Raw genomic sequence first — 72,089 nt, forward strand, 5'->3', positions numbered from 1 at the left:
TTGCTGTTACTACCCCATACAAAGCTTTTGTGAGACATGAAGAAGAAATAAAAATGGCGGAACTTTCACAATGTATTTAATTGATTCACTGACCACTGCTTGCTACTGCTGCTGTTGTCATAAACTTTTTACTCTGGGCTGCCCTTATAGGTTAAAAGTAATGCCGATGCAAAGGACTCATGGAAGTATGTGAACAGCGATGGTAACACCGTTTGAAAAGGACAGATACACTCTAGTACAAAAAAGGAGGAGAAATGTGCCTTAATATGTAACATCAGTTTATCCTGGTCATGTCCTACCAGTCATCTACCAATCAGAGCTAACGTAACCTCACTCTTCATTTTATTGATAGACTCTCAAGTTTGAACAGACCACTGCAGAATAACTGCTGACTGTGGGTTAGAATCAACTTTACCACAAACAGCTTAAGAACAGCATCTTAAAACTAGGAGGTAGGCGCATTGCCTTGCAGCAAATGCTGGGTGTTGAAATGCTGGGCCCTCACCGCACCAGTCTTCTTTATAGCCTCAGAACCCATTATAACATCATGAAATGCTTAGCATTTCAACATAATGATTGATCATTCTTGATGCCTGTGTTGGGGTCTTCATTTCTCTACACCAACAGATTGATACAATCTTTGCAAAAATGCTTTATCACTCATTTCCCTGCAAGGAATCTTAAGGTTCACAGCTCTTGAGTCTCTCCCACGTTGAAACACGATGCAGCAGGTGGTTGCTGGTCTGGTGAGTGTGTTTAACTACAGCTGGAGTTGGTGGGCATGCGGCTCCAGCTGACCCTTAGGCCAAAGAGTCCATTTGCCACCATTCTTCAAAATCTGCCGCCTCTCCCCCCATCCTCTGCCTTGTCCATGATCCTCATCTTCCGGCATCCTCCACCTCCACCACTTCCGCCTCCTCCATCCTCTGCCATCCTTCACCATCCATCAGCTCCACCATCTTCCACCATTTTCCACCATTTTCCACCTCCCATGGAGCAAAAGGGCAAATTGACTTGATTTTCATTATGATTATTGACCGTGAGAGTGGAGCCTCATGATCCTTCTGACTTTTTGGGTTTTAAGCAAAAGGTGTGAGAAAAGTCACCACTCTCCATTTCAACATAGCAACCACTTTTGGCACAGATGATCTCACTTTAAATTGTGAATAATAGACAGACAAATATATACAAGCGAGACTATTTCGAGATGAGTTTGGGAACATGGCTGAACACATAGACTGTATATGGAGTGGACAGCTCGGCTCCGCCATTTACCATAGTAGGGTTTTGAAGTCAGAATACCCCGTCACAGGCGCAGCCAATGGCAGCAGTTGTGCAGCCAGAGTCTGGGCAGTAAAGACTTTGAGGGATTCTGGGAGAATCTGAGTGGAGCCAGGTGACAAAAATATATATATATTTCCCTTTTGAGAGTCTAATCACTTCTTGACTCTACCTCTTGACATATTTTACAATCCCCCCCAAAAATTACACAAGAATAGCAGCTGTCAATCATTGTTAAACATGACGTATAACATTGTTTTTAACCTCGTATAATTAATGAAACTGAAACTTAAAATATATATATATATATATATATATATATATATATATATATATATATATATATATATATATATATATATATATATATATATATATATATATATATATATATATATATATATAAATAGGGCTTGAATGGCAGCCAAATAATATCCCCATAACACCACAACAATCAGACTAGGGATGCACCAATACCAATACAGTCCCCCTCAAAGCTGGATCGGCATCGGTGGGAAGGGGCTGATCCAGGCAACCAGCTTACTCCCTTTTCTTTTTGATCGGTGCTCTTGGATACTATTACCACTGATGCACTTTTATGTTTGAATTACTAGTCTACAAGGTAAAAAAAAATATTACAATTGAATATTAATTTCTGCACATTCTGAAGCATTGTTTTTACCAAATATTTTACAGTTTAGATAAATATTAACTTCAGTAACTCCATATACTTTTTTTTGGCCTTTTACTTAAAACATTACCAGTCTTATCCCTCAGTAGAGCATGCAGGTTATTTTTAAACACTGATATCGGATAGGTATTGATATCAGTCGATATCTAAAGCCCAGGTATTGGTATTGGAACCAGAAAAGCTGGATCGGTGCATCCCTAAATCAAACGCGAGAAACATTTCTATGACATGTATTAATTTTTTCAAGTCTGACTACAGCCCATCTGGATTGACTGGAGAGTTGGATTTTTTGACCTATACTGCAGCTAGCCACCGGGGGGGGCAAGATTTTTTTTTTCAGTCTATGGCTGAACATGGTTAGACAGCAAACACAACAGGCACTTCAAAGACCACTAATTAATGAAACTTTGACATAAAGTGACTTCTTTGCGCTATCTATTGATATCACTATGTTTTGGATGGTTTCACTATTTTTGCTCACCTCTAAATGCAGAAACACCAGCACATCAGCTTAGTGCGGCTGAGTATTGCAGTACATATCTGTCTACTGAATTACACATGTGCAACCGAGCATACTAAAGACCCCTAAGCTGCCCCAAAATGCCTGCGTGAGTCTTGCTCATTGTAACCATCAATAAACTCCTAAAATATTACTGATGCCATCCCATGTTTGTTTCATAGTGATTTCTCATAAGACACATCAACCAAACTGTGATTTCACAAACGTTATTACTGTTGCTGTTTATGAAATACCTCATAAGGAAAGCAGAGATGTGTGGTTATAATACACAGAGTAAAGCTACGGCATGAGAGCGATATTAAAAATGTATGATAACTAAGCATTAAGGCCAGTCCTCCGAAAGCACAGAGTACAGTGGGAATGCAGGATTAGCTGTTTGGAGCTGTCAGGCAGTAGACAGTACGCCCAGCGGGACCCCAGCAGAGCTAGCTCCTCCATCGCAGAGTCTTTCTTTATGTCTGGGTCATGGACTTCTACTCCTCCTCCTTCTTTCTGAGATGGAGGCCACAGGACTCCCGAGTGGTCTGTAATGAGCTGCGGAGTCAGCACCTACATCACACAAACACACACAGGAGTGTGTGTAGACATTGATGTGGAGCTGTGTGTGAGGGGAGGGATACAGTCCAGGAGCTGTGGTATAAACAACACATAACTGCAGAGAGTAAGAGTTATATACAACACTCGTTTGGACAGCCTCACAATGTGCTCACTGTGTCGAAACATGTTGGTGTGTACCCACAAAGCAGAGCAGGCCTTTGGGGGCAGTATTAATGGCGCTGTAATCGAGGACACACCGAGCCACTGCTGGCCCTCTGTTACACTTTCAGCAACTCCTGCAATCAAGCAGCAACTGGTCATACAATATGAAGCCCATACATTTGTCCGGTTTACACTTGAGACAGGCTGCAGAAACATTTCACAACCAGAAAAAGACAACTTTTTGTTTACGTCTTGATAGCCCATAAACGTCCCTTTGGACTGACACTGTGAAATATAGTCTCTGCTCTGGCGCGGCATCAGATCTGATTGGTTTCAAACAGAGTCAATGTGTCCATTCTCAAAGCTCTTCTATGTTGCATTCTGTCTAAGTCTTACCTCCAGCAGATCGAAACCAAAGACTTCTGTTCATGCCAGATGCCAGAAGCCATAACAATGTAGTCACAAAGAGCATATCGAACAGGACAGGAAGTGATGCACAGAAAAAAATCCAGTGACCTTCAAAACAAGAGGACAAACATGTTTACACCAGATCAACAACGAACCGACATAATGAGTGGTGCCAGGATTTAAGAGGTTTGAGGTTTTACAGCCCAACATGAACAAGGAGAGAGACATTGTTGGGGTGGGAAGTGCGGGAACTACTCTATGTCTCTATGACAAACGGACATGAGTGGAGCCAGACCAGGAGTCAACAGGTTTGAGGTTTTACAGCCCAACTTGAATGAAGAGAGACTTATCAATGGAGTGGAAAGAACAGGAGCTCCTTGACCTGTGACTCCAGCTGTCTGTCAGTCAGGCAGCTTGTCGGACTGAACCTGCAGGTGAGTTCACAAACGCAGTCAACACGCAACAGAACCAAGCCACACTACAGACATGGCATGTGTACTTGCTGCGACCTGCTAGAGCAGGGACACAGCCAGAGCAGATTCAGTGTGAGCAGCCACATTTACTTGAAAAGTAAAATTAATTAATCTAATTTGTTGCATTTTAATCTCATATCTGCTTAAGGTCCCCAAATAAAGAATTTGAATTCCAGGACATTACAAAATTGTAGTGAATGACTTATCAAATCAGAATCAAAATGAGAAGTACTTTATTTATACCCAAGGGGAAATTGCTCAAATTAATATATAAAGACGAGAAGATTTGTAAATCCATGTTTTTTCAACTGGCCAATATTAAAATGTTCGCTGCCATTGACATCTATAGACAATTCCATTGCAACTGTTCAATGCATCTATAGAAGTAAATTATGTTTTTTCAGCAGGGGGAGGCAGGGTCTGGGTGAGCTTGTCAATCAAAATCATGCTTGTCAACTACTGTGGGTGAGAGCGGTGCGCTCTTTGGATGAGAGCTCAGCATGGATATGAGAAGAAGATGAGAGATGACCAAGATAAATGCAATCAAAAAAAGTAGAATAGAATAGAATGTAAATTTATTTTCATTGTAACAAGTACAACGAAATTGAAATCACTGAAGCAATCAAGAAAACCAAAGTAAGAAAGTGTAGAGAATGTGCAAAAAGGTCCGTAAGAAAATAGATGATGACAGCTTGTCCATCATTCTCCAGTTCAGCCAGCCTCCACCTCCACAGGGTCCAGGACTGAGCTTCTTCAGTCATGCTCCATCTCTGTCTCCTAGATCCTGTCTGCTCACAGCAGGTGAAGCTCTTCCAACATGGCGTTGGTGTCTGATGTTAGCTCTTTTAGCCATGTCTATGAATAGCATGATGCTACTCTGCCCTCTGGTATTCCCCCTGTTGCTGGGTTAGCACGGCTAGCTTGTCCATCTTATTGGAGATAGATCTTACGTTCTCATTTACGATGGAAGGAAGTACAGGTCGATGTCATCACTTCTTAGCTCACACCTGAGAACCAGCACGTCGTCCTCACCTCCTTCTCCTCACCTTGTGGGAAGACATCAGGCCTTGTACCAGTTAGCATTGACATGCTACAGGCAGCTAACAGCTGAGTTCATATGTAAACAATGCAGCCATGGTTACATGTAGGATCTCCAGACAAACACAGGAGAAAAAGTAGGAAAAATATCACTGAAGCCACAAAAGGTTTGGTGTCCATGACCAACAATGAACTATACAAAGTAATGATCCACTCCAAATACAAAGATTACGAAAAAGAGACAAAAAAAATTACAAGAAACGGACAAAGAAGAGAGAGCTGCTGCAAAGGGCAGCCATAGCAAACAGGGCGGTGCCTGGCAACACCTCACTAACTTCACTCATCAGACATACCTTACTAACCATACATCTCTAGTTAGATTCTGTCAGTTGATGCATAGACTGACAATTTGTTTGTCCAATATTTTCTTCGTGGTCCGACGTTTGTAGCTAACAGACACACAGAGTAAATATGGCTTGATATCACACTGAATTATATCCCCTTTGCACAGAGCTCATTTTTTCTGTCTAACATTAGCTAGAGAGCATCATAAGACCTTGGTATCTGACAGAAAACACTAATGAATGGGAACGACTAGATAAATATAGAAATTTGTTTCTCACTTTTTCCTCTTACTCAGTGCAGGAAGAGAAAAGTGCTTATGTTGAGTTGATGCCTGTTAGCTATTCCCTGATGGCCAAGTTGAATGTACGAGATGTTAGGTTTCGTTCCTCTGACCTCAATACTGGAAATAGTATCATCCATAGAAGCAACTGGGGAGATAATTCAGAAAGATGCAGAATACAAAAGCCTTGATCTGTTATTAAAAAGGATGTTATGTGACCTTAGCACTGATTGGTTTCACTGGCAGCTGTTACTCTAATTTCCATCTTTACCCATTAAAAGTAAAAAAGTGAACTTTTCATTAACATCATATAAGACATGTCAGTGTAAACATACTTAAAAAATGGCCAAGATGTTAAAAACATGCTGAAGATTTACCCTAACAGTTCCTCTTCATCATCATCTCCACAGCTTTTTATTTTTGTTTGTGGCACAGTGACACCTGCTGGCCATTTGCAGAACAACATGCAGCCACTTTAAGGCAAAAAATTATCATTTTTTTTCCCTACACACACACACAAAGCACACATTCAAACACACTCATGCAGATATGCTTCTACACCCACCCACTTCCTTCAACTTTAAGACAAAAACAAATTTATCCTCCAGAGACTTCCATTAAAAAATCTCCTGAAGATAAAAAACAGGGTTGCATTTGGTGCCTCTGTTTACCTCCTCTGACTGAGCAGGAAATGTAATTCCCACTGTGTTTGAAAAAAGCAGTGTATAAAATCTCCTCCATCTGCGCTTTGTGAAATTATAGCAGAAGCTGTGCGGCGCTCCTTCCAGGTCTGACAGACCTGTGGAGAGGATGTCTAGACAAAGGGAGAGCATCAGGTAGGTGGCAGCATGTCACGGTGACCTGGGGTGCTGGAAATGTCACCTTTTGAGAAACTTCAATGCCTGAAAATTACAGAAATCTGAATAAGATTTGTGTTGGATGAATGCACAGACCAAGAGAGGAGGCAGAGAGCCACAGGCACATCTCAGAGCAATCTGATATCATTAAAGAAAGGCTGAATACTAATCAGGGTATTCTGTCAGAGTCTGACTGCAGTCTGGGAGAGGTGGGAGCCAAATTATAGCTACCATACAGAGTTTGCATGTTTCCCTAGTTTGTATCTCCAAATCGACGATAGGTGTAAGTGTGTGTCTCTGCTAGCCCTGTGACAGCCTGGGGACCTTCCCAAGGTGAACACTTCAAAACAAACTGAAATTTAAGCAAGTAGCTTTATCTTACTTTTGGGTAAGAATTGTCTTATTATACCTGATAAGGGCAACATTCAGCTCACCAGTCCAGAAAAAATGTCTTAGTTCAAGTCATTTAAATCAAGACGCATATCTCCAGTTGGTGCAGAACGCACCAACTGAAATACACAAGAGGGAGCACATTACTCCCATCCTGGCCTCCCTCTAATAGTTGTCTGTTTATTTCAGAGTCCATGTTAAGATTCTTTTATTTGTTCTTAATGAAGTGGTCTGGCCCCATCATACATCTCTGAGCTTCTTCATCTCCCACGCTCCTGCCTGGTGTCTAAGGTCAACTGATCTGCTGCTCCTGGAGGTACCGAGGTCAAAACGTGAGCTCAGAAGTGAGTGGAACAAGCTCCCCCTCCACATTAGACAAGCCCCCTCACTATCTGTTTTTAAAACGCATCTTAAAACCCATTTTTATTCCTCGGTTTTTAGCCTAGCTTGAGACTTTGCTCTTGTTTAGTAACTGTTTTTATTGTGCCTACGTTGTTTCAAAGACCAATGAAACAGTTATTTTAGTGCCTGCACCTTTGTTTAATTGAATACTTTTTTTTCTTTCAGTTGTTTGTTTATTCGAACAGGTTTAAGACATATCAAAACAAAACAAACAAACAAAAAAAAAACAGAGATAAATTAGATGCACAATGTGTTTAAGCAGAAATGATTAAAAAAAAAACTAAAACGAATAAAGAAACAACTCTAATAACTTAGATCTCTATACCTTGTTCGAAAGGGTGTAGGGTGATGTCTGAAACTTTTCTAGTCCTACCTCTAAGGGGTAGGACTAGAAAAGTTTTATTGACTGAATTATTTATGCTGTAATAAAATGTGCCCCGTTCTTTAGTCGAGCAACTCCCTAAGATCACAGAAGAGGATCCATTTCTCAGTTTAGCATTTATTCTGGTCACAGGTAAGGTTTACTAACCTTGCAGAGCAGATGGACCTGCCTGATTCAGTTTCTAAACTCCTGCAGGTCCATCCTGCCAGGCTCCATTGACCAACGATTTCACTCGGCTAAATTCTGACCGGCCCAATCAGGGAAGAGAGGCGGGAGCTGTGGGAGCAGACCTGATGTGAGCAGACTTTCGTACTTGTCAGCGTTCCTTTGATTCTTAAGTTAGATTTATAAAAACGGAAGCTGTGGTCTAACGCCTTTTTCACAGCTGTTTCTCGTGATTCAGTAGTTGTTCATCTATTGTTTCTTAGAAGCATCTGCTCACATAAGCCACGTCATACTGTGACTTGATGTGGATTGGTCCGTGGTGAGTGTGTTAATCAGAACGGTCGTCCAATCACCAGCTGCGGGTTTTTTTTAAAGGCCCGCCTCTGAAAACAAATCTGAAGAGCTGCTACCCAGAGGGACTAATGAAATATTTCCGTGGTGGATATATGAAACTGTTCGTCTGGCGTGTCAGGTCAAAGGTTTACAGTGCTGGTCCGAAAAGAATGAGCCCCGATATCCGAGAGCAATACAAATTTATAACAATCACTGTTACGCCTACCAGAGGTTGAGTTACACTAAACACCCAAGAGTAACTGGCCAAAAACTATGACTGACACCACTGTCTCAACCCACAGCTGGTGTCAGCTTTCAGAGAGATGTGCTGTCAAAGTGTGTGTGTGTGTTGAATCAGAGCATGGAGCTTGGAGACTGGGTGAAAGTTTACACAGGGTCAAAGAGACCTCAGACACAAGCTAGAGACAGAAGCCATCCTTCTACCTGCCAGATTGATATACATCAACCCTAAACACAGCATGTAACTAGATTAGAATGCTAGATTTAATTATTTATTAATTATTATTATCAATTATTCTAGAAAATATATAACAATGCAGTCTTTCACGTACACCCTTTGGTTCAGCTGTAGTTGTTTTTAAAGTGCTGTAAATAAAAGTGAGTTAATTTGAGTTATTTAAAGAACAAAAATGAGGTCTGAGTTGCTTGTAACAAGTAAAAACTAATCTGATAAATGGAAAAGAAAAATTAATAAGCAAGATTTTTAAAATTAGAATAATGTCTTAACAGAAGAAACTTTTCTCTTACCACATTGGGAGATTTTTTAATTTTTTTTTTTAACTTGCTAGACCTAGTTTTTGTTTTTAAATAACTTGAAATTAGATATTTTTCTGGACTGGTCAGGTGAATATGGGTCATATTAAGTCTGAGAAGACATTTTGCCTGAAAATAAGATAAAAACACTTGTTAAGATTTCCGTTTTTTGATAACAGAATGCTGTTACTCTAATTTGCTGAGAGGAATCCACACCATATTCCCATTATGGTCCATATTCTGGTTGCTGCAGTATTCCAAAAAACAACAACAAAAAAAAAACAAACAAACGTTGACATGTTCTGCAGATTGCTTAACTACTGGATTATTACTGTTTACATGTTGATCAGCATATTCCAAATAAACTGCAGCAGTAGTAGTAGTGTCATGACAAGACGTCATCTAGGGACATTTTTTGCACACGCTGTCTTGACATTTCCACCCAATAGTCCAAGATGTTTATTTTTGCCACACACTGTGTAATATTCCTTTCTCTTCTCCATCAAAGTCTGACTTAAACTCTCATTTTTATTCCTGAACAGCAGCTTGTCACACAGTCTTTAAACATTTCACAATTGCAATGCATTTGCCCATTTATGTAGTCCGTATGTTATCCTTTCGATTTAAAAAAAAAAAAAAGGGGGGGGGGGGGGGGGGGGGGGTATAAAATGCAAGCTGTTTTAGTTTCAACCGTTTTTTTTTTAGAATACTGAATCGGTCGCCCAATGAATCTTGGGATATGTAAGGCTAAGAAGGATTCACCAAATCCGTCCTTTGCAGCACCCAAAAAGGAGGCCGGATTCATCTGCCCCATTTAGGAGGAGCCTCTGAAACGGGGCAGCCTTCGACGGACTGCTGTGATGTAATCAGTCTTCAAATCCAGCCTTTGTAGGCTGCAGCCCCTGAATTGGGACACAGCTATGGACAACAGATAATACTTGTCATCAGTTGAAACCACAGCTCCAACTAGTGCCAGGTGACTACACTGCAGCTCAAACACAACACAAGACTCACATTTCAGGCCTACAATATTATTATCAATAACTAATTTTACATTTTTAAAATCAATTTGTAATCAGTATTTGTTTCCCTTAACATTATCCCAGAGAAATCTAAAAATCAAGAAACATTTGATGAAAAAAAAGTTTGTTCATCAGGTCATGCTCACCCTGTGAGGATTCTAATTTGCATAACCTCTTACTTAGATCCATTAATACAACAGCACAGAAATAATATTGATGCAATCACTTTATTCTGTGCTCTGCGTGGAGGAAACATCTTGGTGGAATAACTTTCCCTTGCACAGTGGAAAAGCCTCATTTTTGGATCAAGGTGCTCATTTCAAACATCTCCTGCACTGACCAGCAGTGACCCAGCCTTCCAGAGGACCAACTTGACCTGGACCATGGAAGCACATCACCTCCCACAGAGTTAGAGAGCCAGGAAAACAGCTCCCTGCAGGGCTCAAGCACTCAGGGCTGAATTGTTCTCTTTGGTAACAACACACAGTTTCCTCCCTCTCTCTTCTTTCATATCACACGAATGAAGGAGCTCCACCGCCGTAAAGTGTGCATGACTGACCCTGAATGCTGATGGTGGCTCATTGCTTAAACCTTCCTGTGTGGAGGCATCTGCATTGGTCACATTCCTCCACTCATATCGTTTTCATCATCCCTCTCTACTGGTTTTTATGGGTGTGAATATGGATGTCTTCCTCTGTTATAGGAAGTGTGAATGTGGTGTAAGCTAATTTGATGTCAGATTTGAGAGCTTGGATGTTTTTGTGTCATCATCTTTATTAGAAATAGTCGTCTCCTTCAGAATCAGCAGTGTGGAAATGAGACAATTTACCGCGACTCTTCCTCTGTGAGGGTCATTTACTGCAGTCATAATACGAGTCGTGGTTAAGCTAATGTTTTGGTCTCTTCAAACAAAGGATATTCTACAGTTAACTGCTGTGATAAGAGAGAATTATTCCATCTCTGTTTCCACTGATTTTAGTACTTCCTTGTCTTACAGAAGACTGCAATGACCCGTGTGGAACAAGAAATACGCCTTCTACATCCAGTTCACACTGAATCCATAGTTTTAATCTTAGCTCCCTAAACTTTTCTGCATTGCTCTTAATAAGGTTAATTAAAGATGAGGGTGAAAGGACAATATCAGGATTTTTTCTGGTGCTCTAACTGTGCAGACAGCTACATTAAAACCAGAACAATATTTGAGAAAGTTTTGTGGTGGATGTAATTTTCAAGTCTACTTTAAAAATTTTCCACCCATCAAGGACTAAACCATCAAACAGATGATTTACTGAACTGTAAACTCGGGTAAGTTGAGTTTACTTGAAAAATGCTTGTAAACCATTTACCTTAAAAAACACTAAGCAATGAAAAAAGTTAATTTAACTCAACATCTTAAGTAGCTACAATTATTATTGAAAATCATTCTACAAAATGTCTTTAATCGAATAAACCTGATGCTATTTGTTACAAATGAAAATATTAAGTAATGTTAAAAAAAATGCATTTCACTGTAAAATTTAATAAGTAGACCTTACTCAAAACTGAAAGATGTGACATCAATAAATTTGCCTTATGAATTAAGTAAACGTAATAATAACAAATTGAAGCAGATCCGAAAAACTGAATTTAATAACATTTGAAAGTTCAGCTGGGAGTTCCCTCCTCACTCATGGTTACAAACGGCATTACAACAAAAATCAGCTCTAATTTCATAACTGTAGTAACCATAAGTGAGGAGAGAAGGCAGTAGATATGAAAAATTGTTCCTCAGGGGGGCACAGGTTGTCTGAGCCCCACTGCACTGACTGGTGGTCTGTGCTCCATGGCACGAGGTCTTGTACCTACTGACTTTTACAATGTGTGCCCAATGGTTAATATATTAAGAAATTAAATTTTTGAGTGGAATAGCTTGCTATTAAGACTAATTTTGAAAATGCAAGAAGATATTTTTATTGATTTTTGATGCAGACAGCCAGTCCACACCATTTAGAGCATAGACGGATGATCAATGCCACAAGGAGCACAGACAGTTGGTCCATGCTGTGATGCACAGACAGATCGTCCATACCATGTGGAGCACTGACAACCTGTGCCACTACCGCACGTCTAGGGTTACAGCAGGGTCTCATATCCACTGCGTCCCCTCCTCATTCAGTTACAAAACGCAGTCTCAGAAATTCATGATTTTAAGTTGTGCTTACTTAAAGAGTAACAAAAGTCAAATCTTTTTTTCTTATCTCCAAAATAATAGGGTAGCTTTGGTTTTATTATTTTATATTTACTTCTATCTACCTTCATTACTTTATAGTCTGTGTCTTTGCTACAACCACAGCTCTTACAGGGGTAAGGGAAGTAACATTTGACCAGATGTTAAAGGTTGATTGGCACGTTAAATATAATAAGTGATAGAATGACATATACGACAAAGGGATTTTTACCAAATTAAGGGCCAATCTATATCTAACAAAGAGCCGAACACAGACAAAGTTTTGGGCGGCAGGTTCAGCCCCTCCCCACTGAGTCTCCAGCCGGCATTTTAAAAGTTTCCCACTGCCCACTCTCCACTCCTGATTGGTGGATATCAGAAACTCCATCACCCTCACCAACTGGTGGCCTAACAGGAGCGAAAAAGAACGCCCCTCGCTCCCAGCGCACACACACACAAACTCACAGGCAGACATAGACAAACACTCAACAGCCAAGACAACCAGGGCCGTAGCAGTCTTATGCATACTTTAGTTTTTATCTATTTCTATCCTTTTATACTTTAATCATTTTTAGGACCCCCAGTGTTTCCTCTGGGGGGCCTTCTGCACTTTGCGCAATGGGCAGCTGTGGTTGCAGGGGTCTGTCATATTGGTTCCTGGTGGAGGTAGGGGTCTGCTACAAGTCTCCTCTGGAGAGGGCCAAAAGTTTGTTTTTTAATTTTGGGTTTTCTTACATTTTTTAAATTACATATCAAGTTCAGCACTTTTGTTACATTATGGGTCATTGTTGCATTTCAGGCTCTAACAAGCCTCATGTACTTGAGTGTGTACGCATGTGTGTACGCATGTGTGTACACGTGTGTACGCATGTGTGTGTGCGCGCGTGTTGCTTTGTGTGAGACTGTGTATGTGACTGTCGACTGTTGGATGTATGGTTGTGTGGTTGTTCGGGCAAAGGGCGGTTGGGTTGAAGGCTATATGTGATTGTTTTTAATTCACTGTAAAGCACTTAGTGTTACATGTTTTTTGTATGAAAAGTGTGTTGTAAATAAAGTTTTATTTTATTTTATTTAATTCAATGATTTATCAAGTGACTTTTGGCCCCCCTGGTAAGGTCTATTCAGGGGTACTGGAGAGGAGGGTCCGTAGGATAGTCGATTCAGGAGGAGCAATGTGGTTTTTGTCCTGGCTGTGGAACTGTGGACCAGCTCTATACCCTCAGCAGGGTCCTCGAGGGTGCATGGGAGTTTGCCCAACCTGTCCACATGTGTTTTGTGGACTTGGAGAAGGCATTCGACCATGTCCCACAGGGAGTCCTTTGGGGGGTTCTCCAGGAGTATGGGGTGTCAGACTGCTTGTTACGAGCCGTCCATTACCTATATGACCAGTGCCAGAGCTTGGTCCACATTGCTGGCAGTGAGTTAAACTCATTTCCGTTGAGGGTTGGACTCCGCCAGGGCTGCCCTTTGTCACTGATTCTGTTCATAACTTTTATGGACAGAATTTTTAGGCGCAGCCAGGGTGTCGAGAGGGTCCGGTTTGGTGACCTCAGGATTGGATCACTGCTTTTTGCAGATGATGTGGTCCTATTGGCTTCATCAAGCTGTGACCTGCAATTCTCTCTGGATCGGTTCGCAGCCCAGTGTGAAGCGGCTGGGATGAGAATCAGCACCTCCAAATCTGAGTCCATGGTCCTCAGCCGGAAAAGGGTGGAGTGCCCTCTCCAGGTCAGGGACGAGATCCTGCCCCCAGTGGTGGAGTTTAAGTATCTCGGGGTCTTGTTCGCGTGTGAGGGAAGGATGGAGCGAGAGATCGGCAGGCGGATCGGCAGGCGGATCGGCAGGCGGATCGGTGCAGCGTCTGCAGTAATGCGGACTCTGCACAGGTCTGTTGTGGTGAAGAGGGAGCTGAGCTGGAAGGCAAAGCTCTCTGTTTACCGGTCGATCTTCGTTCCCACCCTCACCTATGGTTATGAGCTTTGGGTAGTGACCGAAAGAACAAGATCGCGTGGCCGAAATGAGCTTCCTCTGCAGGGTGGCCGGGCTCTCCCTTAGAGATAGGGTGAGAAGCTTGGTTATCGGGGAGGAGCTTGGAGTAGAGCCGCTGCTCCTCCACATTAAGAGGAGCCAGATGAGGTGGCTCGGGCATCTGATGAGGATGCCTCTTGGACGCCTCCCTGGTGAGGTGTTCAGGGCACCGGGAGGAGACCCCGGGGCAGACCCAGGACATGCTGGGGAGACTACGTCTTTCAGCTGTCCTGGGAATGTCTTGGGATCCCCCAGGAAGAGCTGGAAGAAGTAGCTAAAGAGAGGGAAGTCTGGGCTTCCCTACTTAGGCTGCTGCCCCGACCCTGGATAAGAAGCAGAAGATGGACGGATGGCCTGCTGCAACTTTTTAAGCTCGTCTTCCCTGAAACTTGGACAAACATTGGGAAAAGGGCTTCTTGTTATTTTCCACCCTTTACCTGGAACTTAACACAGATAGTTAATTGTTTTCAGTTTACCTGGTTGCACAACAACTGCTGTGTGAAAAGACTCAGTGGTGCTGAATAAAACCCATATTTCCACCATAATACAAATATACAATATTTAAAATTGGCTGTAAAGGAATGGGGTTTGGATTTAATCATTCAAAGGTCTTTTAACCTTTAAGTGGATCAGGATGATATAAAAGATTTCACAGTCCTTCTCTGTTTTTGTATTTCAGTCAGTCTCCACCAGATGGAAGCATCGAGCTACACATTGTCATGTCCTGAGCCACCCAGCTTTGAGTAAGTCATCTGTTTATCAAACCTGCAGCCTGGCAGGATCCTCTCTGAGAGCCTCTTTAAGATGTGCTGACACCCTTGAAGCTAATTCTCTTCATTACAAAGGGATGGAGCCTGAAGGAGGAGAACAATGACTTTGGGTGAAAAGCTCTCAGAACAACGGCTCATTGTGTCAGATCCCAAGCAGAGGCTTATCGCGCTCCACGGCAGATTAAATGAATGCTTAGGGGGACAAATATAAATTGATATGCTTCACATGTTGAATGAATGTGCATGATGGCTGTGAACTTAAAGTTAAGCACTCTCTCTATCAATTCAAAGTCTATTAAAGTTTTTTTTCGTTAATAGAAAAAAGCAAAAAAAAAACTAAATCAGAATTGAAGGATGAAGGTGAATTTAAGAGAAGGTCCATTTAGACGCTTGTTGATGAAAGAGTATATCATAAAGCTAGTTCCAGAATAGCTAAGGCACAGTCACCCTTTGTTTTGAATTTAAGCCATGGATGGGTAAAAGACTGAGATCTGGGATAAAAACCAAATGTGAAAAAAGAAACCAGAGTGATTGGAACCATTCACAAAAATAGAGGGATACAAAAACAAGGAGGGTTGCAGCCTGAGACTTGGTTTTAATTCATACCTGAGCATCAAGCAGCATCTTAAACCCACAGTAACTTTAAAGACATGTGTCTCTTTAAGTCATGCTATACTGGCTAGGTATTATATAGATCCAAAGCCAAGTGTGGGTCAACTCCATTGTATATTGGGTAATAAATTAACATTGTAAAAAACTGTTTTCCCGCTGGTCTTACTTATACAAGGATCCCATTAGATGTTTGAGCAGTTTGTGTAATGAGCAGCATGTGATATTTGAGGTCTTATAGCTACTTGTGGAAAACGCTGGACAAATTTCTATTGGGGAAAATATGATGCTTGAGATTATACCATGTTAAATCAGATCGAATTGCATCAGATCACATCATGTCTTCACCTAGCTTAGTCTTTCATCCTGTGTCCCTTCATATTATTGTAAAGTACCTTATAGTACTATATCCAAATATAATATCACATCATATCATATCAAATCATACCATATCATATCATATAGTATCATGCCATGTCATGTAATTTATACCTGTCATGTCATGTCATGTCATGTCATGTCATTCATTCAATCATTAATTTTACGAGCCCCTTATCCTGTTCAGGGTCGCGGTGGATGGAGCCTATCCCAGCTGTCGTGGGCAAGAGCGAGGTACACCCTTGACAGTCAATCACAAGGCCAACCATAACATATCACATCACATCATATCATATCATATCATATCATATCATATCATATCATATCATATCATATCATATCATATCATATCATATCATATCATATCGTATCATATCATATTATATATCATATCATATCATATCATATATCGTATCATATCATTTCATATCATATCATATCATATCATATCATATCGTATCATATCATATCGTATCATATCATATTATATATCATATCATATCATATATCGTATCATATCATTTCATATCATATCATATCATATATCATATCATATTGTGTCATATCGTATCATATTGTATCATGTCATATCATATCACATCATATCATATCACATCATATCATATCACATCATATCATATCGTATCATGCATATCATACCACAACAAATCACATCATATCATATCATATCTTATCATATTATATCACGTTACTTCATATATTGCATTGTATCGTATCGTATCGTATCGTATCGTATCGTAATGTATCGTATCGTATCATATATCATATCATATCATATCATATCAAATCACATTTTATCCTGTTGTATTATATTGTATCATATCATATATTGTTTTATCACATCACAGCATATGATATGATATCATATACGATATCATATATGATATGATACAATATGATATGATATATCATTTCATATCATATTGTATCGTATCGTATTATATTTTATTACATCATATTGTATCGTATTGTATCATATTGCATTGTTTACATCCTATCATATTTTATCTTATCCTTTTGATTTCAATCCTGTCTTATCATTTAATCTCTAATCATTATGTATCACATCAGATGTCATATATTGCTTTAATCATATCATACCCTATCGTGTCTTATCTAAATGTACAGTAATGTTTCGTTTTGTTTCACTCCTTACTATACACTGTTGTCACGTTGCTATTATATCATGCAATTTCCTTTTACCTCTCATTGTCTCATTACATCATCTGTATAATATGCTATGATATATCATTTCATTCCACAGTGTATATTTTGTTTTTGTTTTTAGTTCTTTTTTTCAGCCTTTAACTTAAAGTCAGAGAGGACAGGACTGTGGATAGAGCATGAAACAGGGTGAGTAAGAGGAAAGATGTGGTACAGGTTGGATCAGCTGTTGTTAGCACTGCTACTTAGCAAGCCATGTTGCTAGACTCACCTGGTCAGATACATTGCATTTGACTGTTTATAGCACAGGTCTTCCTCTTTCTAATACTTTCTCTGCTCCATCTTTTCTTTTCTTATTTCTCGTTTCACCTTGCAATAACACTGTGTCATGTCAAAGGTGAAGCAGTGAGAGGTCAATGCGAGAGATGCTGTGACAGCCGAGCACAGAGATTTGTGCATTCAGAGGGCTGCTCACACTGACTGCTCATGGCAGACCTAACAGCCCCTCAGGCCAACAGGAAGCATCTCTGTGCCCCTGATGTACAGTTTCACCTGCAGACTGTACAGTTTCACATTGCACAGTGGGGTTTTGGTATCCAGCGTCTTTGATCCTTATTGCACTGTAGACTTGTATTTGTCAGAGTGTTGTGTCTTTGTTTCACCCCTGTGAACACACACCTCTTGGGGTCGCCTGTGTGTGTACATCTCTGAATCCCACTGCTCTCAAATGAGCTCCATGTAGTCGTATATTTGCATGTTTATGTGATTTTCCTCATGTAGCGTGAGATCATGAAGTCTTCATGGTGCTAACGTGTTGTTCTTTCTACTGCATGCCCTAGTAACCTTGTTCTCTTTCCTTCTCCATGTGTGTTTGTGTGTGCATATCTATGTGTATCCTGCTGTGCATGTGCACACTCCCCCCATTATTTGTGTTACATGTGTGTGTGTGTGTGCACTCATGGTGTGTGCCCCTGATGTCCCTCTGTGTCTGAACTGTTGAGTGTTTCCATGCACGAGTGCATCTGTGAGAGAGAAAAACCTCTCTTCCTTTATCTCCACCCACGACTAGCAGCAGAGTCACCATGGGACCACACACACACACACACACACACACACACACACACACACACACACACACACACACACACATATATAGAGGCATAATAGACATGATAATTACATGTGAAGTGTTGCGCTGAGCCTTCACAGCTGAACACAACAGAGCTGGTAGTTGCTGTTAAGGTGTTTTCAAGGTCAGACACAAAGATTTAACCTGTTCATTTCCTTTGGGGTGATCAGGGTTGCCAGGTTTGTCATTTTCACCCTTTTACACCAATTACAAAAAAACTTGTCCTGGAAAACTGCAGGAAAGATGGAGTTGTAAAAAGTGCTCGCTGAGGGGATTATTTAACTCTAAGTACATCCAAGTCACCCTGAGCATTCTGGGAAATTTCTAAAAGCTTAACATGAAGAACTTCTTTCCTCTAAACCAGGTCCAGAGGATGGTTTTGGCACACGTAACTCGAGTTATCCATCTTCAGTGCTCTCAACCCCCCGGTGAAACTTGGCCTTGTCAGAATTCCATGTTGTGTGTGCAGACTTGAGTGTGTGTGTGTTGTGTTTGTGAGCGTGCACACACGCCTTCCTCGTTGGAATTGGCTCCAATCACCTATTTGATGTAGAAGGTCACCAGATAGCCGCCCATCAGTGTTTGCCAATTTCCCCTCTCCCTCTCTGTGCGACTCTCTCAGTGGCTGCATTTTTTTTTTGGAAAACACACAAACACACAAGAAGGCATGACTGCACTCATGTTATCAGAGTTCATGTCCACATAAATCTATTTTTAAAATCTTAAATGTGTGGGTTATCCGCCTGCCTACCCTCTCAGTGTGTTTGCGTTTGTGTCTGTGTGTGTGTCTGACTCTTCTTTGTACTTTCCCTTTTAGCCCGACGTGTTTAGGGCTGCTGTTTGTGGTCTGTGTGGAAGGTCTGCTTACAGAACACTTGAGCCATAATGTGCTCATTTCATTTACTCCTGAGAGGCTCTTGAATTATTGACTGAGCTGCTGGACATACTGTACTGTTTGTGAGTTAATCACTGCAGCCCAAACTCCCTGAAAAACAAAACAGATTTATGCAAAAATACTGAGCTATGAATGTGAGAATATAAAAATGATGTAAAAATAAAAACTATTGATGCACTGATGCACACAAAGTGGGTCCCAAGGCCTGTTTTAAAGAATCAAAATACAAGTATTTTGCTTAATGTCAAGCTGCTGTCAAGCTAGGGCCAATCCCAATCGTCACTGTGTTCCCTTTTCTTGTCCCTTTGTTTTGAGGACCAAGGAGGAGAGGTGAAAACACATCTCTTAGAAACAACGCCACTCGATTCCCACCACGTCATCACCCTGAGACGCTCTTTGGCTGTCGCAGGCCAACCAAACACATTTGAACAAAGTGATGACTGATTAGGGCGACACATTCACAGCAAACAGACTTCACTAGCATGTACTGCATTACATGAGTGATGAGACAGCTGAGCTATGAAAAGCTAACGTTAAGCTAACAGTATTCAGAACCAATATTATGAAGCTTCTGAATACTGCTGTAACGTTAGCTTATCATAGCTTATGTAGCTGATGCAGCTCCCGAATGTAGCTTATCTGTCTAATCATTCATGAAATGCAGTTCATTGTGTTAAAGTCTGCTGTGAATTTGTCGCCCTGGTCTGACAACGGTGTAGCTGTTATTAGCTGTAGCTGTTGCTATAGCAGTGTTAGCCAGATCATTATAAAGAGAGATTTCAAAAAACAACCAACAATTCAAAACACGGCTGATATTTACGTGGAGTAGCAAAAGAATCGATACCTGATAAAAATATAAATATGGGACATTTGTCATACCCCTTGATTTCAATTGGGGTCTTAGTTTGACTTTGTTTCAAGGGCTGTGCAGGTCTTTACCTTATCTTATGGATAAAATGTGCATGTGTGAAATCATAACCTAAGGGGTCGGATTGGGATTAGCCCTTAGCATGCCAATTCATCAACTTTTCCTTTTCATTTTTTTTTCAAAATGAATGTTTAAGGTGGAAATAAACTTTTATTATTATTGTGTTTGATAAGGAGATGCTTGCTTTAGGTTATTTATGGATAACTATAAGTGATAGTTGCTTGCCCATAAAGTTGATAGCAATAAGTTTACCACTCTTTTCCACATTTTTTTTTATTAATGAGTGGGTTATGCACAGATGAGGGCAAGAAAGGTCAAGATTTAATGATGCATAAAGAATAATTTTGTGTGTAGTAATTCTAAGTATTATTGCTGTCAAGGCACAAAGAAGAGAAGTTCTGCCTTTCCAGTAATTTTGTAAATATTTCATAAACTTTTAGAATTTTGGTGTTTTCCATCATGAGATGTAAATTAGGAGATTTATTATTATTAGTGTTGTCTTTTAACACAGCCTCTCCAGCTGTTTACTTGTTCTGATGCCAGCTCCAACTTCCAGATTTTGTTTTTGTTTTTTTTTCTCCACAAGGGTGATTAATTTTCAGGTGGTTTAAATGATTTGTTCTGTTATAACTTAAAGATCTTACAGGAGTTGCTCTGGCTGTGGTCCCCATTGTGGTGACACTAAGCTACATTTCTTTCCATGCTCTCTGCTCCTCACATTTCCTCTTTTTTTGGCTGTCCTATCTGTGGAGGCAGAAACACTTCACAAAAAGCTCAAATGAACAGCCTCAATCCTCATCTGAGGAAAGTTGGCAGCTATTCTACAAGTTGTTATTATCTGAGCCTCTGAAACAGTTGAAGACGTACAGACAGTAAACTTCATTGAGATGTGATGCAGTTTTTGCGCTTGAACATTTACATTTTCCTGATGGATAAATCAGATGATCACTCAGACAAGGTGATGCCCTGCAAACTGAGCAGAATACAGGTTTAAGGTAAATGAGTCAGAACTGGACAAAAAGAATGATTTCTGCTTGGTGAGTTGCTCATCAGACTTGGAAAATCGTCTGCATCTGGTCTGAACACAAATTCAAACTGTCCCGGGGCTTAATCCGAACAATTTATGCAGCGTAGTTTTTCAGCACACCTGTCAAAGCAGAGAATAAATCCATCTCTCCCCCTGTCAGATGTGTATCTTAGAGATTTAGATGAAGATGATGAAATGACACAGTTTTGTCTAAGTCCGTCGATATCACAGCGCCGCCTGTGCGTAAAAAACTCAAAGCTGAGTTATATATTTATTAGCACGTCTGTCGGGCGTGGCTGGCGTGTCTGCCTGGAGGGGGGAGAGACTGTAGCCGTATAGTCTGCTCCGGGGGGCTTCTAGATGCTCCGTGATGGATGAGGAGTGACAGATCGGGGTTAGCCGCCAGGGGAGCACCATTTTCTTCCAGCGCACGGTCTTCAGAAAGAAGGAGGTGGAAGACGCTGGACGCGGAGGGAGGAAGGGACATGAAACAGACCCATCTCCACCCCTCCTCTCTTTCCTCCCTCCTTCTCCCTCTCTACTCTCTCGTGCAACACAACATAGTGGGCTTCACCCTGCCTGCACCGCATTGACGCTGCTGCTGCTGCTGCGACCCAACCCTCCAAACTAACGCAGGGAGAATCGTGCTTTATCGGGACACAAGGAGCTGGGTGCAGTGAGTATCTGTTTCCGAACATGCAGCATCTCCCTCTCCCTCTGCTTTTTTCTGCATGGGCTCGCTGTCCTGCTCGGTGATGTCAGGACTTTAGAAGCGAGAGTGACTCTTGGAGGAGGGGGCGTTTTTTTGCGAGTGCTGCAGAAGTGCACAGCGTGACATTTGGATACAAGTTTGCCGAGCTCAAACCATGAATGCAGCTGTTTTCTTCCAAGAGTGAGCCCCCCTCTTTGCTGCCACCAACATGGGTGTTGACTGAGCGGTGAGGATGCACTTGTGAGGATTTATAACTGCGCTAAATAATTACTGGATCATGCAGATTCTGCAGCGGAGGACGTTACTTGTGCTGTTAGTCTGTGCATGTGTAATATTATCACTGGTACATGATGGGGACGCACGGAGCAACAGCAGCACACACTCTTCCAGGAGTTTGCATGGGTCACTCCGGGAGAATCATCAGATTAAAGCCCGGGACCGTGCGTTTTTGCCGGGCTACGCCACAGGTGCGTCCACGGCGGAGGGCGCGATTATCCGGGAGACTCTTAACTCCTCTCACCCCTGGAAGAGGGTGATGGCAGAAGAAACGTGGCGGATTGGACACAACAAACGCGACTTTAGCAGGACTATAACTCCCGTGGAGGATCCCAGCGCGGGCTCGCATTGGGGCCCGACGCGCCACCATAATAGGAGGATAAAGTTGAATGGCACGGGGACGCCAGCAGGTGGACACTACAATGCGGTTAAGCCCCCTTCAATGGGAAGGGTCGACGAAGGAGGGGGATCCGAGGAGGGCGACCGGCACAAGAGAGGCACAAAAGATGAGCAGAAGAAAGCCTGGAGGAGGTGGGGGAGAAACCGCCAGAATAAAAGCGCGGCGGCTTTGGCTCAGCCTCACGCGTCGCCTTGGGAACCCATCCCCAAACCCGTGGCCCTCACTTCCACCGACCTGCCCTTTGACCTCTTCACCAGGAGGCCCGAGTTCTTCACGTTCAGGGAGGAGAACCCCTGGGACGCCACGCCGATCACCCCTCCTAACTCCCAAGACTTTGGGGATGAGATCAAGAACCCCTTCTACCCTGTGACGAGCGAGACTTACGGCGCGTACGCCATCACGTGCGTCTCAGGGGTGATCTTTTTGGTTGGGATAGCGGGGAACATCGCCATCCTGTGCATCGTGTGTCAAAACTACTACATGAAGAGCATCTCCAACTCGCTGCTGGCTAATCTGGCTGTGTGGGATTTTGTGCTCATCCTCTTCTGCCTGCCCATGGTGGTGTTTCATGAGCTGACCAAGTCCTGGCTCCTGGGGGAGTTCACCTGCAAAGTTGTGCCATATGTGGAGGTAAAGTTTGATCAATTCTCAGTTCACCTCAAGTGTGTCACAGGGGCGGAGTCATGGGTGGGCCCAAGGATCCCAGGCCCGCCCACTATCTGGCAGGCCCACCTCAAAAGATTTTTTTTGGGATATTGTTTTCCTTTTTTCCCTTCCATTTGGATTGGTTTTAAAGAGGGTTATTACTATTACTATTATTATGATTATTATTATTATGATTAGTATTAATGTTATTATTTTTTAAAGATTGGTTTGAAAGAGGATTTTTTTTTTTTTTTCGTAAGATCGGGTTTATAGAGTATTATTATTATTATTATTATTATTATTATTATTATTATTATTATTATTATTATTATTGTGATGATGAGGATCATTATCATTTATTTATTTATTTATTTATTTATTTTCTAAGATGGTTATAAATATATATATATATATATTTTTAACTTTATGCTCAGGTTTGTTATCGTTAGATGCCCTGTCTTTAAACAAACAAGCCAAGTTTGGCAATCTATAGTCTGTAGGTAATAAGTTATGACTCATTCAGCTATATGTAATACTAGTAGGATTACAGAATGATTTTGGGAAAAAACTAGTTTTTTGTCCCTTATTTACTGCCCTATTTACAGCCCTTAATACATGGAAAGTTGAGCTGGCGCAGCCCATTGGTGCGTTAGAGCGCTAATATCATGTGCAGCCTTCTCTGTCTGAGGCACTTAAATGTTATCAAATATTTAAGGAACATAAAGCAACCAAATCTGCTGTAAAACATGCAAAGTAACAATGATATATCTATATCTATATAGTAGAAGTTATTTACTAACTTTTGTCATTTAGGCCCACCCAAAATTGAAATCCTGGCTCCGTCCCCGGTTTGTCAGAGATGGTTTTATGTCTTTGTGGTGGAAGTTTGAAGCAGTGCCTGCAGGCGGTGTCTCCCTCTGACAGATGCTAAACTGTGCTCAACTGGAGTCATTTACATATCAGCAGCCTGTCTAAACATCAGCACACCGCTGTAGTGATGACAGACATGGAATAAGCTGTCACACACACAGGTTTTTAGGAGCGGACAGACCTCAAAATGCTCACTTTCACAGCTCAGGCTGGCTAGAAAGTAAACAAGCTATAGGATGTCACTTCAGCTGGCAACAAGAGGGCTTTGTTTGTCACTAATACACCTGCTAGAGAAGAGAGCCTCACCTAGCCCTCAGGCACACACACACACACACACACACACACACACACACACACATGAACACACTCTAGTCTGTAAGTTAATATCACTGTCTCCTCTCTATTCTGACATTTACACACACTCCTTGTCTCCATCTTTGACCTTGTTTTGTGTTTCCAGACTGGATGTATGCCGGACGAGTATTTGCACCGTGCTATCCTTTGTGTCACATTCACCCACAAGGTGCTTTGCTTGAAAAGAGTCCTAAGCTTGTTTTCAATGGCTCCATTGTCCCAACCTGGCACAAGGCAGGACACAAAGGCAGATTTGAAAGGTTTATCTTAACCCAAATGCATCTTAAATGGATGTCTGAGGGAAGCCGTGGCGCTGTGGATTGTGCCTCCGGTGCACGAGTAAGTGAGAGATTTTCTGTGTGCTGCAGTGAAAGAGGACAGAAGACGTAACCAAAGCCAGAAGAGACTAGATTACAGGAGATTGTTTAGCTCTTACAGCCAGACAGGCTCCGCCCCTCAGAGACTCCAGACAGACTGTGACATCTCTCAGTGATGTCACCAGCAGGTAAAAGGTGTGTTGTTAGCTCCGGTTAACTTTGGTGTGACAGTTTCCTCACACAGAGGGACTTTTTCAGCATCCAGTTAGTGCAAGGTGTCCTCATGGCTATGTTTTGTTTTTCCAGACTATGAAGTGTCTTGTTCTTGAGATTCTATCTGCCAATGTTTGCGTAAGTTTGTTTAAATGTGGGCTTGAGCGTATCTTGGCACAAAATTTAAAAGTCCTCTTTTTAATCCTGAAGTCAAATTGTTGTTGGCTGTGTTTGATGACGTCATATTTAGTGATTGTTCGTCATCTCAAACACGATTTGTGCTCGTCTGGGTGGCTAACTGGCTGGCATATCTTTAACGTACAGACAATGATCATCATTGTAATGGGAAATGCAAGTTTTCTGACAGCTAGGTGCACCCATTGCTGTGGAGGACCCAGCATTTAAGGACTGGCTCAGGCAAGGTCATCAAATCAAAAAATAGCAGTCACCAGGTTAGGTAGTGGATGCCTGTTTGTGAAATTATATCAGCAACATCAGCGAGTCTCTAAATCTATTTTGTTGTTTATAGTGTTATATGTCAAAATCTGTATAAATAATTGAAAGTTTGCCAATTAACACTCGCAACTCAGTGTTGTGAAGTTTTTAAAAAACACTGTTAGTAATAAAAGAAGTATTGAAAGGTATTAAATTTAACTTAATGATTGCTGTTGCACCCTGCAGAGAAAATTTTTGAAGAGTTTTTGAATGAGGTTGACATTCATCTGTGCAGTGTCTTGGTTACTGAATGCTTGCACTGATTAATCTGCATAAAGTAGATCACAAATTTAAAATCGTAATTCTTTTCTTAGACAAGTTCTAATCTAGTCTAAGTACCAGATCTGGGCATTTTTTATTGCTTAGTGATCAGAATTTTCACCGATCATATCATCCAGTTACTCATGTTTGCTGTCAATCAGCACAGTTTCCTCCCAAAAGCTGATACATCAGTGTAGCATGATCAGTTTCAGTTTGTCCACCTGGGAAACACACACTGTTGTGTGTCGTACTCCACCATTAACCAAATTGCAATCGCAATTTGAGAAAGTGCAATTATGTAAGCACAAAAGGCTACGATTTGCTATTGAAATAGCTAAATGTGTGCTGGTGTGTGTACAAGCGTTACAAACTTGCTGGTGCGCTGACTCCATGTGTAATGCATGTCTCTGACAATGAAAGTAAACTAATGTAAGATCAAAAACTAGAATATCATAAAAATGTTATTGTGCACGCAGCACCCTGACGCACTCACATTCCTCATGGTCCATAGATGGTCCAAAAGTGCAAAGAGTTTAAAGTAGATGTCTTATCAGTAAACATTAAAATTTATTTCCGTCAACATTCTGTTCCATTAGCCAGGACTGTGAATAGCATTATGCTACGCTGCCATCTGGTATTCCCTCTAGTGCTGAGTTAGCATGGCTAGCTTGTTCATCTTACTGGAGATAGAACCTACATTCCCCATAATGATGGATGGAAGGAGAGGTTGATGTTGTCTCTTTTTAGCATGTTGCTTTCGCCTCCTTCTCCTTAGCTTGCAGTGGACACCAGCCCCAGCACCGGTTAGCATTGCTACGGGCTGCTAACAGGTGAAATCTCATGTGTAAACAATGCAACTGTGGTTACATGTAGGATCTCTGCAACACACAGGAGCCAACAAAGTAAAAACAAAAATAGTTTGGTGTCAATGAATGAGACGTACAAAGTAACAACAGGCTCCAAATACAACAAAGACAGAGCTGCTGCAACAGGCAGCCACTTGGGCGGCGCCTAGCAACAGCAAGTTACATGCATACATTTATCCACAGCAAGTTATTAGCAGGGACTGAATAGTGTCATGCATGTACAGTATCTCATTTCATCTGCAAACACCTTGTGAGTGCATGTGTTTGATTAATGTCAGGAAGCAGAACCCTCTCTGTGTCGTTGCATATGAGCCTCACAAGAACCAGACTGTTATTAAATAACTCGGGGAGCAATCGGTGGAAATATATGACGATATACATTTTGTGGAGAGTATCAATCAGAAAAAGAGTGCTGGGGTGTGTGTGCGTGTGTGTGTGTGTGTACAGGAGGTTCAATTTGTGTGTGAGTGCATGCAGCCGGGGGCTTACTCCATCCCCGTGGAACATTCAGGGAGACACACACACACACAAACACACACACTTACCCTATGGAGTGACTTCATTCTTCACTTAACCCAAATTCGGTCACAGGGGATGTGAACATTTGGCCTGGAATAAAGAAACACAAGCTCGGTCACACACATCTGAACGGCACGCAACACTCTCACACACCACCACATCAGTGCACACACACAAGCAGACTTCAAGTGTGCATGCATAATCAGAAAGTGTTAGAGATAATATATCAGATCCTCCCGTGGCACTGCCTTCAGTAAACCTTGTTGTATTTAGTGTTTAGTAGAGCGTCAAATTCCTCAGACCCCAAAGAGAAAGCAATTTTAGGTGTGCGATGTGAGGAAACAAGGCAGGAAAACTGTAGAGATACTGCACAAAGTGAAGATGTGGGTTCCAGCCAGAGTGTCAGATATGCTCCTGTTTCACTGCAGGAAGAGATGCACACAGCATCAGAATCCTGCAAAACTAATGCACAATAATTGGGTTTTCTGCACCTGCTAGCTGGTTAGGAATAGGCTTGAAAGTAGGCTAACGTAAAAACAACAAGTGCAGCTAGCGTTTTATGAGCCAGAGGGGGATGTGAGTCATTTGTCAAGGTTTATTCAGAGTCATGCTGCTGTGACAGCAATTTGAGAAAGTTTTTGTCTCTGAATGAAGAGATGTTTTTGGATCACTGAGGCAACAAGCTTTAAATACCATTCAATGGTCCCTGGCATCTATTTGTGTTTGAAGGTGAAGTAGAGATAACACAGAGCATTCCCCCGTGTGAGCTGAAGGTAAAACTGGATTTTTTAAGATTGTGACTATCATGGTCTTTCATGGTATTTTTTTTCGTTCGTTTTTTTGTTTTTGTCATGAATAGGTTAAACCAGTTGTCTGGTGATTCTATACTCCTAAATAAGCCCTATTCGCATGGGATTACAAAAGGACCTGGGGTAATTTCAGAATTACTCCCTTACACGAGAAAAGCAAAGCCTGTAAATGACTTGATGTTTCTTGTGTTTCTGAGTGAAAACCTTGCACAGACCCACCATGCTTTAGCAGCAGCACCTTCAGTCAAAGAATGTGGATCATAAGCTTCTGGATATGCAGATTAAATCTGAAAAAGTAAACGCTACTTTACAAAAAATCATTTTTTATTGGTTCCTACCACCGATACTCAACCATCAGTTGAATTGCCTGGGTGATTGAGTTTGCAGAGCAACAAAAACTAAAGTGTTGCGATCTTACCTTGTATTTTGCTGCTGACATTAACATAACATGCACACTTGGTTAGCTCTGCAAAGGCAATGAACTTTTTCTTTACCCCAGTCTGCAGCATAACTTCATACCTGTCCAATAACTTACATTTAGGGGTAACAAAACAGATAAACTGTTTAGATTTTTCCACCATGCTTATTCTCTGCAATTTCTCACATTTCTGAATTTCACAGCACTTGATAGTTACCCCCATCTTTTGGAAAAAAAAAAAAACCCAGTGCATTAGATTTTGCCTATCCATTCAAATTGATCTTCATTGTATTAGAAATGTGATACTGCAAAATTTAAGTCTGACTCAACAGCTATTTATTTACCGTTATGTTCTGAATATAAGACAATGTTTTTCTTATGAGAAATCCCCTTTGAATATTGGGGTGGTTTTATTTTTGGGGACTAGGCTTTGAACAGCTGCACCACCTTCTCTCTCTGGTGGTTGTGACATTATTTTTCCTGACTTTGAATTTGCTATACAGAGGGTGCTCATCTCTGTGTGCTTGCACCATACACTGTTTAAAACATGGACTGTGGTAATTTTCCAAACCGCCGACTACATACTACATGTGAATGTAGTATGTAGTAGGCAGTACATACTACCTACTGCTTTTGCTTGTAGTATGTAGTACGACTGTTCTTTTGAGTCTGTTTTGTAGTTAACAGCTCTGGTTTTCAGTTTCAGAAGCGAAGCTACAGATGATGTTTTTTTTTTTTTGTTCCTATTTCCCTTATTATAAATGTACCGCCTTTCAGTTATTTTCATATCACACAGAATCATCATACTTAATTTCTAATCTTACAACAAGAGTTATATCATTTACTGAAAACAAATCTAAAAAGGGCTTTTTATTTTTTACAGCTGATGTAAAAAAAAAAAAACACTTCTATATAATCCACATATGGTTTAAAAAGTAAATTAGTGATTTATATGGGCGAATGAATTTGTAGAAGTAGACACCTCTTTTATGACTGGAAGTGACAAGATTTACTGTTGCTGTTGTGTTGTAGTTGTAATGCCAACTCATTCCAGTAGATGGTAGTAATTCACCTAAACCTTCCACCTGCATTGACAAACAGCGCTAGCGCTGTGCATTGTGGGAAATGGTATGCCAAGTAGACTGGTTTGTTGCATACTGAGAAATTTTCCTGGATCAATAGGATATCCAGGGATTTTTAGTATACAGCAGATTTTGCAAGTTTTTGTATACTACCTACTACATGCTAAAATCCAGCCATGACAGTAGGCACTGCTAGTGTAGTAGGCTGTTTGGTAGACAGCCAAAGTCTCTGTGACCTCACTCGTTTGTTCCTGATACCGTGAAATGAAGCCAATTCGAGGACACAGCCAAATTGGCTATGATGTTGTCTGTTAGTTTTCAAACAGCTACAGGGCGCTCGTCAGTCACGTGAGCTGAGCTGTGTCTCTGATTGGACAATCAAATGATCCTAATAACTTTAAACCCCCAAGTTGAAAAATAATTCAGTCACTCTACAGTGTGTAGCAATAGCAAAATCAGTGTTTCAGACCCAGGCTGTTTTTTGGACCAGGCTGTAAATATGAACAGCAACTTTCAGCATTTCTGCATAGGCTTCGTTTTTCTAAACCTGGCATTGCCCCTAGGCCCGCACGCAATATACAGTCTGTAACCCACTTGCGTTTCTGTGTCTGTGCATCAGAACTCTGTACGTGACACAGAAAGCAGAGGAGAACTGTAAACACGTGACCGTGCAGAGACAGAAGATCATTAACATAAGACTATTTAGTTTGATAAACAAAAGAACAAGGTCTAGACCTGGTCTGTAAGACAGGAAACTTTCAGCTGTGATCTAGTGCTGTATAGAAAATAAAATTAACTTGACCTCCATGATAGTAGGATAAACACTTTGGATACACTAGATACTGCACTATTGTACTGTTATAAACAACAGTCTACCTGATTTTATCATGCTGTCACAAATAACAGCCTGCCTTGTTTTTTTAATCATTTTTTATTAGAGTTTTTAAGTAAATTATTTTTCATGACAAAGCAAGATTTTGTCATCAAATGGTCTTTTTTTCCAGAAACATGTCTTGGAAAAAGGGGGTCTTCTTATGTTTCTTACTGTACATACATCCCTGATATTTATATCATACATGCTATTATTGATTTCTACACATGTGCAACAGCATAATGACTACTCCCATTAGTAGACTGAACAGGCTTTGTTTAATCCTCCTTTCTAAACCCTGATTTACTGCTAAATACTGCTGTCTCCATCATGGGACATAAATCTTGCAGCCTGTCAAAGGGCTGCCCTTTTTCCCTTGTGGTGTATTGGCGTTTTCATGAACAGGCCTGTAACAGTGACTGAGGCATGTGTCGTAAAGAGAGAATGTGCACAGTGAGTTTTCTTAAGAGGAAATGAAGTTAAACTAGCATGCATCCCTGCTTATGGATAAATGATTGTATCGTCTGCGTAAAGTTGCATTTCAATGGGTAAGAAATTCCTGAAAGATGCATTGAAAGTTCTGCAGCTTCAGTTCTCTTGTAGTTTCTCTGTATGTAACGTTACAATCAGCTCTGTGAAGCATCCTTCAGTCTCTGAGGTTCCTCCTGTGCTGTACTCAGACACCAGAGGCTGAATTTTCTGTGGTGTCGAGGCTTCAGCATGCAGAGAGCGAGGGGAACAGATTATGAAGCAGAGCAGGAAATAGGCTGAGGAAAAGTAAGAAAGTGATGGATTGGTAAAAAAGGAGGGAAGGGGGGGGCTGCAAGGAGCCACACAGAACCAGAGGTAGACCCATGTATTGTGCTGAAAGTGGTGGTAATGGCAGGACATACATCAGTTTGACACGTTCACATTCAGTCGTCTAACTCTCACAAATTTGGTTTCTCTTCATGGTTGAGTAATGTCTGGGAGCATGTGGCCATTTCACAAGGACAAGGAGAGCCAGGGTCACTTTGATGCTTTCCTTGTCACAGATTTTAATATGTTTAATGGACAAAAGTTTACATCTCTCACTGTATGAATTTGTTCGTATCTTCTCAAGTACCAGCTCAGTGGTGGAGTATTGGTTGGAGTTTGATCCAAGGTCACACAGTCCAAATTATGAAGTCATGAGCAAGACTCTAAACCCTCTTTTCTTCCAAACCACTTTTTTCATTAACGAGTAATCTAAAGCGTTACTGTTTCCAAACCAGTTATTGGACTTAAGTTACTTATCCAGGTCAATCTATGTTACTATTGTTTTTTGTTTTTTGTTTTTTAATTTCTTTAGTAAAGAGATTGGTTTAGTCTTTCCCAGCATTTTGGGGGGTGACAGGAGTCATGTGTGAGGCATAAAGACAACTGACGTGCAATAAATATGGCCATAAATGCTGGAGAAGGTGTTTGATTTTTACATGGGGGAAAGTTGAGTCCTATCTGTCACTGTAACTCTCTCTATTCCATGAGCTGAACCCTCCGTTTGGCATTAGTCAATGCAATGATAAGCAGAGCTATAGGGCTGGGAGAAAAATCAAAAAAAGATATATTGTGATTTTTTTTTTGTTCGACAATATTAAAATCGTGATTCTTTGTGAAAAAATATATATATATTTTTTTTTTTTTTCACAAATCAAATTTGTCATTTTAGTCTTTGTTTCTAAACTGGATTGGAAAAAAGTTACCACTGGTCTTCAGTAGAGGGTGAAATGATTCTCTCTGACTCACGTGATGTGCGTTTTATGGGACAATGTGGCTCCTGATATGGTCTGTAGACATTATCATTATCATTTAACTATTTCACGTCTGGTGTAAAAAAAAGCAAACTAAAAATCATAGAAATTGTAATTATCAAAGAATTGCAATTTAAATTGAATTGGCACTCCAAAAATCATAAAAGAATACAATGGCGATGCTACAGAGTAACATATCTAAGCTAAGTGCAACAACATACAGGCAAGTCCAGACTTTTCAGACTTGGGTACACCAACCAGGACACTGGGGATAAAGTGAGCTCACACTCCAATGTAATTCATTTTTGCTTATTCCAATCACAGCATTGACAAGAGAGAGAGAAAGAAAGAAAGAAAGAAAGAAAGAAAGAAAGAAAGAAAGAAAGAAAGAAAGAAAGAGAACTGCTCTGATACATCTCACTCTCAGCTTTAAGCTCCTCCCATGTTCTGCTCTAATTAATAATGTCGCTGCAGCAAAGTGATGTCATGTCCTGCGATTATTGTGTGGAGTTGAGACGGTCTGACTCTGTACCACCACATAAAGGTAGTAAATACTAAGCTGTTGTTTTTCACATTTGTTTGGACGTATTATAGAAAGATATAGATAGATACAGATATAGAAAGATATAGATATATATCAGATTCTAATTAAGGCCGTAACCATGTGATTGGCCCTGATTCCTGATCATGTTTTATTAGATACAGGGTCAACAGCTTTACCAAAAAATGAATCAGATAAAAACTAAACTAGACTAATCAGAAGGCTGAAGGAAGCTTTACATAAATATTGTCCATTTATCAACTAATCAATATGGCTTCCATCAGAGTGGCCTCATGCATTAAAGAGTGGCACTCTAGAAAAAGTGTTACAAAGCTATTAATAAATTAAAAACAAAGCAGTCAAACCATAAATAAGCAAAACCTGTGCCGACTTTCAGTATGACATTTGTTTGGAACCATTCTGTATTTTTTATAACTTTTTGATGTGGAACTTTGATTGATAATTTGTTACATTTGTATAATACTTGGGGCTTGATTCATTAGATGATTGCGCAGCAAAACCTGTTAAAGAGTGAAAAACACAATCACAGAGTGTGTGCAAAGGCTTTAATTCTCCACAGATTGCTGCAAAGCAAACAGCTCTCTGCATGTCAGTGTTGTTTGTATATGTATTTAAATGAGCCATTATGCATTAATCTGGAGTAGAACAGGCTCTTTTCATGTCAAATTAGCCTCATTGCAATTAACACCTCAATTACCAACACTGGCTCTAACAGCCTCATGCAGTAAGAGTGAGATATTTACCATCTGCTCAGAGCTGGTAGTAACTACCCCACAAACTTTTCAGTGATCAAAACATCAATTACACCTCATAATGATGCACAATTATTGGATCTGTGCACAAAGCCTGTTAATACTGCTTTGACATTTGGACACACTGATCGGGCTAGCTCACTCCAGGAAGTCAGTAAGTCGGTTTGTTATCAACTAAAACTTGTGTCACATCATGAATCAGCTCCACTAACTCCAACCAGCTCATTATGTGCATGGAGAGACTTTAGCGACAACAGGATGCTCCGAGTGGAAAGGTTTTCGTGCCTGAATGTCATTCCAGCAATTTGCTTTCTGAATCTGACCTTGAGATGGAGCGGATAGCAGGGGGTGAATGATGCTCAACTTTTGATGCTCTAACTTGCTGCTGTCCATTCTTAGCGAATTCCTCTTCAATTTTGGATTAGGTTCAGCCATAAAATTCTATTTGAGAAACAAACCAATGTCTGTTTCAGCATCCAAAGACAGTAGAGGGTAACATCAAATATGCAATTTAGTGCATGCAAATGATACTTTGAATGATTGTCAAACACCCCTTCCTGCAAAAAAAAAAAAAAGAAAAGTAAATGGGTTTCTTTATCTAGCGACAAAACAGCTAATGGATAAGCCTGAGATGGACACAAAAGAGGTAAGTGGACTTCTTGAAGTCCAGTTCTCTGAAAAGATCATGATTTTTGAGGTTGTCTCGCTGCCAGAGTCCTTGACCTTGTTCCTGACTTTAGGGTCTCTAGTTGTCTGTAGTGGTTGTTAGTATAGTTTATGACAATTGTTGGAGTCACATGATGATTAGGGGTGGTGAAAAAAAAAAGACTATTGATTATAATTCACCTGCACCCTACTGCCGTAACCTTGGAGTCATCTTGGACAGTTCCCTCAATTTCAACCAGCACATAAAATCAGTAACAAAAACAGCTTTCCACCACCTCAAAAATATTGCCCGCCTTCGCCCCTCTCTCTCCTTCCCTGCAGCCGAAACCCTTATCCACGCTTTCATCACCTCACGCATTGACTACTGCAATAGCATACTCTACGGCTCACCATCCACCCTCCTCAATAAACTTCAGTACATCCAGAACTCCGCCGCTCGCCTCCTCACTCACACCCGTTCCCGTGAACACATCACCCCCATCCTTCACAACCTGCACTCGCTCCCCATCCCATTCCGCATCACATTCAAAATCCTTCTGCTTACCTACAAAGCCCTCCATAACCAGGCCCCCCCATACCTCACGAACATGCTCCACCCCTACATCCCTTCCCGTCCCCTCCGCTCCTCGGATTCTAACCTCCTCACCGTCCCTAGGACCAAGCACCGAACCTGGGGGGACAGAGCCTTTTCAGTTGCCGCCCCCTCTCTCTGGAACTCACTCCCTCAAAACATCCGCAACTCCACTGACCTCACCATCTTCAAATCCAGTTTAAAAACACACCTCTTCCGCACTGCTTTCAACCAGTAATCCACAGTCCCTCCTCAACGCTCTATGTTTTTACCTTTTTACCTTTGCACTGTAACCTTCCGTTTTTATCTGTTTTCTGTTGTTCACCTGTCTTTTATCTGCACTTTTAACTTTTTATGTAAAGCGACTTTGAGTTTTGTTGAAAAGCGCTCTATAAATAAAATTTATTTATTATTATAATGTTTTGGCTTGATCATTAAATTTAAAAAAAAAGGTTGCATCCTAAAACGACATACGTAGCTCACTAACAGAGGGAAGCTGCTTTGCTCTTTCTGGAAATTGAAAGAACATTATTTGTGCTGTCAACAGTATGCTATCCTCATAGTGTGTGCTGGCTTGAGAATGAATACATTAAAGTGTTGAAGTCAGCTCTGTTTAAATCTCTACAGCCTCAGAATTGGACACAAGAAGAAGCAAGTGATAAAAGGAATGTCAAAGATCATCTGTGCTGTGTGGGAGCGCTCACTATAAATGCTACTTTTGAAAACCAAATAAAAACAAATTCAGAGTGGTTACTCTATCACTATTTCTAAAATCCAACTATGAATTGCTTTGGGGGCGAGAATAGCCATGCACACAAGGAACATATAATTTTTTTTTTTTCTGCCCATGTCCCTTTAGGGGCTCTGTAAGTTTGTTTCAGGGTTGAGTTTAAAGATAAGAAATGGCTCAGTGAGCAAAAAAATATTGAAGCCTACTTGTCTTTTGATGTCAAATTGGTTTGCCCAGTGTGGCACACAAAGTTAGCGCTCCCTAAGGCAACATGACCTGTTTTTTAACCACTTACAGTTCAGCCACACAGTGGTCTATGACTAAGTTTTAAAGGACCAAAAGAGCAGAAAAAGTGCTAGCTTGTCAGCTTCAGCCAGCGCCATAACCACAACACAGTCTTCCATTATGGACACCTTTTACAGTGCCACTTCATATCCCACCAGCTCCCAGAGACATCAAGAGATAACGGAGGCTGTTACATTTATGCTAGCAAAGGACACGTGCCCCATCTATACCGTAATCAACCCAGGATTCCAGAAACTGATTAATTTTTGGTTGTTCTTTCAAGCTGTAATTCAATAAATACTCAAGATTTGAAATTATGAATAATCATGTTTATTCATCATGATTTCAATATCTATCAAAATAATCGTGATTATTATTTTTGCCACAATTGTCCAGCCCTAGTTAGCACCATCACTACTTTTTTCCATCATCCTTATCCAATCTCTAACATCTTGCGCTTATTAAGCTTCACTCATGCCAAGAAGTTATATACCAGTTTGACCAGACACAGCCTACTGATTTAGATTCATCTTGTCTTCTGAGCAAATCTTAACTCTTCTAGTGTTCTTTTTAAAGACAAAAAAGGTATTTTTTACCTTGACATGGTCCGACGTGCAACCTGCCGTCTTCTTCAGAAGCTGTCATCCAGACAGCTGTGTGGTGTCTTTTTGTCAGCTGTTTCTGGTAGTAGCTGGCGGGACAGATTGATCACGTGGTCTGTCCCGCCAACTACGCCCCCCGTTGCCTGACGGCCTCTGGAGAAGTGTGTCCCAGGTGTGCGAGAGCTGGAAGGCTCCTTCATCCTTGTTGATGGTGTCCTTTCCACGTTTCCTGATCTCTATTGATTCTTTAATCCATCTTTAGAAAGAAAACTTAAAATCGGCAATATCAGACCACTGCAAACGGGAAAATCACATAATGGACTGGGACAAATCTACAATAATCGGGTCAGAAAACAACAAATACAAAAGATGGATTAAAGAATCAATAGAAATCAGAAAACGGGGAAAGGACACCATCAACAGGGATGAAGGAGCCTTCCAGCTCTCGCACACCTGGGACACACTTCTCCAGAGGCCGTCAGGCAACGGGGGGCGTAGTTGGCGGGACAGACCACGTGATCAATCTGTCCCGCCAGCTACTACCGTAAACAGCTGACAAAAAGACACCACACAGCTGTCTGGATGACAGCTTCTGAACACAGCCTACATACAACTTTCTCCATGTACAGATCAAAAAACTGCTGAACATGCAAAAGCTCAATAATTCACAGACCGTCATCTGTGCTTGTTTACATCAGGGTAGTAGAGCATGCAAGTATTGTTGCAGTCATGAATCAGAGCTACACCTGATGACACTGGCTGGTTGTTTCCCTTCTGACCAACAGGATGCTAACTGACTATATTTGCATATCAACTCCAATGATTTCAATACTAGCTATTTACTTTTAAAAGGAACCAAATCAGGGTCCACTCGTTGAAGGTACTGTGTTTGTGGACTAACACTAGCCAAATGTGCAGCCCCCCATGGAATGACACCTGAAAAAAAAGCTAAATGCTTAATGTTAGCATCCAGATGTAATATACAAGAGATTCCTGAAAAGTCGTACTTTGATAGACTGGCCGTTCCTGTTGTGCTTGGTTCCATTTTCGTTCAGAGAAAGGAATGTCTGAAACTACAGCACATCCATTCCCAAGTCTATCTTTCCGCTCCATCTATCTATTTAAATATCTAGCCTGCAGACACACACACAGAAATGAGCATGCACAAAGTCAGTAGGGTGTGTTGATCATCCAGATGGGTGGGATGGCCTTCTCTGCACCGATCACTGCCCACGGCTGTTCTCCCCCTCACCCCCCCTCTCTCTGCATCAGCTATCAGTGATTAGAAGCAGGCCTCAGGGGAACACACACTCACATACACACATACGCACATATTCATACGTATGTGAAATGATTTGAGCACAAGGCTGAATGCACACACATTCAGCCACGCACTAGGTACAGCAGCTCACAGTTTAGCACCACCCTGTCTCAGGCCGTCTATTAGGCACATGAACGGTGGTTAATTGAAATATATGTAAATTATTCAGTGTATGTAATTAGCAGCCTGATGTAATGCCTGATGTAATGCATGATGGTGAGTCCATTCAGTCAGCTCAGTGTCTGTGAATCAGTAGTTATTGTGTTTCATATGAGACAAAAATGCAACAACACAAGCAAAGAGGAGGCTGGCTGCTGGTTCCAGTTAACCAATTATGTGAATTGATATTCATGTGGTTCATCAGATGGTTTCCAGTATGATCATTTTATCAGTTTCAAACCCACATGTAGCCAAATGTCAGAGAAGAGAAGAGGACATGAAAGCTTTAGCATTTTGTATTTTCAACCATAACACTCTCAGACAGAGATCACTGACCTGGAACCAGACTTTTCCAGAAATGTGTTAATGTCCAGGGGAAATCTGCCACAGGTCAGGATTTAATTTAGCAGAGCGGAGATTTATTGGAGGAAGAAAGTGCCAGCTGTAAAAGCCGCTGTAAAACCCATGAAAGGCAGAAAGCAACAGAAAACAGGCAGAAACAGTCTGTGTTTGTTGCGACTGATTAAATTGAAAAGGGGACAGGGATGAAAATACAAAGTGCTTGCCTTCCTTGAACATAAATTTTAGTGAATTTCTGTTCCCGGGGCTAGAAACTGATCTCAGAAATCATACGACTCAGGTTGTTTCGCAGCTTACTATCAAAACACTGTCCCTCCATTTCCTCTTTCACATATGAGCAGTCATTGTTCTCATGAGAGAGAGGCATTAGAGGGTATGTTAGGTAATGACACCAATGTGAAGTTTAAACAGGAAGCAGTCTGTTTTCCCATATTTTTCTCTTTTTTTGGATATAACATAACTGCTGGATTTTAATGTTAAACAAGAGCGAGTTCTTAAAGGTATGGTCTGCAGAATTTTTCATAATTTGTTAATAAACAAAACATTCAACACCCACAGCCTCCAACTGAAGCTACATGCACACACTCACTAACCCAGCAACCACCTGTAGCATCGCGTTTCTACATAAGAGAGACTTTAGAGCCGTGCATCTGACTTGGCATGTTAGCACAAGCTAATCACAGGTATTTGACACAAACCTGGTTAGCAGAAAGCCAACGTGAGTCGCTCTTCGTCCTGAGCTGCTCTCCAAGTTCCGGAAAATGAGTGAAAGTCGAGCCAAGCTTTACCCTCGTTTAGGTAAAAACTTTATGTTTGGCGTTTAGTTTCACTTCGGTTGTGTTTTTGTTCCCTGTCCCACATCCACTATCGTAGCCACTCTGATTAGCCTCCACCACTTTCTATCATCAAAAAGAAAAGTTACTTGCGCAAAGGGATGGGTACCGAATTAGGTACTTTTGTAGGTACTGACCGAATTCTGTCAAAAGTACCGGGTACCGATTCACGTAGAACTAAAAGGTACCATGTTTAGGTACCTAAACGCAGCCTTGCCACTGTAAGAGTGGAAGAGAAGGTGATTTTCCATACTAGACATGAACACAGCATTGCAAGGTTATATATTGAAGAATAAATATGTTAAATTGAAAAAAAAATATATATATATATATATATATATATATATATATATATATATATATATATATATATATATATATATATATATATATATATATATATATATTTAATTGTTTTTTTTTAAAAAAGGATGGTTTTTACCACGTAAACACAAGAAGTACTGGAAATTGGTACCATTGAGTACCGGTACCGATTGCCAGGTACCCGGCATTGGTACCGTATCGTTTCAAATGTGAAAGGTACCCATCCCTACTTGCGCACTGGGCGTGCTGTAATTAGCTGAGGTAACCATGTCTACCCCCCGCACAGAAATGTCCCAACACAACCAAAACATCAACATACAGGCAGAGGAGGGGGTTGAGGCAGACACAGACATACTTGCATAGAGACCCTATAGGTGATTGATTAGGACTGTTCCTGTAAAAAGTTTATTTTCTTAATGAAAAACCTGCAGACTCTACCTGTTAACCTCTACATATTCATTTCTTGTAGAAATCCCTGAATCTGTCTGGAAAGTGGTCAAAATGCTCTGTTCCAGAATTTACTTGAGAGCTTAAGATTTGCTGAAATGATGATGCCATCACCTAACTTGTTTATGATATGTTGAAGGGGATGGGCGTCAAACACCAAGGTCTACTCTGACAGGCCTACAGAGGACTGCCCAATCAGACAAAAGAGGGTTTGTGGAGCTTGGAGCCTTCAAGAAACAACAGCTAAGATAAAGTGTTTCAGTCAGAGGCTGAGCTTAAGGTCTTATAAAACACCAGGGATTTGTTCTAATCTACTACTTTAAGGCACCAGAGGGACAATATAAAGACTTGCACATTGAGTAGTGTATATTTCACCCTCTTTAATCTACTCTTGGTATAAATGGTTTAGGAAAATGTAAGTCATTGCTAAAACAAACTTTGTTTGTAAAACTGTGCCACTAATTTGTGTATTCAAAGTGAGCTCAGAGTGTCCTGATAAATACCAAGCTGACAACAATGGCTTGGTATAAAATTGGTCCAGTACAATAAATGGATCACTTTGACCAGGGCTGCACAATATATCATTTCGGTACTATCATTGCGGTATGCGTGCACAATATTCATATCGTAAGGGTATGGGATAAAGGCAATGATTGTTCTAGAAATGTCTCTAAACATTACTTTTCATTGATTCAAATCTCTATATAGATCCTACATTGTAGTTTCCCCTTGTTTCAGTCTTTGTGCTAAATTGAGCTAAAGGCTAGCTGCTGGTCATGCAAGCTGATTTTAAAACATTAAGTTTTCTTATGTTTTCCAAACCCATTTCCTTAATTTGGGGTGATCGGTGATCAGGGACCGGTAATCTGCCAATCCTTACATATGAAACTGATCTTATTTACGTCCAGGAAGGTCTGACAGCCAGCCATTGTTGCTTTTTGCTCTGAGACCTAAAACTCAGGACACCCTATTGGTTGTTTAAGTTAAAACATAAAGATTTTATAGTTTCACAGTTCAATGATTTTCAATAAAATAAGATTTGATTAATGTTTTCCTCACTTAATCAAGAAAGTCTGGAATGTTAAATATGTGTATCACACCCTGAGGAAGACTCTGTTACAGACTCACACATTCTTTCATCCATTATTCACCCTTACACTCATACCCACGCTGAAATAAAATCTTAATTATTCTGCATAAATGTGGCTGTGCACAGACCCACACACTGGCGCGCGCGCGCACACATGCATCAGTTTCCTGTCCTGGCCCTGCTGTGTGACGGATGGCAGCTGTCAGGAGCAGTGTCTCTGCTCAGAGTTATGGTCTCCTGGAGCCTGCACTGGGTCACACTCTCAGCCTAGAAACAGGACTGCAGCTGGAACAACCCTTTGTCTCTGTTCCTCATTACGAGCAGACTGTATACGTGTGTGTTGTTGTGTTTCCACATTAGCCCATTCATCACCTGATAACACCCATTACCTCTGACAGTGGCTGTAGTCACAGTGTGGCCACACAGGCTCCACCAGTCCTTGTTAAGACCCAATTAATAACACGAGGCCTTTGTGCCACCGGCTCACAAGACCTTTCATCAGGAAGTTAATGGGCTGTTATTAAAAACAGCACTTGGGGAAAATGTCTTCCTCACCTGCTGTGCAGATGGACGGCTCAAGTCTGGGGAACATGTGTTGTGGACGAAAGACCTTTTTAATGCCCTTTAATTTGAAGACCAAGGTCCAAGACCAGGGCTGTGCGAAATGAAAGGTTTGACCTTCTTAAACCATGATGGAAAATTTGAAAGTTTTTGAATCCAGGAGGTGAAAAAAATATTGTGATCCCATTATTTTGAGCAAGAAAGGCTTTTATGTCTTTATTTAAGAGACAGGACCATTGACAGAGTTGGAAACTGAGGGGGTTAAAATACAACAAGGCCAACTTAAACTGCCCATAAATGTATTACTCATATACATCTTCTTCTTTTGGTAAATGCTTATCTTTTGTACACATGAATCAGTCCTACTCTCAGTCAGCAGCATATGAGCCTAGCTTAATGTGTTATACTCTTTAGACCCAGTGTCCACATATGTGGACATGACATTTTTTCCTCCCAGACCTGCGATACTTTGCTTTTTAAAACTTTGACCTTTTAGCCACATTTATAGCCGACATCATCTTTTGGTGAAGTCACAACATTACACCCATTTTAGTGAAAAAATAATGTATTTCAGTACAATTACACCACTAACAAACAACTAATTAACTTTCTGTACAAAGACCAAGTTTAGGTATTATACTTATTAGGTCTCACTTATTCCAAATAGCAAAGTGAACTAAAAAATACACATCAGACAAAAGCTCTGGGCCCGTATGCACGTTCAGTCATTAACCAAACGGGACCATTAGTGCTAACGTTCTGTTATGGAACGGCCCATTTGGCTGCAGGGTTAGTTGCATGCACGACTGCAGATAACCGTCCAGTTAACTAATTACACCATGAAAGAGATGCAGGTGCAGATTACATCATAATTAAGGGGAACCTCCTGGAAAACCCCATCAAACAAACTCAAACTGTGCATGTCTACCAATCATAAACTGCAATAAACCTAGCGAGCGGCAACATGCGACTGAGAGAAAATCAAATAAAACATTTTTTAGCCGGAGAAATGGAGATTTTATTGCAAGAAGTCACAAACAGCTGTTATCAGTGAGTCCATCAGGTAAACAAAGAGAAAGAGAAAGTTTGGCGAACTTGAACAGAATAAATAAGTGTGACGTTTCTGAGCACACAATAGAAAGTCTCAATAATAAAATCAGCAGTATGAAAGCTGCTTTGCAAAACTAGCGCCGCAGTAATGCCCCAGTACCTCGATGAATAACTCTTAAATCAGTTTATGAACTCCAACATTTCATCACACACATCTTGAAGGACACAGACGCATTAAAGCAAAGAGCGAATCAAACTTTTAAAACTGACGGCAGTGAGCCTTGCCGGTTTGTCTCCCTAACCTCATCTGTCCACTGAAAAAATGTCCTGTCTCCTAAACCTAAATTTGCTGTATGGCTACACATCGCCACCTTTCCAAAGGATTGTCCACTGTCTTTGCATATTTCACCTCACACAGTTATGCATTGCGTAGTGTCTGCCTTTCAACAGCCATTTTATTCACCATTAGTACAAACGATCTGTTTTCCCCACTAATGGCTTGTCATGCATACGGGCCCTGGTCTCGAAAGGTTAATGTGACAATTACAAGTGTTAACAGCCAGCTTAGCTCTGCCCACATCTAACCGAATGAAGCAACCATACCTGTGGTGAAACAAAGGGCACGAAATGTATACCAGAATTAAGAAACAGAAATAAAACGTTTAGCTAACTGAAGCTCAGCAAGTAAGCTGTTGGTAAATTAAAGGTGTTTTTCAACCAGAAGGACCTGGTTTGGTTCTCAGGGAAAAGAAAAAAAAATCAGGAACTACATAATTCCTGTAATCCATTGTTTGGATTTCAACATAAATCAGGCCAATGAAGTATGAATTAGGGGTAGACCAATTATCAGCAAGGCTGGTCATCGGCCAGGCCAGAATTTCAATGTAACTGCATTAAAACTGTACTAAAGTTTGTGCTGCCTTTGATAGGCATATTAGAACCGATAATCAGTCAAGTTTTCACTTAACTTTAAAGAACATTGCTAAGCCTGGGAGCTGTTCAAGAAACTTATGCGTAAAGGCATTTGAATTTGAATGAAGTTAAGTTCAAAATTGTGACGCCAGTATTTTCACTTTTACTTCAAATGAATATCAGCTCCACTCATCGATTATCAGCCTCTTTGACTAATGATCGCTATTGGCCCTGAAAAAAACCCCACAATGGTTAATCTTTAGTATGGAAAGACAAAAAAATAGGGACTGCAACATGTCCCCAGACCAATAGAGGGCACTAATACCATGAAGAAGTAGAATTTGGAAAAAAGACACCACAGAAGACGAAGACAGGTCTACATTGTTTAGGGCTGCAGTGCTGATAGCCTGTTAGCATGGAGAAGATTTAGCCTGTGCTGGGTTTGACTGTGCTTCAGTGCACTGCAGATAGATTTGTTGATACTTCTGAGAAGACAAGCTCAAATGTCAATGCTATTTCCGTCAAAGTCTTTTCAAAAGTCAAAAAAAGAAAGAGCTCTGACTGGTGAAACACGGGACCACTCTGCTGTTTACAGCATGGAAACGAAGATACTGACTCATGTTTCGGCTGAAGAAGTGACCCTGTTTGTTGACGACTTTCAGTGTAATTAAACAGTTTTAGATCATCATCAAATACTTCTCTAATAAGATATTTTGATACACATTTTAAAAAACGAATCAAGGATGCATTCCTGAAGACTTCAACTGTTGTAAACTGGATTCCCACTGACATGTTCAGCTGAAGGTCTCCAGTTTACAAGGTCAGTCTATAAACTCTAACACCGGGAGCTGACAGAGACACATTCACTCTATCAGGCTCAAAGAAAAAAAAAAAAACATTGTTGGGAGGTACAAAAAAAGTCAACCATTGCTTGGTGACATCTTATTCTGGATGGAGGAAGTGGGAAATTAAAACACTGCGAGACGTTCAGCTTGCAGGCCCCACCCACCTTAGTTCCTTCACACCTGAAAAGTACCACTCTCAGGCAGGCTGCTTTCAGGGGTTATATATATAAATGAGTATATATATTCACCCCAGAACTAAATTTAGACCAGAGCTCCTGCAGTAGAAAAGCCCATTAAGCTAACCAGCTCCTGTGCTTTACAGACACAGAGATGCTATTAGTTGTGTTTGCTAACCGCAGAAAATATGAAAATAGAGGTGTTCAGCCAAAGTCAATAAATCTTCTGAACACATCGTTAGATCCAAATTAATGCTGTTAAAAGAAAATCATTTCCAGCCTCTAAGAGGGACGGCTTGTCAGTTTAGCAGCAGGTGAAATGAGCACGAACATGACAGGGTCAGGTCCTGTTTTGATGAAATGTCACATTAACATTGTTAATCATTCTAAAGATGGCCTGTTGCTCCCTTCCTGTCACTCCGGACACTCTCCAACTCGTGATGTGTCCCCCTGCTATTGTCTTCTGTTTATTCTCTCCATTTTCTCCTTCTTCTTCTCCCACTTCTCTTCCTCTTTCCATTCTTCTGCCTCTGTTTGTCAGGCCCTCATTTGCATAGCCCCCGTTCCACAAACAGCGCTTCATCACCCCACCAGGCCTGACTCTTGGACTCTGTATCTCTCCTCTCCCCTGCAGCACAAAGCTTTACTTGTTCACCCTGCACTCGCGCTCTCCGCCCCAACATGCTGATCAAAGCTGGCTCTCCTGGTCCTCTATGACAGCCTTTAAAGCTGTTCCAGGCCTGTTGTTCAAGCCATGAAATATTCAGGATTTGCAAGCACCTGATCTTGTGTGCTGGACAGGTATTTGTGTGTTTGTTCACTCAAAGCCCATGCATACGGAAACAGTAAGGTATGCCTGGTGGGTTAGCATCTGTACAGTAACAGAAGTAGTTCTTATGCAGAAATATAAAAGTAATCTGTTCCAGGATGTCAGGCTGAGTTGAAATGGAGTCTTGGTGAAGGTTATCCACTCTTACAGAGGCCACTGGGAATCAAGAAAGCACATCTGCTTTGTATCTGTTACAGACACAAAATAACAGCTTCAATCTTTTTAATGTTGTTTGCTTCAAGATATTAACTGTGCTTCAAAGTCCATTCTGAATTTTAGTGCCAAAATGCTCCAGACTGATGCTCATCTCTTTATGAAGATACACCAGAGCACAATAACAAATCAGATACATCTTTTTGATAGAGAGTAGATTGGATTTTGAACCTTTCCCCTGAATATTCTGCTTCCCCATATGAAGTAACAATTTGAGGTGTTCAGACTAAACTCTACATTTTCCAATGTTGTAGAAATCGTTGAATTTGTCTGTAAACTCATCGAAACGCTCTGATCTGATCATGGGATCTTCATGAGGTCTTCACAAGACTTATGGAAATTATGAGCTCACTACACAAAAATCATTTGAGTATTTAATTATATGTTGGAGGTGTGGGCCTCATACACTAAGGCCAGCCCATAAATCTGCTTCAACAGGTCTCCAGAGGGCTGGCCAATCAGAGAAAAGGGTTTGTGAAGCAGGGGGCCTTAAAGAGACACCAGCTAAAGTTAAGCATCTCAGAGACCGAAGTAGAAGTTTTCTAAAACACCAGTGAAAGAAAAACAAGAATTCTTTAAAGCCTTAAATCATCTCACGCTACGACAGGGGAGCCAGAGGGATGGTGTAAAACCTAAAAAAGTCCAATACTTTACCCTGAAAACAATTACATAATCCAACCCTAACCCCTTCAACCAAATAAGACAAAAGCACAATATTTACCTGACTATAAGTCACACTTTTTTCATAGTTTGGCTCCTGCGACCAAAGGTCAGGTGCAACTTATATGTCAAATAAATGAGGCGCTGTGTTACTTTTATGGAAAAAGATTGCTATTCATACATGAAGAATACTGATGAGGAAATTATCTCCAAGGCTGTGACAGCATTGGGCTGACAGCATCTCCAGCTTGGACAGCCTGACAGCTCCTGGTGTGTAGCGGCTGATACCGTGATTTATAAAAAATAAAGGTTCACTCATGTCTTATTCACTCACCTTTGTAGATAGATTTTCTGGGGATAAAACTGAGGATACTTAAGCTCACACTTCGTGAGCCTGAATTTCTCTCAGGGTTAATAAAGTATCTATCTATCTATCTATCTATCTATCTATCTATCTATCTATCTATCTATCTATCTATCTATCTATCTATCTATCTATCTATCTATCTATCTATCTATCTATGAGCTGAGTGAGTGAGAAGAGAGGAGAAACTGAAACTTAACTATGGTCACAGATCTGAGGTGCTGTATGAGAAATGTTTTAACCTCCTCATACACAAATACTTATCAAAGATATATTTCTTTCTGGAAATACTGTAAACATACCAAATCATTCTAAGTAAATGCAACTTATGTATTTCTTTTCCTCTTCATGATGCATTTTTTAACTAATGCGATTTATACTCCTGAGCAACTTACAGTCCAGACAATAAAGTAAAAGTAAAACAGCTTTGAAATGCAAAGACTGGAATCATTAAGGAGTCGTGATAATGTAATCAACAGCAGTAAAAACTGAGTTTCCCGTATAAGGGCATGGCTGACTTGACTAACAGGTGAGTGCTAAAGGCCCAGCTCTTAAACTCATCCCAACTCAAACAAAGCTGAGTTCATGAACACTAACTCCATTTATATTAAACAGTCTATGGTAAATACAGGGTGTCCGGGGGTCTTAAAAAGTATTAAAAGTTAATAAATCAATTGAAGTAAAATTAAAGCCCTTAAAAAGTATGAAAAAGTATTAATTATGGTTTTCTGAGGTATTAAATGTCATAGGTGTTCAAGCTTTGACTCCAAAAGTATCCATGAATATTTCTTTTCCTCCTTGCAAGTCCATCTAAATTGCCTCAGAGTCGATTGCTTACTTGTCATCAATGGCGTGCCAATGGTGGACACAAGAAGCTGATGGAAAGCAAATCACAGTCTCAGGCACATTTCCCAAATTTTGATAATGATGAAATAAGTCCTTGTTTTTCAGCTAGTTGACCCTCAAATACTTGTTGTATGTTCTTCATTTCTATTTAAATTTAAACCACAACTGCTAAAAATGGGTTGCTACCAAATGCTTAAAATTGCGATGAGGTCTTAAAAACTTTTTGAAAGGTTTTTAAAAAGTCTTATAAAGGTATTGAAATTAACCTCTGGGTTACAGCATATACCCTGAAATAAATGGGACAACAGGCTGGACAGCTAACATTAGCCTAGCTTAATTTCCACTGAGGATTCATTCAGTTTACTTCTTTCCTTTTCAGTCTTTATCCCGTTGATAATAGTACACTTTCAGCTTAAGACTCCTGCTCTGGTTTGATTTGATTTTGGCTTCCTGAGCATGTGTAAGTGAGTGTAAGATGACATTTGCCAAGTGCTCTTAAAATTCTGACACCTGCCCAAATCAAATAAAGGATTAATCCGTCAAGAGTGTGAATAAACCACCCACATGATCACACTTGACTGACTACACATTTTCTGTCCCACTTTAATATCTCATGAATAATAGTTTTTCTGCTTCGCCACAATCACAGTCACAACATTGTATCATGGCTGTAGCTGTTGCTCTTAACACAGTCTCTGTTGGGGCTTTGTCTACCTCACTTACACGTTTCTGTTGCGCATGGTCACCCTTCATTAGCCTGGTTAGCACATCCATGTGTGTTAGAGGGTCAGTGTTTGTGTGTGTGTTTCCGGCCTAGATACACTGAACATCTTGCAGCGTGTGTACATCTATATCTGTCCAGGAAGTATGTGTTTGGAGCTCTGAAGCCCAGGCTCACAGGGGCCATCTGGGAAGCTGGCTGTTGTAATTAAATTTGATATGAAGGGAGGAAGAGGAGGAAGGAGGGATGTAGAAAAGGGAACAAAGCATTGAGGAGAGAAAAGAGAAGAGATAAGGGAGGAGGAGAGGGAGAAAAGGTAAGGATGGAGAGGATGGAGGGAGAGTTGACGCCTGAGGCAGAATCATAGAGGGAGCTGGTTCATGTAGGGACAGACACACATGCTCACTCCCCAGCTGCAGAGCGATGCTTTGCAGGGTTCCCTCTCTGCCAGAATGTTTGTTAATCCAACAGATGCTTTAACATGCTGCGGAAATGTTCAAGCTCTCTGACAGTTTTTGCGGAGAATGTGGAAGCGATGCTGTCTAATTAGCTGTTAAAAAGGGAGATTTAAGCCACACATCAGCAGGAAAACAATGGACTGCTCAGGAAGTCCTTTAATTAGTGGACTTCTATTGAAGGAGGGGTGTGAAAACACATTTGAATGAATGAATGTTGTGACGGCAGCTTTAATCCACCATGTAACTTGCTGGCTGTGTCTCTCTCACACACATTCAGGGATGCTCCAGTGTTAATAGCAGCTTACAGCATCAATTGTGCTTCTGTTGCTCGACTGCTTGTAATTACATGAGTGTCAGGTGCACCTTAAGGCCAACACCATTACGGAGTGTCCAGCTGTTTATTTGTGTGCTGGCAGCCGACTTGTCAGCTGGTGGAGAGGCCTTTATTTGTGCAACTCCTTGTTTACTTTCCTGGCAGCCCATCTTTGAGATTCTGTAAGATAATGTCAGACGTTTTCTGGGCTGTAAATAAATTTGTCAGTTCTTTGTGATCCTGTTATTCATTAAAGACTGAAGACCTGACAGGCTCCACTTCGGTATTAAACGCGGCTCAGCCCATCTGTCAGTGGAGAAATGATCATAGATTATCTGCAGTTCATATACATTCTGATGCTTTCTCTATTTTTCTTTCCTCCGTTTATGTGTGTGGTTTCAGATGTTAACAGGATTTCTGTAAGAGGAACCAGCAGTCAGTTAACTGAAATGTAGGAAAACAATATTAGATGATTTAATTGTTCCACTGAATGAAATAATTTAGCTTGTAGACAGTTGGAGAGATGATGGGTCTCTTAATGGATTTAACCTCCATTCATTTTCAACATACTCATGTGTGCTTTACACTCTGTGACATCGTGTTTCTTAGATGTGTGACAGTTTAATGTTTCTGCTGCATTAGTGGAAGAAAACATTGTCTGCTGTAGTTTTTGTTCAACTTGTCTTGCTTTTGTGCGACCTTATTGACTTTATCACTCCATCTGATAAAGTGTTGCACTGAGCTATGACTGGCCTTAGTCAGTCGGGGAAATTGTTTTGCAGTTAAGTGGAGCCATTTATCCGTACCCCACTGCTTTGTACTTTCAGTTTCTGAAATTTTGTAACTCCAAATATTAGACGGTCTCACTTTTTTCCATCAGTGGGGGAAAACAATTGTACAATGGCTAAAAAAAGGTCGAGGTCCAATCCTAGTTCTGCCCCTTGGGGGAACAGCTAAAGGACTCTTGAAACGAAGACAAACCAGGACCTCACTTGAAACAGAGGGGTATAACAAATTTCACATGATATCCATATTTTTATCAAATATCCAATCCTTTGAATTATTGGTTTTATTTTGAAATTGCTCATTATAACGATCTAGCTATTGCTGCTACAGCAACAGCTACAGCTAATAACAGCTACACCTGTCAGTCCAGGGTGACAAATTCACAACAAACAGACTTCACTACAATAAACTGCATTTCATGAATGATAAGCCAGATAAGCTGCATTCAGGAGCTGCATTAGCTACATGAGCTATAACAAACTAACGTTGCAGTTTTCAAAAGCTACATAATATAGCCTCTGAATACTGTAACATTAGCTTTTCATAGCTTAGCTGTCTCATCACTCATGTAATGCTGTACATGGCAGTGAAGTCTGTTTGCTGTGAATGTGTCGCCCCATTCTGACATCAGTTTATCATCACTTTGTAAAAATGCCTTCATTTTAGAAGAGAAGAAATAGTGATTCTGCCTATAACACAGTGAGAAACTAGGGGTGATGACTTGGCAGGAATTGAGTGGTGTCTCGTTTCTAAAGCCGCACCAAGCAGTCCGGTTCTGTTCCTCTCAGTACGGCGTGCAATTTGTGGCGTTGCCACTGACTAATCCTGGGACAGGTCCCCTAATAAGATGAGCCGTCCCACTTTTTGGGACCCTTTCATGAACCGATCCGCTCTCAGAAGGTGGAGCTACAACACTGCAGACCATTGATTGGTCAAAAGAATCGTCACTTACCGTGTGACAGCGGTGGCTGTATTTCTCCTGTTGGCACACAGACTTCTCTGAAACAAAGCTTGATTGCACTTTGTATCAAAGAGCTACATGCCAATCACAGAGAAGACGAAATGCTGCATGTCTTCCATCTTTGCTCTTTGTTTACTATGTCGCGTTTCTCTTCTTTGTTGGATTTATTAGCGGGGTACACTGTGTCACGCTGCTATGGCGTCACACTATATGCTGCTGTCGGCTTCCAGCTTCTACGCCGCCTACCACGAGGGGAAATGGTTGGCTTTGGAAATGCAAACAAGACCAAGCTTAACCGAGCCAACACGTACCAAACCGTACTCATCTGAACCCGACTGCTTGGTGGACACCAGGCTTAAGAGATGCATTTTCACCCCTTCCCATTGGTCCTTTAAAAGGAGGGCCAAAGGGAAGGGGTAGACAAGAGGGTAAGACAAAGGGGGAGGGGAAAGAATGCCAGTTGGTATTGGCCCTTGGTTTCCACCAAAAGTACATTGAACTTTTTAAAAAAGGTTCCTTTTAGAAAGGGCAATCTTCTGCTTTACCATATTATAAACATGGATGTAAGGTAAAAATTCTGGATGTTCATGCTCAATGTGTTGCTACATATTCACATGTTTTAGAATGCCCTAAACCTGTCAGTAAACTGATCAAAATGTCTTCACGGGGGTTGCTGAGAAATGTCAACATCATCACACATCATCAGTTCTAGCTGTGATTTTAATTGTATGCTTTACATATATCTTATCCAATCCAATTTAAAGTCTGCATCTCAAAAAACATCAATCCTGAAATTAATAGCCAAAGCTTCTGAAATATTGAAAGAATTCAAGCATCCCATGGCTACATTTCTAGTTATAATCCTCACCACTTTTGCAGTCTTCTGAAAACAGCATGAGTCATATAAATTCTGACAGTCAGAGTTTAAAGGTCAACCTCCAAAGTACCAGAACTTTTCCAAGTACCATCCCTGAGGAAAAGAAATTATTGAAGATCCCAATTAGGCTCCAACTTTGTTCAATCCCTAAGGTGGAAACACGATGGGTTCTACTGAAGTTCTCAGTTCATGTGGAAAACTTTTAATAAAATGAATAATACTTAACCCTTTCTGTCTCTTTGTTTCCTCAGGTTGCCTCCCTTGGTGTCACCACCTTCACCCTGTGTGCCCTCTGCATTGACCGCTTCCGCGCAGCCACCAACGTCCAGATGTACTACGAGATGATCGAGAACTGCACCTCTACCACCGCTAAACTCGCTGTCATCTGGATTGGTGCTCTCCTATTGGCCCTCCCAGAGCTCCTCATCCGACAGCTGGTGATCGAGGACACGGGGATACCTTACGAGCCTCCTGTTGAACGCTGCATTATCAGGATATCAACCTCCCTCCCTGACATGCTCTACGTGCTGGGATTGACCTACGAGGGTGCTCGGCTTTGGTGGTGTTTTGGCTGCTACTTTTGTCTCCCCACGCTCTTTACTATTGGATGCTCACTTGTGACGGCACGCAAGATTCGACGCGCAGAGCAGGCAAGCGTGCGCAGTAACAAGAAGCAGATACGACTCGAGAGCCAGATGAACTGCACCGTTGTGGCACTTGCGATCGTGTACGGCGCCTGCGTGGTGCCTGAGAACATTTGCAACATAGTTTCTGCGTACATGGCAGCAGGCGTCCCTGAACACACCATGTCTGTGCTTCACCTTCTCTCCCAGCTGCTGCTCTTCTGTCGGGCCGCCGTGACGCCTGCGCTGCTGCTACTTCTGTGCCGTCCTCTGGGAAGGGCTTTCCTGGACTGCTGCTGTTGCTGCTGCTGCTGTAACCACGCGCCCTCTTCAGCCACGGCTAGTGACGACAACGAACACGAGTGCACCACCGAGCTGGAGCTGTCGCCGTTCAGCACCATCCGCAGGGAGCTGAGTAACTACACACCAGCTGGCTCCAACTGCTGAACACACAGTCCTCATCAGGGATGGAGACTTCACCTGTGTGCTATAGTTTTTCTCAGACTTGGCTTGGAGAGATTTGCCTTACCAGGTGTGGTCACATTTTTAATATGGGTGCATGAATACAGTAAGACACTGAATAATCACTCAGCAGGTGTCCTCCACTCTCAGTGTCCATTCCTTATAATTAAACTGTATATTTACAGGAGTTGTGTAACCCTGATTTTACAGCAACACTAACACAGATCTTCAAACCCTGGGGTGCTTATCAAACAGGGTCAAAACATATTTTTAGCAGCTCTGCCTGAAACCTTTAAAAGTCACAAACCTCCTTGCTGCAGACCTTGTTTGCCTAAATGTCTGTCGACAGCTGGGGTGGCTTTTTAACCTGTGCAGATGTCTGGATCTTCTCAAGAGGTTTGAATCAGGTCAGTTTCTTCGAATTACCATATTCTGAAGAAGAGAAAGTGTTTCCATCCGGCCTTACTCTACTGACAGATAAAGGTAATCATATGTAGTACAAAGCTCACAGGTTTTTCCAGATATGTTGCAGTAAAAGCTCTTTTAATGATAACTTTATTTGGCTAACATAAATAAGAAATGATGCTTTGCCAACGCCAATCACCTTCAAATGAAATTAAAGGAACTTGATAAAACAGCACCCAGCCAAACATGGAGGCTAACACTGCCTGTTGAACCATGAGACCTGGTTTACAGACTTCACAGCTGTAACTATACACTTCATACAATGCTGCACACATGGGAGCAAAGCTGCAGATAATTAAAGTCGTTCAGAGCGTCTCTGAGCGAGTGGATCCTGTGTACACACAACTTACACTGTATATTGAGAAATACCAAGCGGACTATAACACAACTGGGCTGGTCTCAGAGATACTTCAACAAGGACTCACATTGTTTGGGAAGGACTAATCAAAATTAAATGAGAGTATAACGAAGTGGAAGGAATCAAATTACAAACTACAGATTCAGTTGAGTGAAGTGGAGAGAAATGGGACACAACACCGTGGAGAATAACCGACAGGGACGGACTCAGCGTGGACTGGACTGAAAATAAGTATCTGCACTACACTGTTGTATCATGTTACGCCTTACACGTCGGGCTGTATATAAACTGTACACTTTCTTTGGTGCTCTTATGATGAATGCGCTGTAAACACCAATCCATCGGTTCGACTTAGAATCACAAGTAATTGAGCCGGGCACTATATTTTTGTTCAAGAAGACAGATTACAGTTATCTGTGACTCCGGAGTAAATGAACTCCAGCGGGGAAAAGAGAGAGAAGAAAATCAATGCAGAGTTTCACTGAGATGCCATGTGTGCTGTTGTAAGAGATTTACTGAATCTTTAAGTAGAAATACTGATTTTGTTTGGAGGCCTTTTGTCTAACACAGTATGGTAGCACTTTATTTTATATAGAAGTGATCAGTGTTCAAAAACCACTGGAGCACTATGGAAAAACTAATATTCAACATTTTGGAGGAAAAATGCAATAATGATCAAGTCTACATTTTTTAATAGACTGGTAGAGGGTAAGAGGATAGTATAACAAACCATTCATGAGTTAGCCTTAGCATAATACTTAATTATTCAAAAGTGCCAACTCTACTCTGTAAATACAGCAGTTCAACTGTAAATATAAGGGGTATTTTTATATTTGTATTAATAGTTACTGTATAAAGATGGGGTTTCATTTTCAGTTATTAATCTACAGCTAAGCGGTAAAATAAAGTGCCACCATTTACTGAAGTTGACTCTGAGATTGACTGTTAGGACCAAAAATAGTAGATCCAAAGTGTAAGGAATGCATGAGCAAACTAGTTAGCGAGCTAACCACGCTGCTAATTCTCTGATCTGGGCCCTGAATTAACATTACTCAACATCATTCATCCCCCACATTTGATACAAGTACAATAACACTCACTCAAGCTAGGTCATTAGCATGTTTAGCTAGCTAGCCTAGAGTCACATATACATTCCTTTATATATGAAAACAGATTTGGAAAGCATGCTTTAAATATATGTCCCTATCTCACATACATCCATGTTTTCTGAGGTAGGATAAATTTTCATCAATGCATCCACTAGATGGCGCTATATGAATCTCCACCTCTGTTTTGCTGTTATGTTTGTTATCCATGTGTCCAGGCGAGGTAATATCATTTATAAGTCAGGTGTTTCTAACCGATTCCCATGTTTTTTGCTAAACAGGTTACACCATTTTTCAAAGTACTCTTCCTTTTGTTGGTCTAGCTTTAACTGTTTGCTACCCAGCTCAACACTGCCCCCACGACTGCTGGTAGTACTGCGACATTTAGTTCATAATCAGAAACAAAGATGGAGGAAACAGAGCAAGAGTATTTTTATATTAGACACAGAGCATTGATGAGACTTAAGACCTACAGGGTGGATGTTATCTAGGGCTGCAACAACAATTCAATAAAATAGACAAAAATCCATTAGCAAAAGCGTCCAAAACGTTTTTCCATAATCAATTATCGTATTAGTTTGTCTACAGTTTGTTTGTCTCCTTCCTTTTTGTTCGATTATTTAGCAGGTGGTAACTAGCTGAAGGTGCATTACCGCCACCTACTGCACTGGAGTGTAGATTACCTTGGCTTCGTGGCTGTACGCGTCACATGTAAAGAGATCAGCGTGGCGGGGGAGAAGCCGATCCGGCAGGTGAGGGAAACAAGTAAAGACATGAATAATGGCAGAGCCGGAGAAAGACGTTTGTCCAAAAAATTTTCTGAGTTTGGGAGAATTTCACGCTGAGTTAAAGCACACAGCGGGTTGATTGACAAAATTACCTTGCATGGCACGGCAGTAGGACGTCAGTGATCAGTGATCCAGCACTTAAAATGCAAACACGTTGGGTTCATTGATGACAAGCCGGGGAGCTCAACAGCGAGGCAAGCAGCAACAGAATCTCACAGACACTCCTTTCATTTGTTGTGAAATGCTTGGTCTGTCTTTTAGGAATCATTTTGTCTTTTTATTAAATCGTCACACCGTTTGGAAACCACAAGGAGGTCATTGAACTAATGTTAGCATTAGCGTTAGCTGCTACAGATGGTGGTAGGGCAGAGGGGGTAAGCTGTTTGACCTGCAGGTGAAAATACTGAGGACACAATTTTTTTTGGCCCACCAAGTTATTAATATGATAATATAACATTATATTTTCTATTATTTTGCCCAAACTGTTGATTCTTTAAGTGACTAGGCATTCATACCACTTTTATACTTTCTAAATGTATCATCTGGTAGTTGGTTTTGCGTATTCTACCATAAGGCATTCTCATCCTTCTTTTTCTGATTAATTGTAAATTTAGTTTTCACAGTAATCAATTACTAAAAAAATTGTTAGTTACAGCCCTAATGCTATCAGAGTTTAAGCTAACATAGTCAGCAGCACTGTAGTGAATTTGAATCCTGAGGTAGTGTTTGGCTCTTCAACACAAATAAAACATAACCTAAAGGGGCTTTAATCATATAATGCCAAAGGCAAAAATGACTTTGTTTGTTTCATTTAAGCTAGGCTGCTTAGTGTAAGCTTAGCTAGCTAGCTAAATAGAGCAAGACATGTTGCTATTAGTGCTGGTCTAACAGGTGGTTGAACTAAACGGTCAAATTTAGGCCATGTAAGGGTGGAAAAGGCTCCAGTTACACGATAACTCAAGGATTTATTGACAAAACGGTTTAAGAAGTCTGTTTTTTTAATCGTGAACACCTTTTACCGTTTCATTACTTGAGGTTTTAAGGAGAACCGATGTACTGCTATTTTCAGTGTGTAAATTTATGAGTGTATTGTACTGTAAAATCTGTTTTCTTACTCCTACTCATCAGACTTGGGTCAAAACAAGGTTCAAACCACTGGTTCAGCCTCTCAATACTCAGAGTTGTAATATTTTAAGTGGTGGTGAAATCAGTAAAATCATATACACATGGATTAATGACAGGTGTGCCAACGACCAAAAATACTCTCAACAAGCCTTTTTATTGTTGTTTACTGTCAGTTTCTTTCTTCTATTTATTACTATAACAAATGGTTTGACCTCTGTATTGATCCAGGGCTGATGCTCATTGGTGATCTGTACATTGCAATGGATTTTTTGCATACGATTCTGCACTGCCAAACACCTTCTCTGTCTGTCTCTTGTGCTCTTGTGGTAGTAGCACACTATCTCTGGGTGTCTCTCTCTTAGAGGAGGTCAGTTTACCGTCATCTTCATTAAATCTGGGAGAAAGAATATTATGAGGTAGGCATAAATCACTAATGATTTGAAAGCATCCAAGGTTAGCCACAGTGAAAGTATCATTTATTGGTAAGAAAATGTGGATATAGGTTGTTTTTCCTTCCATTGCTGGAGGCAGCAACCCTTTGGCTGTAATGAAATCCATTTTATGAGCTCCAAGAGATCCAGGTGGATGGAGCCTTTGGTTGCAGCTGCCTGCAGTTTTTCACGTTAATAGAGGAAATGGACAGAAACTTAGCAGCACAGCAACACAATGCCCTGCAGCCTGTTTGACAACTCTTTTTATTAGCATCACTATCAGTGTATTGTGGGCCGATGTGTAAACCTGTCCAGGGAATTTATGTCTCTGTGACAGCTCAGTTTATACCACTAAATCTCTTCAAGACAACAGCTATTTTTTTGTATTTGCTTTCTGGGATTTCTCTCCTGTTTTTGATGAAACAAGTAAACTGACCTCCTGCATCTGATTCTCTTTTTCTGCATATTTCTGGGAGCATAGCTCGTTCTTAATGGCTCAGTGTGTAGTACCGTGGTTCAAACTATTGATGAAGTGATTCTTGTAAATCAGTCAGTGAGACGTTATCTTCTGAGTTTTGTGAGTATTCTCTTCACTCTGAGCAAATTGTGTCTGTATTTGATACCTGAAGTGTAAGCACACAACCACTATTGTCTCTTCAGTCTAGTCACTGGTTTCTAAATAGCTTTTTATATAGCCAAAAAAACTGTCCCTTTGTTTATCAAAGAATTTTATCTTAAAAAAAACTGTATATTAAAAGCCTAAATGTTCTGTTATTGTTGCGTCAACTTATTTTGTGTGAAGACTTTTTTTTTTTGAGAAGTATGAACAAATATTTTCAGAAAATAACAAAGGAAAGCTAAGTGCCAGACTTCCAATAAGTGTCTCTCTTGTCAAAAAAAACCCCTCTACCTGAAGACTTTTGGGATATAGCACATAATGATTTTAGCTTGTGGAACTTAAGGTTTACTTTTTTATTTGGAGGATCAAATAATCCTAGAAATTTTGGAATTTCCTGTCTTTATCAGAAATCTCAATCTGAACCTCAACATAACATGCTATACTAAAGCAGCATCGTTGTGTTTATAACTACGTGGTGTGCAGGAAAGGAGATTTTAGCAATTTTTAGCAGTCAGATTTTAGATTGGAACACTGTCCTGATCACCCCTCCCATCACTGAAGCGATGATGGCCTACAAGGACAAGAAGCTCTTGTAATTCAAAAGTGCGACACTACTCCAATGCCAACAAGGGCGCAGGCACACGGGTCATCTGTACCATGCAGAGGCACGCTTTAATCCTAAAGTCCAGTTTGTTTGGCCAGTTTGACCCAAGCAGCATCCTCCGGTCAAAGAATATGAGACAATGATGCAGTGCTAAAATATGCTGTTTCTGGAGTGTCCACTTGAGGCTGGCTCCGGAAGTACCAGAAGTCACATACACACTAAGCCAAAAAATCTGTTTTCAAAGCAGAAATTAACTTATTTACAGCCTGGTTCAAAAAAAAAAAAAAAAACTCATCTGAATAATGTTTATTTCACTATCTGCACACACCGTACGAGGGGTGGTGTTTTTCTAAGTCGGCAGTTTGGAGAATATCAAGTTTACGTGCTTGCCCAATCAGAGACACAGCTCAGGTCACATGACTGATGGGCGCCCTATAGCTGTACTCAAAGCCTCCCCCCTAACTAACCTAAATGGCCACAATAGCCAATTTGCATCAAAACTCTGTCACAGAAACAGACAGATGATGTCAGGGAGACTACGGGATCTAATTTCGTGGCACAGCGCAGGGGGTGCAAGCCTGGCGCACCGCGCGCAGTGTTAATTGCACTGCAGTGCGCTGCCAATTTGACAATTTGGTAGACCGTCTGCGCAGAGATGGGTGTGATGGCGCGCCAGGGGGAGTTGACGGCGCACCAGGGAGAGGTGTCAGCAGATTCATGTTGGCCCAGTGCCAATTTGGTCCCTCTCTGCCATTTGCACGGAGGGAGGCGTGGACACGCTCCTCTGCGGCTCTTAGCACCTTGAGTGCGCCTCTCTTGGCACTGCAGGAAACTTGCAAAGTGCGCCGATCACACCCTGTCTGCGCGGTGAAGGCCGGCGCGGGGTAGGTGCGCCTGCGCTTGCGCCTGGTCAACGAAATTAGAGCCTTACGTCTTCTTCCTCTGCTTTAGCATTTTTTGAAGAGGTGTGCTTCAGCATGGTACACTTCATGCATGGGCACAAGCACCTGAACACAACGAGAAGTCATTGCAGGGCAGTGTTGGTTCCATAGACTGCATAATGAATGGATGTAGTCTCCCTGACGTCATCCAGGTGTTCTCGAAACAGATTTTTGAAGCAAATCAGCTGGCGCGGCCATATCAGAAGTGGGCTGGCTTTGAGTCTCCACACTCACAGATATAGGGCGCCCATCAGTCACATGACCTGTCCCTCTGATTGGGCAAAATGGTGATCTTAATATCTCTAAACTGCAGAGGATTTTTTTTTTTGGCTTGGTGTGTTTGTGACTTCTGGCACTTAAGGAGTTAGCCTCAAGCAGACACTTGAGAAAAAGCAGATTTTAGCACTTCAGCATTGTCTCATATTCTTACACTGGAGGTTGATGCTTGGTCAGACCAAAACGACTTCACATCAACCTAAAAGTCATATAAGTTGTAGCCTCTGTGATGAGACTGCGCTTTTTGTAAACAGAAGCTTCACAATGACGTAGGTACAGGACAAACTATGTTTAAGTCTGGTTTACACTGAAGTAGTGGGACTGCAGGCCAATGGGGGATGGCTTTATGGGGGGTCGACCACAATTAAGTACAGCACAGTACATATGGTCAGTGTGACTGCGCCCTAATACAAATTCTTCCAATCTTTTATCTTCTTTAATTATTAATTATATGACATATATAGGAGTCGGATGCAGATGTGTTTTTGACACAAAATACTCCTTTAACATTTGATGAAATGCTACCTCTAAAAAACAACAAACTGCCCTTTTTGTCAAAAAGTCTGCGCACATCACTGGTTTCCAATGGTGACCAAATCAAAGATGAGCAAGCAACACATGCCCCCTGATGCCAGTTATACCAATGACAGCTAGGAGCATGCACTGAAACCCAAGTCTGAATACACTGAAGAGCCTTGGAGAATAGAGGTCCACTGCCTGGTGTTGCATCTTAAATAGTTTTCAAGCTAATTGAGGTGTGTCAGCAAAGAAATGTAACATTTACATAAGAATGGTGCACAGCTTTTTCTTCCTGCAGGTGTCGACCTTAATCACTCATCCACATTCATGTAACTTGATTAACATGATGTACAAAATTTTGCTGACCGCTGCCTGTACAAACTGGCATGTGAAGCAGTGTATCCACCATGACTGGATTGACAATGTGACCAACAAGGCTACAGAAAGAGCAACCTCCACAGCTTTTTAGCTGCACCAAGGTAAGACTCATTAATTCATGATAATATATGGTGGTTTGAGGGATAAGAATTCATTAAAAGAAGGAGCAAGTAATTTTTCAAGAGGGTCTGTGGAGGTTTTTTATTCGTGTTGGATAAAGTTGCTGTGGAAGCATAAAGTGCTGTGTGGCTCTCTTGTATATTTTTTATGGAATAACAGAGCTGTGCACCCTGGCTTGGCTGTGGAGAGACTCTGTTTTTATCCTGCCTCTGAAAGCTTGCAGTGGGCCTGCTATGATCTGTTGCAGTGTGCATTGGACTCACACTCAGGGTGTGTTAGAGAAATATACTCTTGTGCTTCGTGCATGGCTACTTTCATACACTTATGAGGTTATGCTGAGGCTCTGTGCAGGACTATGCTACTGTGATATGCTCAGTGACTGCTGTGCTGATTTTATTCTCAATCTGCAGTTAAAAGTCTGCACTGCTCTTTTCTTCATTCTGATTTTGTCACTGTCACTTGCACTATGACTTTTACAGTTTTTCTCAGTGGTTTTAGTACAATTCGTGAATCGCCCTCAACATTTGCTAAACAGTGCAATTTGCACAAATAAAACTGTGGCTCAAATTTTGATGTTAATTATTATAAATTGTAAGTTACATCTAAGTGTATGTGGGAGATTGATTTCAAGAGACTGTTTTGCTGGTTGTACTGCAGTTTATTGACAGACCATGTCATTGTGATGCAGACACAGGAGAAAGAGGCGCTGTGTAGCACAAAGAAAAAATAGAAGTTGAAATATGAACAAAGGACAATCTCCTTAGGGAAAACTGCTCATGCAGTGCTGTAGGAATTACATCCGTACAGTGCAGTCTTCCTACACCTCCTGATGTTCCTGTATGTTGGACCATAAATTCTTATCTACAGCGCAACAAAGATCTTCTCTGTCCACAAAATGTCTGATTGATGGAGAACACAGCTGTTCTCCCAAATTTTGGCTGCATCCATAATATTAATAAACCAACCTGGGCCATTGTAAGCTTATGATTGAGAACATGGTCTGCAAGTGTGGCTCTTATCTCATCAGGAACACACATATGTTCTCGACCTCTTCTGCCTTATCCTCTGTTTTGCCTCCAACTCCTCCGCCATGCCGCCTCATTCCTCTTCCTCTACTTCTTCTCCCTGGTTGTTGATCCGGTCCAATTCCTTGTCCTTTCATGGTCAGACATTGTAACATTGTGTTGTGCTCCAGCTATAAACACTTGCCAGATGATAAAACGCATTTTCTTTTGTTAAAGAAAGTCAAGGTTGACCAGGGAAAAATTTACCAATTGAAGACTGATATAGAAAGAAGTCTAATGGGAATTTATAGAAATATGTTTGTTAAGACTTATGCGATGAACTCATCTCATCTTGTCTCATTTTCCTCCGCTTATCCAGGTCCAGGTCGTGGGGGCAGCAGTGCCATCAGCAAAGACCAATGGCCCCCGTCCCCGGCCACTTCCACCAGCTCCTCTGGGGGGATACCAAGGCGTTCCCAGGCCAGTTGAGAGATATAATCTCTCCACTGTGTCCTGGGTCTACCTGCAGGTCTCCTCCCAGTTGGACATGTCCGAAACACCTCCCAAGGGAGGCAACCAGGAGGCATCCTCACCAGATGCCCGAACCACCTCATCTGGCTCCTCTCGGTGCAGAGGAGCAGCAGCTCTACTCCAAGCCTCTCCCAGATGTCCGAGCTCTGAACCCTAAGGCTGAGTCCAGACGCCCTGCGGAGAAAGCTTACTTCAGCCTCTTGTATCCACAATCTTGTTCTTTTGGTCAAGACCCACAGCTTGTGGTCATAGGTGAGGGTTGGAACGTAGATTGACCGATAAAATGAGAGCCTTGCATTCTGGCTTAATTCTCTCTTCACCACAACAGACCAGTATAGCGTCTGCACCACTGCCGACGCCGCCCCGATCCGTCTGTCGATCTCTCACTCATGAACAAGACCCCAAGATACTTGAACTCCTCTACTAAGGGGGAAGACTCACTCCAGACCTGGAGTGGGTAGCCCACCCTTTCCCGACTGAGAACCATGGCCTCAGACGTACTGGCACTGCTCTTCATCGCAGCTGCTTCACACTTGGCTGCAAACCGGCCCAGTGTGAGCTAAAGGTCAGTGTTTGATGAGGCCAACAGGACCACATCATCTGCAAAAACCAGAGATGGGATCCTGAGACCCCTGAACCTGACTTCCTCTGCCACTTGACTGCCCCTAGAAATCCTGTCCATAAAAGTAATGAACAGAATCGGTGACAAAGGGCGGCCCTGGCGGAGTCCAACTCTGACTGGGAACGAGTTTGTCTTACTGTTGGCAATATGGTAAAGCTCTTTCTCTGGAAATACAGAGACTGAACAGCCCGTAACAGCTGGCTATCGACTCCATATTCACGAAGCACACCCCACAAGATACCTGGGGGGATACGGTCGAAAGCCTTCTCCAAATCCACAAAACACATGTGGACTGGTCGGGCAAACTCCCATGCCCCCTCTAGTACTCTTGCAAGGGTAAAGAGCTGGTCCAGTCTTCCACGGCCAGGATGAAAACCACATTGTTATGCGATGAACTAACTATTACAATCCATTTGGATTAGCAAGACATAAGCAGTTGATAATGTAGGAAACAGAGGATTGTTTGTATTTGCGTGGATGGATTTGCAACTTGTTCAAAGAAACAAGAAACTGCTTTTTGGTGTGCACAAGTGGCACTGAGAAAAACTGTTTTATGCTTTGGAGTCACAGGAAGACAGTGCAATGCTCTTTGATTTTCTGATGAAATTTTTATAGCATGAATTTTGTTAATGTGCAATGCTCTTTAAATTCTTATTTGATCATGGCATCTTTCAATGTGAAGTGAGTCCAGCTCTTTATAAGCTTCTGTTAAAAGCAGTGCTGCATTTTGAAACTAGAAACTCTATTCCACCTCAGGGATGAGTCTGTATGCGTCTTCATGTCCTGATTTCTGTTAGATCCTCCCATATCTTCATTTTTCTTCTTCACATAACAGAGGACCTTTAAAATATTCATCAGCGATGGATCACTCCTAACACATCCTACACACTCTCTCCTTCTTTACTCTCTGTGGCCTTCTTCTTTTTCTCTGCTGCATCCAAGATGTTACACAACGCCAACGATAGCGGCCAGCGTCCTGGGTTTGTGTTTGTGATGAATTCAGAGCTGAAGTGTTTACTACCTTTAACAGATTAAGATGCCATGTTGTAACACAAAGAAGATGCCAGAAATATCCTCCATAGATGGTTTAGTCGGTTCCCCAAGAGGACTGCTCACTCCTACTATTTTTGAGGAGGTGGTCGTTTTTTGTTTTTTTTTTCTGATTCTTTTTCTGTCCTGTGTTCAGACAGAAAGTGAGGGGTGCAGAGGAAAGTGAGAAAAACAAGCCAGGAGAGAAATAAAAATATTTCATGCGTTTAAAAAAAGCAACAGTGTTTTGTGACATGCAAAGGAAAAATAGTGAGAATACAAGCATTTCTTTAAGACGGATAAAAAGATCTTTGAGGTCAGTAAGGAAAAAGACATTTTAGACATGATCCCCTTTGAATCAACAGCCACTGAGACATCAGAGGGTCAGGCCTTTGTTGAGCCTCATCTACAATGTGAAGCACAAGGTCACAGGATGGGGAGTCTGTTATTCCACCACTGATCCATCATCAAAGGTAGTAACAGGGTTGTTAAAGGGCAAGACTGTGGCATTGTATAGAAGGATTATCAGTCATGTCATAAAGATAAGCATGCATTTTGACCGCAGAAGCAGTGTTTAGCTCCATTCATTCAGATGAGTTATCGTTCTTTAAACACTAAATTCAACCAGTTAGTAGCTTAAAAATGTACGGTTGTTCTGTGGTCAGTTGTTAGAAACAATACTTAACAACAGAGTCAACATCTATCAAGTTTGGACGGTTGGAGTAACCAGTGTTTTGAAGTTAATAGCGACCATGCTAACTGGTGACTCAGCTGAAGGGATCAGTGATTAACAGCTGAGAGTCACCAGTTAACAGGGTCACACTTAACACTGAAACACCTGCAAAGTGTAATTAAATGTGCCGTCTTTATCAAACCTCAGTTAACCAGGTTTGGCCACAGAAAAGCAAAATTAACTGCAGACACTCTAAATTTAGTTTTTACGTTGCTTTGGGGCCGGGGTTGTGACCAAATATGGACTCAATTTATTCATTCATTGACTCTACCTCCCGACATATTTTACAATCATTCATTCATTTTCTGAACCGCTTATCCTGTTCAGGTTGCTGGTGGCTGGAGCCTATCCCAGCTGTCATTGGGCAGGAGGCAGGGTACACCCCGGACTAGTCGCCAGTCAATCACAGGGCTGACAGAGACAGACAGACAACCATTCACACACAAACTCACAACTTCAGACAATTTAAAGTGTTCAATTAACCTGATGAGCATGTTTTTGGACTGTGGGAGGAAGCTGGAGTACCAGGAGAGAATCCATGCATGCACGGGGAGAGCATGCAAACTCCACACAGAAAGGCCCACCAGCCAAGCTGGGAATCAAACCTTCTTGCTATGAGGCTGCAGCGCTAACCGTTGCGCTACCATGCAGCCCATATGGACTCAATATAGAAAGTAAATAATAAGTGAACATAAATTATGATCAACAGAAACAGATTTAGGATCAAAGGGTATATATTAAAACTATTAGCCCCCTGATTGACAGGTGACCAGTCCAGGGTGTACCCCGCCTCTCGCCCAATGACAGCTGGGATAGACTCCAGCCCCCCGTGACCCTGAACAGGATAAGCGTTTCAGAAAATGGATAAATGAATCAAACTATTAACTGGTCTTACTAGTAATCCTGAAATACACAACCATTAATGCTTTGAAAACGCTGAAGAGCCTTGGAGAATAGAGTTCATATCCTTTTTACGATGGTGTGTCATGCTCAGCGGTCTGTGTGCACTTTTTGGTTAGGGTTTCTGGTTTATTGACACACTTTTACATCCTGGTATTTCACATTCTCCTTGATTTGGGACTGGCAAAAATGACCAACAGAAAAAAAAAAAGAGAGAGCGATGTGAATTCAGTTGCATGCAGTTGCCTGCTCTGGCTGCAGCAGGGAGGGACTGCTGCTTGTGCAAGGAGAATTTGTCTACCTGTGATTGGTCTAGAGGAGAGAAGGGGCCCATGGTAGCACATGCTGCTCAATGAGAAGAGTAGGATGGATAGGTGCTTTCTCTTCAAAGTCCCCATACTCAAGGAAGGTTTGTCAGCAGCTGCTTTTTAAAAGAGTCAAGAAGGGCCTGAAAAGCGGTTAAATACTGTTAGAAATACTGTTAGGGTTTAGGCTTTGCCTCTCCCTTTCCTTGTGTTTCCTGTTTTACCTTCCGAGTGTGTCATGTTTGTCTCAGTCTGTCTCTGTGTTGCTGGGCGTGGACTGTGGATTTTCTCCTCCTACCTGCTCAACTGATTGCCTGCAGCTGCTGATTCTCTCCACCTGCAACTGATCTTCTAATCAAGCCTGGCAGTATTTAACCCTGGTTCAGCCTTCCTGACTCTGCTAGGTCATTCTCTATACTTTGGATATTTTTGCATTTTTTTCTTGGTGCTTCTCTTGTAGTCTAGTTTACCTTTTTTTTTTTTTTTTCTGTGCTTCAGATCCTCCACACCAGCTCCACCTGGATTCAAGTACAACCTGCCTCAGCCCATTTGGGTTTTTTTTCTCCTTCAACTGCTCTGCCTTCCCCACTCAATCCATACCCATCCACATCCTCCAGAATTCTACAATCAAGTTTCCAGCCAGTTAGCAGTTTTTCTGAATAAACTGTCTTAAAACCATTCAGCCTCTAGACTGTCTGTCTCTGGGTCCAAATACTGAACTAACCTAACAAAATACAGTCACAAAGTTGTTATATTGGCAACACTGACATCTGTTTTAGTTATTGTTGTCATTTTGACACATTAGAAACACAGAGCGTGGAACATCATGGATTTGGAATGTTCAACAGTCCAGCACCAAAATTTTTCATCACATTGTCTGCTTGACAAGAAAAACAAAAGCTGTGTTTGTCAGAGTTTCTATCATCAATATCATGATTTTAGCTAATCATTGTCCCGTCATAATTTGTGTTTAAATAAGGGCATGACTGATCTCACTGGCAGGTTGGCGCACTGAAACTGTCTGCAAAGAGGCTAAAGCCCCTCCTCTTTACCTCATCCTAACTCAAACGAAGCTAGGTTGAGTTCAGCATTACCAAGATGCCTGCCATAAACCACTGGCTATAAAACTCTGTATCAGAAACAGATGGGTGACATCACAGAAACTACATCGATGGTGACATGATAGAAAAGGTACTAAAAACTATAGTTCCTTGGGTGTCCACTTGAGGCTGGCAGCAAGAGCCAGAAAGAAAATTATGATTTTTGGCCTTCTTTGGCCATGCGCAAAAGCGGGGGTGAATTTTCCTTACGCCAGAGTTTTGCATAATTCGAGAGGCTGACTTGACTTCCAGGCTGCTAACAGGGAAGTAAGGTACAGACAGAATTTCTAATTCCCGGAAGGCAAAAGATTTGTGGTGCAGAAGATCCTGTTGGTCAATTTCAAATGATGTGAAATAAAAAACTAACATCAAAACAATACATTCCAACATGTGCATACTATTGCTGCTTCAAAGTATTTGGAGACGTTACAGTTAGAAGAAACTATCACTCTATTCTGCAGAGTTAAAAAGGTTAAAATGACACATCAGACACTGAAACTATTATTGAGTAGTCTGAGCAAAAATATGGGAACTATTATTTATAGTCCATATTTGTCAGATCAGCTTCTCATGTTAATCTTTGAATGTGATCCAAAGACTTTCCGTCGTTATCTCCCCGGTGGAAAATGAGAAAGCCCAATTACACAGCCTCTGATGACAAACGAGGATTTTTCCCCTTTGAAATGAATCAGAATTCAAGCTTTTATCACTTCTCTCTCCACCCTCTCTCCTCCTGTCGCAGAGGCAGAACTGTACAAGTGTGTGACAGCATGTGTGTGTGACTGTGTGTGAGTTACAGGGCGTCCCAAAAAAGCTGACAGGCAATGTGCCACTCAACGCTGTAATTTCCCCAAAACAGTTGGCCTCCTGCCTGCGCACTCAATCAGCCTCAATCAGCGGCACACTTGCTAAAGTGTCTGCAGCCCAGACTGTATGTGTGTGTCTGTGTAAGTGTGTGTGTAAGTATAGAGATATGTGTGGTGCTGTCTGCCTTACTCTTGTTTCATTATTATGTGATTCTCTGTTAAAGTCTTCTCTTATTTCATCCTCCGATCGTAACAAAGTGTTTTTGTGATCAAACTCTGAGAAGTCCTGATCCACTTCTTTCACCGCCCCTTTTAGTCTTCCTTATTGTGCTTCTATTTTTAGGCTCTGAAGGGCTATTTCTGGGTTTTTATTGTTGAAACACAACAATGCAGTCTAGCTGTATTGTTCACATGGCTGGGACAGCTTTGTCTATTGTGGATGTCTGACCTCAGAATAAGAAATACTTTTATCCCTGGGTAAACTCAATTTCACTGTTACCCCTTAACACAATTAATGTGGGATGAGATCTAAAGCCCTGTTCCCACCAAGTGGTCTGGTATGGATCAGTACATTTGGTATAGGTTAGGTCAGTCAACCTTGATCCTGTTTGTGTTGTGGCATGTAAGTCAGATGCTGATTGTCATTTCAGCTACAAAGTAGCATGACGCCAAAATAGCGGACACAGTGTTCCCCACTAATAAATCCAACGAAGACGAAAAATGCCACACAGTAAACAAAGAGCAACGATGGGAAACATCCAGCAATTCGTCTTCTTTGTGATTTCCATTTGGCTTTTTGTTACAAAGAACAATCAAGCTTTGTTTCAGAGAAGTAAGTAAGTGATGATTCTTTCAACCAATCAACAGACTGCAGTGTTTCCAGCTCCACCTTCTAGAGTTGGATCTGTTTATCTGGCACCCCAACAGCAGGGTACCAAAGTGGGACCTGGCCCAGGATTAGTCGATAGAAACACCACAAAATGCATGCCGTACCAAGACAAACCTAACTGGACCACTTGGTGGAAACAGAGCTAACAATATTCTTGAAATAAAGTCTTCGGTCATGGCAGTTGTTGGGTTTGCAGAAAGGGGACATGCCAAGAGAGGGGAAAAAATAATCATTTATTCATTTTTTTATATATCCCTTATCCTGTTCAGGGTTGCGGCTGGCTGGAGCCCAGCTGTCTTATGCCACGGCCACACTGGACGCAAATTGGCAAATATAAACGCGTGTCACGCCTGCGACATGCCGCACGAACATCCAAGGCTGGACACTGGACTATTTTGACAAGCTGAGGGGCTGACGCGTGTCACTGTGCTGGTGGAGTAGAGAGCCCACTGACGGAAAGCTCAAAAGAGCATCTGAAAAACAATGAGCTGTGGTTTCAAAAGCATGACAGGAGAGTGTGTGAAAGCTTTGGAGATCACAGTCAAGGCCTGCTGCCTCTCCCTGGTAATCCACCTCCACTGGCCCTGCCTGGCTGTTCCCTGCGACCTCATCCTCGAGCCCCCAACTCATGTTCCCGGAGGTCTCCCTGGGGATAATGAAGGGGTGGAGGAAAGAGAGGAGCACAGAGAACTTCCATCTTTTCCCTGGTTCTGCCCCAGCCCCGCTCCGTCCTCCTCTCTATCTGGCTCTTACAACTTTTACGACAAAACCCCTCGGTGATGACCCGTGCAGGCAAAACCAGCTGGAAACAAATATTTACAGAACTTACCTTCAAAACCTGTCTCCTCAGCAACTTTCACCCAAGCCTGCTCCTTTTTTTCTGGTCTTTGTAGAGTATAATGACACAGCGCACAGATTATTTTCTCCTCCATCTTCCAGCAGGGTTGGAGCCGGAGCAGGTGGCGGAGGCATCAGACGTCATCAAACCAATGACGTTGTGGGGGAATGTCATCCCTGATTGGCTGTAATCTCAACGCAAATTGGCGTCTGGTGTGGCCGTACCATTAGGGCAAGAGGCGGAGTACACCCTGTACCCAGTCAATCACAGGGCTGACACATAGAGACAGACAACCTTTCACGCACACACTTACACCTACAGACAATTCAAGTCACCAATCCACCTGATGAGCATGTTTTTGGACTGTGGGAAGAAGTCAGAGGGAATTTGAGGGATCGAGCTTAAGACCTTATTGCTGTGAGGCTGCAGTGCCAACCGTTGCTCCACCATGCAGCCCAACTTAAAAAAAATTATAATAATAATTGATTTTAAAAACGGAGTAAAATTAAAAATAGAGCAAAATCCAGGTACCTGGTTGGTAAAAACTGAAAGTAGAATAATGCATTAAAAGAATGAACAGGAGCTGCATGCATCGTCCACACACCTGCACCTGCATTAATCTCTACAAAAGAAAATAAGCAAGGAACTTCTTCCTGGATTCGAAAAAGGCCATACGTTTGAGGTCCTATTTGGAGCAGTTAAAATGCATTTATTATAAAAGCATGGCCGTGTTGACTCTGAAAAGCCAAACCAGACTGCCTGAAGAAGTCTGCATCATACTTTGGCAGCTCAAAATACACCCGAGCAGCCTCACCGTGTGTCATTTATGTGCAGAAATTAAGTTTATGTTTATATTTATTCAGATGTCTGCTTCATTTTGTTCTAGAAATAAAGCCCTGAATCATGAAACAAACTGGCAGAGGTCTGATCAGGCTATGAACTCACCTTCACAGTTGAGTGCCTGCCATTGATTTTTTTTCTTCTCTTTCATATCAAATTCAGGAGCTAAGTGAGTCAGTCTGAAGATTTTCAGGATGATGACAGAAATGAGGTGTTGTCTGCTCCAGCTGCTGAGAAATAATGAGGATGAATGTCAGAGCGGGTTATGAAGAGGAGGATGAAGGTGATTTTATCTGTAAGTGACCCCATCACTTCCAAGCAAAATGAAACATGAGTCAATAACAGCTTTTGACAACATCAGAAGTCTTCGGATGTTAAATTCAACCCATTAAGTCATTTGTGAAAGTCAGAGATAAGCAGAGGAGTTTTGATGTTAGGATGAAAGAAAACAACATTTGAGTTGTATTTCCTGATCGTTCCAGGCTCAGACGTGGATCGACTGTGACTGCTGCTAATGGAAAACTGCGACTGACTGCAGAGGAAAGATGGCTGCCATTGCTTCTGATAGCATGTGTTTATCTACCCAGGTGTCTTTGTGAAAGGGGTATTTTTGCTTGTACACGACATCAAACACATCTGAGCTGTTCTCTTCAGTCCCACTAAACATCCCAGAGTAGCTGCTTCTTCTATTCTCAGTCCGGAGAGAAAAAAGCAGCAGAAAAAGTCTTTTGAGGTCCCTGAGCGCAGATTTCTCTGCAGATTTCTGTGTTTGTTCGGCCATGTTTCTGTTTTCTGCCCAAGTGAAACTGGGCAGTCATTAAAAACAGGAAGTACCAGCCAAGCAATCTGGCTGGGTTTCGGTTTTCTGGCCAGGCTTTATGAGTGGTTGCTAGGGAACTATGGAGTTAAGTTTCCATCTTTTTTTTTTTTTTTTTTTTTTTAACTTTCTCCAGTTTTACTTCTTGTTGGGTATCTTGCACTGAATAGGACTGACCTGTCAGGAACAGTTTGAGTCAGGGGGATTGTTTTCGAGTGCTGTCTGTCACAAAATATGGCCAAAGATTAGGGCCACGTTAAAGGAAAAACAACTAAATAGATATATTAACAAGATTCATCACATATATTTCAAGAGTTAAGTCATAAATTTATGTAAAAGAAGTCATAAACCAAAAAGTAAAAAGAAAAAATTTACGAGAATGAGGTCATAAATTTATGAGAATTTTTTCATGAAATCAAGAGAACAAAATTGCAAATTTACGAGAATAAAGTCATAAATTTACAAAGAGAAATGAATTAATTTACAAACTTATAGATTAAAAGTAAATTAACTTTTTTTTAGAATGTTTTAATGTTATTTTAAACGTGTTACTAATCATCCATCGCAACAAAAAAGTACACCTGTTTGGTCATTTAAGATTACTTTGGTGGTTTGGTTAAAATCACACAATGACTGTAATCTGATCCAAGATACTGGAGTTCACAGGATCCCGAGAACTGTTTTTATTATTATTATTATTATTATTTTTTTTTTTTTTTTTTTTTTTTTTTGAGCCAACTGAAGACTTTTTGCAGTCTCTATGTAGAATATTGTGCCTGATGTTGTCCTGTAGATAAAATGAAAAAAGAATTCTCAAACTCAAGAAAAATCAGTCAATTTGTCAAACTGTGGCAAAAAAAAAACTAATAAATTAAATAGATTAATAAAAAGGTAAATAAATTGAAAAAAATAAAATTAAAATAAAATAAATAAATAAATAAAATGAAATATTCTAAAAAAAAAAAAAAAACTCCAGTACCAATTCTTGCAACCTCTTCCCCAAGTCAAACATACACACATGGAAAAATTTCAGTGCAGGCCGTCAAGCACACAAAGACCAGCAGATCAAAATAGCAACACATGCCAGCACTGATATTACAGTCCAGTATTTACTAAGCAAGACTTTTCATTTTGAAGATGAGGCTGGATCAAAGAGATTCATTGAGATTGTCCATTGGGAACTGCTCAATAATATCCCTCACTCTCCCTCTCCTTCCACACCTCTCCCCCTCCTGCATCACCGGCCCACTCTCATCCGTCCTCTCTGAGCTGCATCTTGCTCTCATACATTTTAATGGCAGCAGTTTGATCCGCGTGGTCAAAGAAAACATTCAAATACCTCCGTTTGTGTTGAATAAATACATAATTTAGCAACACAAGTCAACCACTGCCCAGCGTTGTGGAAAAGACAGGATAAATATTTCACTTTCTGTAGACTGGGTCGAGTGGGATTAACCAGGACGTGGTTCTGATGTGTGTGTCAGCAGACAAAAC

The 72,089-nt window shown here is 41.3% G+C and overlaps 1 protein-coding gene across 1 annotated transcript; it reads left to right on the forward strand.

The window, feature by feature from the left end:
• Positions 1–21,516: 21,516 nt before the first annotated feature.
• gpr37b (G protein-coupled receptor 37b) lies at positions 21,517–57,493 on the forward strand. Its single transcript, XM_074698475.1, has 2 exons — positions 21,517–23,233; positions 51,618–57,493. Exons 1-2 carry the CDS (start codon positions 22,205–22,207, stop codon positions 52,434–52,436), a joined length of 1,848 nt encoding a protein of 615 aa, XP_074554576.1. The 5' UTR covers positions 21,517–22,204; the 3' UTR covers positions 52,437–57,493.
• The last annotated feature ends 14,596 nt before the right edge of the window (positions 57,494–72,089 follow it).

Source organism: Halichoeres trimaculatus, unplaced genomic scaffold (genome assembly GCF_033239565.1).
Source record: "Halichoeres trimaculatus isolate MK-OKI-2021-1 unplaced genomic scaffold, fHalTri1.1 fHalTri1_scaffold_21, whole genome shotgun sequence".
In the NCBI taxonomy this organism is placed as follows: domain Eukaryota; kingdom Metazoa; phylum Chordata; class Actinopteri; order Labriformes; family Labridae; genus Halichoeres; species Halichoeres trimaculatus.

What these genes read in the sequence shown, in the direction of transcription:
- gpr37b (XM_074698475.1), top strand. Translation starts at nt 22,205, where the DNA reads ATGCAGATTCTGCAGCGGAGGACGTTACTTGTGCTGTTAGTCTGTGCA. An exon ending in AAGTTGTGCCATATGTGGAG is followed by an intron (nt 23,234 to 51,617) that starts GTAAAGTTTGAT and finishes TTGTTTCCTCAG; the next exon opens with GTTGCCTCCCTTGGTGTCAC.